This window comes from Populus trichocarpa, chromosome 13 (assembly GCF_000002775.5).
Source record: "Populus trichocarpa isolate Nisqually-1 chromosome 13, P.trichocarpa_v4.1, whole genome shotgun sequence".
In the NCBI taxonomy this organism is placed as follows: Eukaryota; Viridiplantae; Streptophyta; class Magnoliopsida; order Malpighiales; family Salicaceae; genus Populus; species Populus trichocarpa.
Window position 1 is genome coordinate 10,153,711 of NC_037297.2, and position 60,948 is coordinate 10,214,658.

The 60,948-nt window shown below is 33.2% G+C and overlaps 3 protein-coding genes, 1 long non-coding RNA gene and 1 other non-coding gene across 9 annotated transcripts; 4 read left to right on the plus strand and 1 right to left on the minus strand.

Annotated features, from left to right (window-relative positions):
• Positions 1-24,425: 24,425 nt before the first annotated feature.
• Positions 24,426-32,597, plus strand: LOC18104252 (TMV resistance protein N). Its single transcript, XM_024583584.1, has 7 exons — positions 24,426-24,732; positions 25,455-26,223; positions 27,470-27,862; positions 28,979-29,063; positions 31,732-31,902; positions 31,963-32,297; positions 32,395-32,597. Exons 2-7 carry the CDS (start codon positions 25,624-25,626, stop codon positions 32,443-32,445), a joined length of 1,635 nt encoding a protein of 544 aa, XP_024439352.1. The 5' UTR covers positions 24,426-24,732; positions 25,455-25,623; the 3' UTR covers positions 32,446-32,597.
• Positions 32,598-35,721: 3,124 nt separating this feature from the next.
• LOC127904187 (uncharacterized) lies at positions 35,722-60,351 on the plus strand. Its single transcript, XR_008057099.1, has 3 exons — positions 35,722-35,850; positions 35,989-36,143; positions 60,087-60,351. It is a non-coding gene; the product is annotated as an uncharacterized LOC127904187 (long non-coding RNA).
• Positions 35,815-47,688, plus strand: LOC18110817 (TMV resistance protein N). Of its 2 annotated transcripts, none has more exons than XM_052446413.1 (7): positions 35,815-35,829; positions 38,967-39,580; positions 41,300-42,392; positions 42,506-42,781; positions 42,876-43,913; positions 44,000-44,928; positions 47,184-47,688. In XM_052446413.1, the coding sequence occupies exons 2-7, from the start codon at positions 39,069-39,071 to the stop codon at positions 47,494-47,496; spliced, it is 4,161 nt and encodes a 1,386-aa protein (XP_052302373.1). In that variant the 5' UTR covers positions 35,815-35,829; positions 38,967-39,068; the 3' UTR covers positions 47,497-47,688. The 2 variants fall into 2 exon arrangements, with proteins under 2 accessions (XP_052302373.1, XP_024439350.1); XM_024583582.2 differs by lacking the exon at positions 35,815-35,829 and adding an exon at positions 38,593-38,791.
• LOC18110820 (DNA-directed RNA polymerase 2B, chloroplastic/mitochondrial-like) lies at positions 49,464-51,649 on the plus strand. 4 transcript variants are annotated; one of them, XR_008057095.1, is made up of 5 exons: positions 49,464-49,788; positions 50,702-50,924; positions 51,014-51,151; positions 51,249-51,315; positions 51,563-51,647. XR_008057095.1 is itself a non-coding variant. In XM_052446417.1 (5 exons), exons 1-4 carry the CDS (start codon positions 49,772-49,774, stop codon positions 51,074-51,076), a joined length of 351 nt encoding a protein of 116 aa, XP_052302377.1. In that variant the 5' UTR covers positions 49,464-49,771; the 3' UTR covers positions 51,077-51,315; positions 51,563-51,649. The 4 variants fall into 4 exon arrangements, 1 of the variants encoding a protein (XP_052302377.1); XM_052446417.1 differs by adding an exon at positions 50,112-50,159 and having other exon boundaries at positions 51,014-51,315; positions 51,563-51,649; XR_008057096.1 differs by having other exon boundaries at positions 50,685-50,924; positions 51,014-51,315; positions 51,563-51,649.
• On the minus strand, positions 52,932-53,567 carry LOC18110872 (uncharacterized). The gene is made up of 2 exons (XR_008057098.1): positions 53,280-53,567; positions 52,932-53,190 (listed from the first exon to the last, which is right to left on the minus strand). It is a non-coding gene; the product is annotated as an uncharacterized LOC18110872 (transcript).
• Positions 60,352-60,948: the final 597 nt, after the last annotated feature.

The window sequence follows — 60,948 nt, forward strand, 5'->3', positions numbered from 1 at the left end:
GAAGGAATATTTCTGTCGGTATATACCGACAGTTTCGCCGACGGATATTTGTCGTCGGTATCTACCGACAGATTTTGAGACGGAATTATTTCCGTCGGTAATTATTACCGACGGAACAATTCCGTCGGTAATTCCGTTAGTTTTCTCTGGTTTTCTGGTAGTGTAATACCGCCTCCACTAAAATTTCTCGGAATAGATGTTGCAAAATTAATAAAACCCTAAACCCCATTACAATAATCCACCCTCTGCAATCCTTGTGGTGAATCTCGATACATCCATGAAATATCATCCATGACTTCTATCGAACCTCTAAAAATAATGATGATAACATGTATTAATTAACTATGTTAAGTAAATAAATTTACAAAAATATTGGTTTAACTTGAGATTATCCAACAAACTAATTAAAACTTCTCTTAAATATTCTTTATCAATTATCAATGTCTATACAAATTTATACACATAAATTTACGAAAATTACAATTTTGCAATAGCATTGATAAAAATTAAAACGGACCCGTTAATTATGCTATTATTTATTTCATCACAACACATCTAATTTGGTAATTCGACATAAGTTTCAACAATTTACAAACAAATACAATTTTACAGAATATAAAAAAAACCATAACAAATACAAAATTATATATTCATACTACAAGTTTGTTTGAGAAAAATCAATAAAATATGTACATACACTAACAAAATACATAAACTAAAAAAACATTAAATAATAATAAAATTGACATTTTAATGTTAAAATTAAAAAAAAGATATATTTACTTACAAAAAATGACAAAATCCACAATAAATCAAAATACGGATGTTGTGACTACAAAAGTTAAAGAAGGATGACTTGTGTTGAGAAGAGGGGGAACAAACTAATTAAAACTTCTCTTAAATATTCATTATCAATTATCAACATATATACAAATTTATACACATAAATTTACGGAAATTCAACTTCGCATTCTTTATTTCATCACACCACATCTAATTCGGTAATTCAACATAAGTTTCAATAATTTACAAACAAATACAATTTTACAAAATTTAAAACAAACCATAACAAGTACAAAATTATACATTTATACTACAAGTTTGTTTGAGAAAAAACAATAAAACATGTACATACACTAACAAAATACATAAACTAAAAACACATTAAATAATAATAAAATTGAAATTTTAATGTTAAAATTAAAAAAAGATAGATTTACTTACAAAAAATAATAAAATCCATAATAAATCAGAATACGGATGTTGTGACTACAAAAGTTAAAGAATGATGACTTGTGTTGAGAAGATGGGGATAGTTTAGGGGGGTGGGTGTTTGCAGTTGTGGGGTGAGGCAGCATTTTTAGATACAGAGGTGGGGGAAGAAGAAGGAGAAATAGGGGAGGGGAGAGGTGATATATTTACTTTTACTGATGGAATCACCAATGAAATATTTCTATCGGTGATTCTATCGGTGTTTATGTCGGTAAAGGGGTCACATCATTATACGAAGATCCCGGTTTGAATTCTTCGATGATTATATCAGTGTTTCTGTCGGTGAGGGGGTCACGTCACTGTACGGAGATCTCGGTTTGAATCCCTCGGTGATTCCATCGGTAAAAGCACCCACAAAAACTTTCAAATCATCAACCTGCTTTTTTTTTCAAAATTCTAAATAGTCTCTCGGTAATTTTGGCGGTATATACTGACAAAATTAGTTCGTCGGTGTATAATGACAGAATTACTGAGAGATTTACATTTATCGGTATATATCAACGCAAATAACCAATAGAAAAATTATATCAATAAGTCCGTTGATTTTAGTTGAATTTCTGGTAGTTGTAGTAATCGCTGCAAAGTTGCATCAGACAACATCGAGGGGACCCTTAACACATAACAACGCCAGCCACTTGCATCAGACAGCCCTTCAAAAGCTGGTACAGGTGCTGCCTCATCAAGAACAGCAACATCAAATTCATCTAGCAAATATTATTCCGCAGCGCCTATAGCTCCTGTATCTTTCGAAGAAACTGCCATAGAAACAAAGTTGGATCCACATGCATGCCATGTCAACTAGTGCAAGAAGGAAACTAGATTTTGATTCTTGCATTTCTCATCAAAGGCCAGTTTCTCATGTCTGCTAAGATCACTCTTGCTTAGATGTTGTTCTATTTCTAACTTTGCAACCAAACTGCTTCATATAGCTGAGCTAAATATTACTCAAAATATTTTTTCGGTGTCCACCAGTGTTGAGGATGTACCTAACAGCGACACAGAAAAGCAAATAACCTCAACCAATTCCTCTCAGCCCTGTGCACATGAGGAAGTTAGCCAATCAGTTAAAAAATAGCGTGGCAAGGAGCCATTGCACTGACCAGAGGCATATTCTTTCCCATGCATGCTTTATCTCCAAATTACCATTCCAACTGTGTCAGCAACTTTGATGCTACTGTTGCAGCATCATTTTATCTATCATTGATCCCATATTGCATCCACTTCATTAATTATTCTCTTTCAAATGGCAAATTATGTTCATTTTATAGAACAAGTACACCCATTTGTTATGCTAGAAATCATATAATTTGAATATCTTCAAATTTATCATGCATCAAAGCATCCATAGAAACAAGTCTATTGTAAATGAGCTTATCAACTACATTGCACATTTTGTGATGACAAAACATGCACTGTTTCTGTTTTAAAATCTCAAAGAAGAGTACTCCAAGTCTTATAAGAGACCTTCAAGTTGATTGTAATCTTATAAAAGAATGATTTTTACACAACAAGACACCATATGAAGGTATTGGAAGCTCACTTGAAGTGTAGTTAACTTTCTGGTTTTGATCAATTTATTGAGGAATGAAACCTTGCCAATAATATATATCTTCATTAAGAAAATCAAATGGCTCAATTAAGCTGTTAATTAATGGCTCAGTGTTTAAATTAGTAAAATAGATTCTTGAAATTTCTGATTCTAATTTTACTTGCTGATTCATGGATTCTAAATGTATTGAGTAACCCAAAGTTTTTCATTTTTCATACGGATCCTCGTGCAAATGCTATTCTTTTGTTCTTTCTTTCCCCCTTCAAACTAGATTAGGGTTGTGTTTCTAGCACTAGTTATCAATTTTAACACTACACTATTAAACAGTTTTACCAACGGATTAATTCCGTCGATGTTAAGAATTCAATCCGTCGGTTAAATTATTACCGACAGAATCAGTCCGTCGGTATACTAATCGTCGGTAATTCTCCTTTCCGTCACTAATTCTATCGGAAATAAAAAAAACCCAACCACCAATGGAACATCGACGGTCTTACAGACGGCGACGCGCGGCAAAAAAAAAATTCCCGCGAGAAAATTACCGACAGAACAAATCCGTCTGCATTTGCAACGGTACTTACCGACGGACTATCCGTTGGAAATAGTGATGATAAACACCGACAGAAATATTCCGTCGGTAATTATGGCATGGTTTGTAATTGTTTGGCAACTCTCAGTAAAATACCGACGGCCGGGAGCCGTCGGTATGTATTTTAAATATATATAAAAAATAATTTATAAACAAATAAAATTGTATTAAACATTAAAAATATAAAAATAATGTTAAATAATATTCATCCAAATATTCATTACAAATTTAATGTGTTTAAAAAACAAATTTAAACTAGAATAGTGGCGAAGTTGGAGGAGGAGGAGGAGGAGGCTGGTTGTTCCCGGGACCGTACGGCCAAAAAGGAGTTGCACATGTATCATCACCCATCCTTGATCTCATCTCCATGACCATTTGACGGAGCTGATCATAATTCATCGAGAGTTGTTGATATTGTTGTTTCAAGGCCATGAACTCCTTAGACTGGGTGCTCGATACTGATGGAGAGCTCCCAACGGTTGAGACACTACGGGGCGACCGCAAGTTTTCAGCCGTAGTGTTGGAGAGCCCGTAGACCTGATTTTTTTTGGGTCCATCAGACGATCCAACCTCCATCCATAAATCCGGATTGAAATCCGGATGGGTCGAAGCATCGTCCCCATATCTCTCCCTCAACCGCCTATTATAGGTCTCTTGAAAATTTTTTTAAAAAATCATCATATTCAATTCAAGAAAATAATAACTTACAAAATAAAATGATTGAACGAACATACCACGAAGTGCTAAGCACGGTTGTCCACGAACTGCTGCACCCCCTTTTGGCGGTCTTGACTCCGCACATGCGTCTCTACAAACAGCTCCATCGGACTCGGCTCACGTCCAAGAGACGCAACCTGTAAGGAAAAAAATAGGTTGCAAGTTAAATATATTATAAGGAACGACAAATTAATTAATGATATATTTCATTAAAATTAATCTTACCATCCGCTTTGCATGTGCGCTGAATGGGACGGAGTTGCCGGTGTGCGTGGTCACCGAACCACGAATTTGCCGGTTCCGGTTGTTGGCGCTGGATTGTGAGCGTCGTGAGAACCGCTCTGAGGTCACGTGCTCAATACATGCCATCCATATATCTCCCGAGATGAATGGCGGTTTGAATTCCCGCCAAACCGCCACCTCATTCCATCCTTCAAGACCGTTACCCCTCGCATGTCTTTTTGATTTATTTTGGGTGTCATACCAAAAATCATGCAACCTATTTCCATAGTAACAAATTAGAATTTAGAACATATAATTATAAAACAAAAATAAATATTATTTTCGATGTTACCTAATTGCCGCGTGATTCTCCCATACCCTCCTCACAACATTATTATTCGCCCTATCCCACTCAAATTTATGTTGTGTATATAAATAATTCATACAAAATAAAAATAGTACAAGATATAAAATTATAAAAATAATTTATTAAACATAAGCTGGAAATTAAAAGTTAACACCAACCTGAAATCGTTGAAACCATGCATTGATATTAGGTCTCCACTCAGGATGTCTGGAAACCTAACTCCATTGAAACAATGGAATCTCTATTGACGATTTAAACGCCAATGTTATTGTCCTGGCAGCCTCAATGTTTGTGAACCTGAAATTAAATAAAATTAATAAAATATTAATTAGTTGTTCATAAATTATGTTATAAGTATAAAAAAGACTAAAACCTAAACAAACTTATATTGAGAGGTCATCCTTCCATTGTGCCTGGTACTTGCGGGTGAATTGACCCCGCTGTGAAGGCACGCCGCTTTTGTGCTGTGAAACCCCGCTAGAAGAGGCAGCATCACAAGTTGGCGCAGATTCCAACATCTAAGGATACGTCCTCCTCGCTGTTAGAAGAACTAGCTGCAACCGTCTGCTGACGACGTGCTGTTGATTTCATTCTACGCATCTATATAAATTTATATGAATAATTACATACTTAACTTCAGTTATTTAAAAAAAATTCGGTAGCACCTCCCCTATACTTAAGATTACCTATAGTTTTCAAACCTGCAAATCTTTACAATAACCACAAACCAATTGACTCTAGCAACATCATCTATACAACCTAAAATCTATAGAAATTCAATCATTTAAAAAAAATTCGATAGCACCTCCCCTATATTAGAGACTACCCACAGTTTTCATACCTACAAATATTGATAATTACACAAATATTGCAAAATCAACTCTATACAACCTAACATCTATAGAAATTCAACATCTATATATTTTCAACTAACATCAATACAAATTCATAAATAACAATTAAGATTAATCAAAATAATAAACAACATAACAAACAATAATATCCTAAAATTAAGATAAACTAATTAAATTTAATTATATATTTCAATTAACATTTTAAAAATAAATTCAACAATAACAATTATGGCAATACAAACAATAATATCCTAAAATTAATAAATAAAATGAAAAAACTAAAGAACACTACACAAAACATCCTAAACACAAAACAATCAATACACAAAACTAAAAAACACAACATCAATTCAAAATAAATTTAGGAATAAAAAATGCTTACCTTAATAGTGTATTTATTTTAAGATTTTATCTACAAACAATACACAAAACAAAGAACACCAAAAAAATAATCATAATTAAAATAAAAAAATAAAAAAAAAATACAAAGATAAAGAAAAAAAATACATACCTTTTAATATGTTTAAAACTACCACCAAAACAATAAAACCTCTTCCAAAAACTAAATAAAAACGGAGAGGAGAAGAGAAATGGAGATGAAGAGCCGAGAGAAAAAATGAACCAAATAGAGGAGGGGGGTTTTATAGATAATTTTTCCGACGGAATTGCAAACGGAAAATAAAATAATAATTTTTTGGGCGGTGGCATTAAATGCCGTCGGTATTTAATTGATTCTCGCACCAAAAGTTTTGAAAATCCCTCCATATTTTTTGAAATCCATTGGAAATTGTGCGCCAGAACACGCGCGCATTGGTTTTGTCGTGCCCGTCGGCAAATCAGTCGGTAACGTCTGACAGGCATGCACTTTGGAATGTGCACAATCCGTCGATGAACGCGTCGGTATACACGTCGGTAATTATGGCAAGTCCGTCGGTATTCCCGTTGGTATACCCATCGGTAATTGTGGCAAAAAAATGTAGTTTTTTTTCAACTCTCGGTGAAATACCGACGGTTTCTACCGTCGGTATGCCCGTCGGTAATTATGGCAAAATAACATAGTTTTTTTTCAACTCTTGGTGAAATACCGATGGGTACTATTCCGTCGGTGTACCCGTCGGTAATAGTGTCAATATTTCTGCAGCTGCTCCATGTATTTTTGTCTGTCCTTCTGCACAAAATCTTGAATTGCAAACTTACATCACACATTACATCACACACAACACAATAACAAGAGCTGAAAATTAAAGAAGAATAAATATTTCATGTTCCAAAATATTACATTATAAAAAATAAGGCTTTACAGCATGTTTAGTCAGAATTTTCATCTTCATCCTTAATTGAATTGTTATCATCAGCTTCATTGTACTCTTCAATGTGGTTGTCATCTTCTTCATCAACATTATCTATTACACTAGTAGAGCTCAAAACATCATTCAACTCCTCTACATCAACATCAAAAAGACTATCGTCACAAACACGAAAATTTAAATTTTCTTCTAAGTCAATCGAAGGGGCAACTCGGTATGGTTCAACCAACTTACTAGCTTGAAAGACTTCATATATCACACTTGTGTCTTCGTTCTCATCCTGAACAACCTCGACACGACCCCTAGGTTTTGTTTTTAAAACGGATAACCAATCACTCTTGCTCGGTCCTTTCTAAAGGAAAGGGTGTGTGTAATAAACTTGTTGGCATTGCTTTGCGAAAACAAAGACGTCGTTTACGTTGCGGTGTCTAGCTTTTGAGTTTATTTCAACGAGACCATAGTGAGGATCTACTGTGATTCCTCTATTAGTTGTGTCATACCAATAGCATTTGAATAAAAACACTCTATTCTGCTCGCTATGATATTGCAGTTCGATGACCTTTTCCAATCTACCATAGTAGTCAACTTCAAACTCACTAAAAGTCGATCCTTTAATACAAACACCGATGTTGTATGTCTTTCTTCCATGCCCGTATTCTTCAGTATGAAAGACATGTCCATTGACAAAATACCCGTTATAGCACTTGACTTTTCTTTCAGGGCCCAGGCTTAGTAAAGATAGTGAAATAGCAGCACTACCTCCCATTTGATAAACCTTGTATATTAAATACAACAACAATCAATAAACGGATATTATGTAATATTGACGTACAGTTAATTACATTGCAAGAGATAATGAGTTTGTGATAGACTTACATGTGTTCTAAACCATATGGCAAATTGTTCATCTTGTAATTGAAAGATCTGGGATTCGGTCAGCTGTGAGTTATTGGACAGTAAGTATCGTCGATGTTGCCTATAAGGTTGTTCCAAATTATATTATTTTATGGTATCACAAAACATAAATAGTACACTCCTGAAAAAGTTTAAGTCGATCATCTACTTACTTAATAAAAGGCCTCAGCTCATCACAGTTAAATAGGACATAACTGTGTGCTTGTCTGAACTCTATTTCAGACGAATATCTTCCCCTCACGGCATTTTTAGGTGTGGGTCGTCCAAGATTGGAGAATATTGACAAGTTCCCACTTGAAGGCACTTCACCACCATCATCATGTCGTGGAACACGGTTGATCCTTGTTCTCAAATGAGGTTCGAAATAGTATGAGATAAATGTTGAGATCTCCTCAACAATATAGGCCTCATATATTGACACCTCAACATGCGCCTTGTTCTTAACCCTTTTTTTTAAGATTGAACAAGTACCTGCATATATATATATATATATTATCAATTAAAAAAATAAAAATAAAAACATTTAATTATGAATTACATAGCAACTGTAATATCTAACCTCTCGAATGGATACATCCATCTGTACTGGACCGGTTCTCCAACTTTTACCTCAAGCGGTAAATGTACGAGTAGATGCTCCATTGAGTCAAAAAATGATGGAGGGAATATCATCTCAAGTTTGCATATTGTCTCGACGATATTCGTTTCAAGCCTTTCAATGTGATCAACATTCAACTTGGTGGAGCATATATCTCTAAAGAAATGACTAATATCTGTTAGTGCATCCCATATCCCCTTTGGCTACAAATCACGAAAAGCTAATGGGATGCGTGTTTGCATAAACACACGCCAGTCATGACTCTTCATTCCATATAATCTGCATTCCTCCATATTAACCAGCCTTGATATGTTCGAGGCATGTCCATCGGGGAAACGCAAACTCTTAAGCCATTTGTAGACTAGTAGTTGTGCATTTTTCTCTAACACGAAGCTTGCTCTTGGTTTTGCGACCCGTGACCCATCACAAACCAACTCCATATTTTTACGGTTACAGAACAGCGCTACATCCAATCTAGCTTTGATGTTGTCCTTTGTCTTCCCCTTCACATCTATAACGGTGTTGAAAATATTCTCAAACACCTTCTTTTCAATGTGCATGACATCAAGGTTATGGCGGTGAAGATTGGTCTTCCAATAAGAAAGCTCCCAAAAGATACTTCGCTTCACCCAGTTATGGGTCAAACTAAAACCATGAAACTTCTGCTTACCTGATTGGAGACCAAACACAATGTCATCGTACTCTGACACAACATCAAGCAATTCTTCACCAGAAAAACACGGGGGTGCAACATCCTTTTCAACTCTGCCAACAAAGAAATCCTTTTTGTTCTTTCTGTACCTGTGGTTATGTGGCAAGAAACGACGGTGACAGTAAAAAAAAAAAGCTTTACCCCCGTTTGTTAGCGTGAATGCCTTGTTGTTCTCCATACAGTATGGACATGCTAGCTTTCCATGCGTGCTCCAACCAGAAACCATTCCATAAGCTGGGAAATCATTGATAGTCCACATCAAACCCGCTCTCATAACAAAATTATGTTTCCTCGAGATGTCATAAGTCAAAGCTCCAGAGGACCACAACTGCGTCAACTCATCAATCAACGGACGAAGACAAACATCTATATTCCGCCCCGGACTGCTCGGACCTGGTATGACCATAGATAAAAACATGAACTCCGGCCTCATACACATCCCCGGTGGCAAGTTATAAACCGTCAGTATGACTGGCCAACAAGAATAAAGAGCAGCAAATGACCCGAATGGGTTGAATCCGTCTGTACACAACCCAAGACGCACGTTCCTTGATTCAGCTGAAAAGTGAGGATGCATACTGTTATAGTGTTTCCAGGCTTCACCGTCAGAAGGATGAACCATCACTCCATCAACCGCATGGTGTGATTGGTGCCATGTCATGTGCTCAACAGTCCTTGGTGACATGAATAACCTCTGTAGTCTGGGTGTGATTGGGAAGTATCTAAGTTTTTTATATGCCACGAGATTCTTCCATCTACCAGTTCTGGGTTTGTAATGGGAATGCCCACATGTCATACACTCGGTCAGCTTAGCATTTTCAATACAATATAACATGCAGAAGTTAGGGCACATGTCAATTTTCTGGTATCCTAAACTGAGGGGTTTCATCATGGACTTGGCAACATAGAAGTTCTCTTTCAGCCTGTTCCCTTCAGGTAAAATGCTTCTCGCCCATTCGATAATCTTGTCATAATCGGCCTCACTCACCCCATGATCTGACTTGATGGTGAACACCTGTGCTACGGCCGATAATTTACTGTGGTTCGTCCAGCTATCCCATAATGGTTCGTCAGAATCTTTCAACAGATCAAAAAACCTTGTTGCATCTGCATTAGGTTCTTTTTCTATGATTGGACATTCACTGACATTACCTTCACTCATTCTCATTGCATCCATAACCATATTCCTGTAAGGATTACTGTTCTCATTTCCAACTTCATGCATGTTGATAGCACTAGAAGTTGACCCCACCACCCTTTTTACCATGCTCTCATTAGGAACAAATAGTTCTCCGTGTGCATACCAACACATGTAATCCTCCATGAACCCTTTGGTTAGAAGATGCATCGTTACAACATCTTGATGCAGAAACTTTAAATTTTTACACTTCCTGCATGGACACCTAATACCGCCATCAGTAAAATTCCTCGGGATAGATGTTGTGAAATTAATAAAACCCTGAACACCGTTACAATAATCTTTCCTTCGCAATCCTTGGGGTGAGTCTCGATACATCCATGAACGATCATCCATGACTTCTATTGAATCTCTATAAAACATAAAAAAAATATTGGTTTCTTATGTTGAATATTCATTATCAATTATCCAATAAGCTAAAAAAACACTTCTGTTAAATATTCATTATCAATTATTAAAGTTCATACATACAAATTTATACATATATAAATTTATGGAAATCACAACTTCGCAATAGAATTGATAACAATTAAAATAGACCCGTTAAACAAGCTATTATTTATTTCATCACAACACATCTAATTCGGTGTAATTCAAACAAAATTTCAACAATTTACAAACAAATATAATTTGAAAAAATCTAAAACAAACTATAACAACTACAAAATTATACATTCATACTACAAGTTTCTTTGAAAAATAACAATCAAAGAAATACATATGTTAACAAAATACATATACTAAAAAAATAATAAAATTCACATTTAAATCTTAAAACTAAAAATGATAGATTTACTTATAAAAATGATAAAATCCACAAGAACGGATGTTGTGACCACGTACAAAAGTATAAGAAACTTGAGAGCTTGTGTTGAGAAGAGGGGAGAGTTGGAATGGGTGGTTGGCTGCAGTTTGGGAGGGGAGAGGTGGGTGGGGAAGAAGATGCGGAAGAAGAATGAGAAACAGAGGAAGAGAGTGTCGGTAGAGTGGGTATATACTAGATTTTACCAATGGAATCACCGACAGACATGTTCCGTCGGTGATTCCATTGGTGATTCCGTCGGTGGAAGTGCTACGTCACTATACGACTATCCCGGTTTGAATCTCTCGGTAAAATCATCTGAAAAAAATCCACGTCATCACACTGTTGCAACTTTTCAAAAAAACTATATCATTCGTCGATGATACAGTCGGTATATACCGACGGACTTAACAACGGCTTACATCTGTCGATAAATACCGACAGAGTTTGAGACGAAATTATTACCGTAGGAAATAAAATTCTGTCAGTAATTCCGTTGGTTTTCTCTGATTTTCTGGTAGTGTAAATTTTCTTGCAAATGTTCCATACATATCACCCTGTGCTTTAATACCATAAGAATAGTTGCCTCCCCCCTTTAACAATTAGACACGCCATCGTTTACCATACAAACATTTATGAATTTAACTACAATTTCTAGAACATGCTATTTCGCATTTCTACCCTGCAAGAACACACAAAACTTACGGTGTTAATTTATTCAAAGTAGGATGTTTAGTTGAAAAGAATGAAGCATATTTGTTAAACAAAAAGTTGGATCGCATGCCTGTCAGTCCTCACTTTTGCTTAATAAAACTAGAGGCTACTCTACCAATATGCACATGTTTTTATGGAGATAATGATATAGACATATTTGAGCAATCAGAAGTGATTTGCTTATAGATTACGCGGATGACCTAGCAGATATATTTATAGACTAGTGGATAGTTCTAGACCCAAGAGGAGGTTCGGTCGTGTCATATCAGAATAATGGCTCAAAAAGGTCATAACTTTTGATTCAACCGTTGGATAACGCTTAAATATTTATAGAAGTTTTCAAAAACTGTTTTCCTCAAAGCCATATAGAATTAATGCCATAACTTTTGATCTGACGTTGAATAGCGCTCAAATATTTACATGAGTTTTCAAAAACTGTTTTCCTCAAAGCCATATGGAATCACTACTCTGACCGTCAAATCTTTATATTTTAAGAATCTCTTCTCGAGACCCTGGTTTTGATAATTTCTTTGATTTTTCTTGTTATTTTAGATTTTATGTTTCTTTCATATTTTATTCTTTCCTTTGTAATTTCAAGTTTTGTTTTTATTTTCTAGTTAAGGTAGGGTTTATAGTCTATTTAAAGTTTTGATAAACCTTTTAAAAAGAAAAATTTCAATATTATTATTTTAAAGATAATAAATCAACAAATTTAGAGTTCAAAGCAGCCTCTTTTTCACATAAAAAATCATGTGCTTTTTTTATTGTTTCTTTAGTTTCCGTCCGTATAAAATAATTTACATAAAGTTTCTACATCAGGCACGCTAGATGTTGATGGTTATTATAAAGTCCAACTTTTGCTTTGTTGCTTGCTTATACCTATTGTCTAAAAATATCCATTATGTAAGCTTTCCCCAATTAGTTTTCCATTTATTAGTCATATGCTCTGGATATCTTAGTATGAAAATTTAAAGATTAATTGCCCGCTCAATCCATATCTAGTTTTAGTTTAAAGGATAATTAATTAGGGCATATATACGCCAATCCTACTAAGGAGAATCTTCTGTCCATAACTGCATGCATTATGTGTCCACAAATAAGAAACTTCAGTTTAAGAAGAGGATGTTTGGAAATGTAGTTGTAGTTGTTTTTTTAAAGTTTTTTATATTTGGAAATACATCAAAATAATATTTTTTATTTTAAAAAAATTATTCACTACCAGAAAACCAGAGAAAACCGATGGAATTACCGACGGAAATAATTCCATCTCAAAATCTGTCGGTATATACCGACGGCATAGATTCGTCGGCAAAACGGTCGGTATATACCGACGAAAATAGTCGGTATATACCGACCGTTTCGCCGATGGGGTATACAGTTTGTCTAGAAATATGCAACGACGTGGTGACGTCAGACGATTTTACCGACGGAATGACCGAGGGATTCAAACTGAGATAGCCGTATAGTGACGTGGCACTGCACCGATGGAATCACCGACGAATTAATTCCTTCGGTGATTCCATCGGAAAAAACCATTATATACCCACCCATCTGCCGACACTCTCTTCCTCTGTTTCTCCTTCTTCTTCTTTCCCATCCCACCTCTCCCCTCCCAAACTGCAGCCAACCACCCATCCCAACTCTTCACTATTCTCAACACGAGCACTCAAGTTTCTTATATCTTGTACGTGGTCACAATATCCGTTTCTTGTAGATTTTATCATTTTTTATAAGTAAATCTATCCTTTTTAGTTTTAATATTTAATTGTGAATTTTATTGTTTTAGTATATGTATTTTGTTAACGTTTGTACTTGTTTAATTGTTATTTGTCAAAGAAACTTGTAGTATGAATGTATAATTTTGTAGTTGTTATAATTTGTTTTAGATTTTGTCAAATTATATTTGTTTGTAAATTGTTGAAATTTTGTTTGAATTACACCGAATTAAATGTGTTGTGATGAAATAAATAATTAATAGCTTGTTTAACGAGTCTTGTTTAATTGTTATCAATTCTATTTCGAAGTTGTGATTTCTGTAAATTTATATATGTATAAATTTGTATGTATGAACATTGATAGTTGATAATTGATAATCAATATTTAACATAAGTGTTGTTTTAGTTTGTTGGATAATGTCGGGGAAAACCAATATTTTTGTTATGTTTTATAGAGGTTCAATAGAAGTCATGGATGATCGTTCATGGATGTATCGGGACTCACCCCAAGGATTGCGGAGGATGGATTATTATAACGGTGTCCAGGGTTTTATTAATTTCGCAACATCTATTCTGAGGAATTTTACTGATGGCGGTATTAGGTGTCCATGCAGGAAGTGTAAAAATTTAAAGTTTCTGCATCAAGAAGTTGTAACGATGCATCTTCTAACCAAAGGGTTCATGGAGGATTACCTGTATTGGTACGCTCACGGAGAACTATTTGTTCCTGATGAGAGCATGGAAGAATAGGTGGTTGGGTCAACTTCTAGTGCTAGCAACATGCATGAAGTTGGAAATAAGAACAGTAATCCTTACAGGAATATGGTTATGGATGCATTCAGAATGAGTGAAGGTAATGTCAGGGAATGTCCAATCATAGAAGAAGAACCTAATACAGATGCAGCAAGGTTTTTTGATTTGTTGAGAGATTCTGACGAACCATTATGGGATGGCTGCATGAACCACAGTAAATTATCAACCGTAGCACAGGTGTTCACCATCAAGTCAGATCTCGGGTTAAGTGAGGCCGGTTATGATAAGATTATTGAATGGGCGAGAAGCATTTTACCTGAAGGGAACAGGCTGAAAGAGAACTTCTATGCTGCCAAGTCCATGATGAAACCCCTCGGTTTAGGATACCAGAAAATTGATATATGCCTTAACTTCTGCATGTTATACTACCTTGAAAATGCTGAGATGACCGAGTGCATGACATGCGGGCATTCCTGTTACAAACCTAGAACTAGTAGAGGGAAGACTCTTGTGGCATATAAAAAACTTAGATACTTCCCAATCACACCTAGACTGCAGAGGTTATACATGTCACCAAGGACTGCTGAGCACATGACATGGCACCAATCACACCATGCGGTTGATGGAGTGATGGTTCATCCTTCTGACGGTGAAGCCTGGAAACACTATAACAGTATGCATCCTCACTTTTCAGCTGAATCAAGGAACTGCATCTTGGGTTGTGTATAGACGGATTCAACCCATTCGGGTGATTTGCTGCTCCTTATTCTTGTTGGCCGGTCATACTGACGGTTTATAACTTGCCACCGGGGATGTGTATGAGGCCGGAGTTCATGTTTTTATCTATGGTCATACCAGGTCCGAGCAGTCCGGGGCAGAATATAGATGTTTGTCTTCGTCCGTTGATTGATGAGTTGACGCAGTTGTGGTTCTCTGGAGCTTTGACTTATGACATCTCGAGGAAACAGAATTTTGTTATGAGAGCGGGTTTGATGTGGACTATCAATGATTTCCCAGCTTATGGAATGGTTTCTGGTTGGAGCACGCATGGAAAGCTAGCATGTCCATACTGTATGGAGAACAACAAGGCATTCACGCTAACAAACGGGAGTAAAGCTTCTTTTTTTGACTGTCACCGTCGTTTCTTGCCACATAACCACAGGTACAGAAAGAACAGAAAGGATTTCTTTGTTGGTAGAGTTGAAAATGATGTTGCACCCCCGCGTCTTTCCGGTGAAGAATTGTTTGATGTTGTGTCGGAGTATGGTGACATTGTGTTTGGTCTCCAATCAGGTAAGCAGAAGTTTCCTGGTTTTTGTTTGACCCATAATTGGGTGAAGCGAAGTATGTTTTGGGAGCTTCCTTATTGGAAGACCAATCTTCTCTGCCATAACCTTGACGTCATGCACATTGAAAAGAACGTGTTTGAGAACATTTTCAACACCGTCATGGATGTGAAGGGGAAGACAAAGGACAACATCAAGGCTAGATTGGATGTAGCGCTGTTCTGTAACCGTAAAAATATGGAGTTGATTTGTGATGGGTCACGGGTCGCAAAACCAAGAGCAAGCTTCGTGCTAGAGAAAAACGCACAACTACTAGTCTACAAATGGCTTAAGAGTCTGCGTTTTCCCGATGGACATGCCTCGAACATATCAAGGCTGGTTAATACAGAGGAATGCAGATTATATGGAATGAAGAGTCATGACTGCCATGTGTTTATGCAAACACTCATTCCATTAGCTTTTCGTGATTTGTTGCCAAAGGGGATATGGGATGCACTAACGGAGATCAGTCATTTCTTCAGAGATATATGCTCCAGCAAGTTGAATGTTGATCACATTGAAAGGCTTGAAAAGAATATCGTCGAGACAATATGCAAACTTGAGATGATATTCCCTCCATCATTTTTTGACTCAATGGAGCATTTACCCGTACATTTACCGTTTGAGGTAAAAGTTGGAGGACCGGTCCAGTACTGATGGATGTATCCATTCGAGAGGTTAGATATTACATGAGCTATGTAATTTATAATTAAATGTTTTTATTTTTATTTTAATGTTTTTAATTGATAATTTTTTATTAATATATATATATATATATATATGCAGGTACTTGTTCAATCTTAAAAAAAAGGTTAAGAACATGGCGCATGTTGGCGTCAATATGTGAGGCCTATATTGTTGAGGAGATCTCAACATTTATCTCATACTATTTCGAACCTCATTTGAGAACAAGGATCAACCGTGTTCCACGACATGATGATGGTGGTGAAGTGCCTTCAAGTGGGAACTTGTCAATATTCTCCAATCTTGGATGACCCACACCTAAAAATGTCGTGAGGGGAAGATATTTGTCTGAAATAGAGTTCAGACAAGCACACAATTATGTCCTATTTAACTGTGATGAGCTGAGACCTTTTATTAAGTAAGTAGATGTTCGACTTAAACTTTGTCAAGAGTGTACTATTTATGTTTTGTGATACCATACACTTATATAATTTGGAACAATCTTGCAGGCAACATCGACGATACTTACTGTCCAATAACTCACAGCTGACCGAATCCCAGATCTTTCAATTACAAGATGAACAATTTGCCACATGGTTTAGAACACATGTAAGTCCTATCACAAACTCATTATCTCTTGCAATGTAATTAATTGTAGTCAATGTTACATAATATCCATTTATTGATTATTGTTGTATTTAATTTACAAGCTAGGTTTATCAAATGGGAGGTAGTGCTGCTATTTCACTGTCTTTACTATGTCTGGGCCTTGAAAGAAAAGTCAAGTGCTATAACGGGTATTTTGTCAATGGATATGTCTTTCATACTGAAGAATACGGGCATGGAAGAAAGACATATAACAGTGGTGTTTGTATTAAGGGATCGACTTCTAGTGAGTTTGAAGTTGACTACTACGGTAGATTGGAAGAGGTCATCGAACTGCAATATCATAACGAGCAAAATATAGTGTTTTTATTCAAATGCTATTGGTATGACACAACTGACAGAGGAATCAGAGTAGATCCTCACTATGGTCTCGTTGAAATCAACTCAAAAGCTAGACACCGCAACGTAAACGACGTCTTTGTTTTCGCAAAGCAATGCCAACAAGTTTATTACACATACACCCCTTCCTTTAGAAAGGACCGATCAAGAGTTGATTGGTTATCCATTTTAAAAACAAAACCCAAGGGTCGTGTCGAGGTTGTTCAGGATGAGAACGAAGACACAAGTGTGATAGATGAAGTCTTTCAAGCTAGTGAGTTGGTTGAACCATATCGAGTTGCTCTGTTGATTGACTTAGAAGAAAATTCGAATTTTTGTGTTTTCAACGATTGTCTTGTTGATGTTGACGCAGAGGAGTTGAATGTTGTTCTGAGCTCTACTAGTGGAAAAAAGAATGTTGTTGAAGAAGATGATAACGAAATTGAAGAGTGCGATGAAGCTGATGATAACAATTCAATAGAGGACGAAGATGAAAATTCCGACTAACTAAACATGTTATAAAGCCTTATTTTATAATGTAATAATTTGAAACATTAAATATTTATTCTTCTTTAATGGTCAGCCCTTGTTATTGTGTTGTGTGTGCTGTAAGATTGCAATTCAAGATTTTGTGACAGGGTTACATAAAAAAAAAATTTACGGTTTCACCGACAGATTCACCGATGGACAATAACCCGTCGGTATTTCACAGAGAGTTGAAAAAAATTTACGGGATTGTGCCACTTTCACCAACGGACTCACCGACGGACAATAACCCGTCGGTATTTCATAGAGAGTTGAAAATAATTTACAGGATTGTGCCACTTTCACTGACGGATTCACCGACGGACAATAACCCGTCGGTATTTCACAGAGAGTTGCAAAAAAATTACGGGATTGTGCCACTTTCACCGATGGATTCACCGACGGAAAATAACTCGTCGGTATTTCACAGAGAGTTGCAAAACAATTATGGGATTGTGCCACTTTCATCGACGAACAGTAACCCGTAGGTATCTCACAGAGAGTTGCAACAAAATTACAGGATTGTTCCACAATCACCGACGGGTACACCGACGTCACTGACGGATTTACGCACATCCCAAAGCGCAAGCATGTCTGACACGTGTCCGTCTGCACAAATACCGACGGCTTTACCGATGTCAAATACCGACGGATTTACGCACATCCCAAAGCGCACGCATGTCTGACACGTGTCTGTCTGCACAAATACTGACGGATTGAAAAGTCTGGCGGGATTTTCGAACTTTTTTTGTGCGCATTTCAATTAATTTCTGACGGTATTACCGACGGAATTTAATGCCACCGATAACAATTAATTTCCGTCGATAATACCGTCGGAAAAATTGCTATATAAAACCCCCCCTCCCCCCATTTGGCTCCGTTTCTCTTTTCTCCATTTCTCTTCTCCTCTCGGTTTATATTTGGCTTTTGGAAGGGATTTTATTATTTTGGTGGTAGTTTTAAAAGGTATGTATTCTTTTTTCTTTATCTTTGTATTTTTTTATTTTAATTATGATTATTTTTTTGGTGTTCTTTGTTTTGTGTATAGTTTGTAGATAAAATCTTAAATTCAACACACTATTAAGGTAAGCATTTTTTATTCCCAAATTTATTTTGAATTGATATGGTGTTTCTAAGTTTTGTGTATTGTTTGTTTTTTGTTCATGTTGTTTTGTATAGTGTTTTTTAGTTTTTTCATTTTATTTATTAATTTTATGATATTATTGTTTGTATTGCTATAATTGTTATTGTTGAATTTATGTTAAAAATGTTAATTTATATATATAGAATTACATTTAATTAGTTTATCTTAATTTAGGATATTATTGTATTGCTATAATTGTTATTGTTAAATTTATGTTAAAAATGTTAATTTATATATATAGAATTACATTTAATTAGTTTATCTTAATTTGGGATATTATTGTTTGTATTGCTATAATTGTTATTGTTGAATTTATGTTAAAAATGTTAATTTATATATATATAATTAAATTTAATTAGTTTATCTTAATTTTAGGATATTATTGTTTACATGTCATTGTTATTGCTTGTTATTACATTTTTATATTTATGGGTACAAGTTAATTTCTATTTTGAGGTCCATTAGGGTCGATCGTGTTAGGAATGATATTGATTTAGTTACTTTTTGCTTTTGACCATGTAATTATTTATAAATTAAGAGTCTTGTCTTCTAAAACTTGAAATGTAATATTAATCCGTAAATTTGAATGTATGACTTTAATCTAATGTTTGTAACTCTAAGTACCAATTTAACAATAAATGTTCATAGTTGAAATTGATTCTTTTACTTGAATATCATTATATGATGTTATTGCATAAAATGTTGTGTTGATGATGATGAGTTGGGTTGAGATCCAGGATGATTGGATCGGGATGTGAAATAAAATTGGAAGTGTAATATGATTTTGTCGATAACTTGGGACCCCCCAGTATAGGGGAGACTCTGTCGAATTTTTTTAAAAATAATCGAAGTTAATTATGTAATTATTCGTATAAATTTGTGTAGATGCGTATAATAACATCTACAGCACGTCGTCAGAAGACGGTTGCAGCTAGTTCTTCTAGCAGCGAGGAGGACGTATCCTTAGGTGCTGATCACAGCGAGGAATCTACGCCAACTTGTGATGCTGCCTCTTCTAGCGCGGTTTCACAGTGCAGAAGTGGTGTGCCTTCACAGCGGGGTCAATTCACCCGCAAGTACCAGGCACAATGGAAGGATGACCTCTCAATGTAAGTTTGTTTAGGTTTTAGTTTTTTTTATATATATACTTATAACATAATTTATGAACAACTAATTAATATTACTACTTTTATTTAATTTCAGGTTCACAAACATTGAGGCTGCAAGGACTATAACATTGGCGTTTAAATCATCGATGGAGATTCCATTGTTTCAATGGAGCCAGGTTTCCAGACATCCTGAGTGGAAACCTAATATCGATGCATGGTTTAAGCAATTTCAGGTCGGTGTTAATTTTTAATTTCCAGCTTATTTTTAATAAATGATTTTTATAATTTTATATCTTGTACTATTTTTATTTTATATGAATTATTTATATACACAGAACAAATTTGAGTGGGATAGGGCGGACAACAATGTTGTGAGGAGGGTATGGGAGAATCATGCGGCAACTAGGTAACATCGAAAATAATATTTATTTTTGTTTTATAATTTTATATTTTAAATTCTAATTTGTTACTATGGAAGTAGGTTGCGTGATTTTTGGTATGACACCCAAAAAAATCAAAAAGACATGCGAGGGATAACGGTCTTGAAGGATGGAATGAGGTGGCAGTTTGGCAGGAATTGAAATCGTCATTCATCTCAGGGGAAATATGGATGTCATATATTGAGCACATGACCTCAGAGCGGTTCTCAAGGCGCTCGCAGTCCGACACCGACAACCGGAACCGGCAAATTCATGGTTCGGTGACCACGCACACTGGCGGATCCGTCCCATTCAGCGCACATGCAAAGCGGATGGTAAGATTAATTTTAATTAAATATATCGTTAATTAATTTGTCGTTCCTTATAATATATTTAACTTTCAACCTATTTTTTCCTTACAGGCTGCGTCTCTTGGACGTGAGCCGAGTCCCATGGAGCTGTTTGTAGAGACGCATGTGCGGAGTCAAGATCGCCAAAAGGGGGTGCAACAGTTCATGGACAACCGCGCTCAGCACTTCGTGGTATGTTCATTCATTCATTTTCTTTTGTAAGTTATTATTTTCTTGAATTGCATCTTGAATTGCATTTGATGATTTTTTTACCAACAGAATTTTCAGGAGACCTATAATAGCCGGTTGAGGGAGAGATATGGGGACAATCCGTCAACCCATTCAGATTTCGATCCAGATTTGTGGATGGAGGTGGGATCGTCTGGTAGACCCGATAAAAATCGGGTCTACGGGCTCTCCAACACTACGGCTGAAAACTTGCGTTCGGCTTGTAGTGTCTCAACCGTTGGAAGCTCTCCATCAGTATCGAACACTCAGTCTGAGGAGTTCATTGCGTTGAAACAACAATATCAACAACTCTCGACGAATTATGATGAGCTCCGTCAAATCGTCATGGAGATGAGATCAAAGATGAGTGACGATACTTGTGCAGCTCCTTTTTGGCCGTATGGTCCCGGGAACAACCAGCCTCCTCCTCCTCCTCCTCCTCCTCCTCCAGCTCCGCCGCTATTCTAGTTTAATTTTGTTTTTTAAACACATTAAATTTGTAATGAATATTATTTAACATTACTTTTATATTTTTAATGTTTAATCCAATTTTATTTGTTTATTAAGGTTTTTTAGTATTAATAAATTATTTTTTTATATATATTTTAAATACATACCGACGGATATTAGCCGTCGGTATTTCACAGAGAGTTGCCAAACAATTACCAGCCATGCCATAATTACCGACGGATATATTCCGTCAGTGATTACTTACAAACAGATTTACCGACGGATAATATCCGTCGGTATTTCACAGAGGGTTGGCAAACAATTACTACCGATGCCATAATTACCGACGGATAGGCCGTCAGTAATTACCGTTGAAATTGCAGACGGATTTATTCCATCGGTAATGTTCCCGCGGGAAACTTTTTTTTTGGCACGGCGTGTATCCGTCTGTAAGACCATCAGTGTTCCGTCGGTGGGTGTTTTTTTATTTGCGACAGAATTAGCTACGGAAATGGGAGTTACCGATGACTATTATACCGACGGACGTGTTCCGTCGATGAGGCCGTCGGTAATTATTTCACCGACGGAGTTCATTCCTGTCACCGACGGAATTAGTCCGTCGATAAAACTGTTTAATGGTGTAGTGATTTTTGACGTAAACACATCAAAATGATCTAAAAACTCCAAAAAATATTAATTTGAAATAAAAAAAAATTTAATTTTTTTTTTAAAAGTACTTTTGGAACACAAAAATAAACGGGGTATAAATATTATGGTCATTTCAATGAAAGTACATTAAATTAACCAACCAATTTACATTAGGTTTTTGCTACACATTAAGATGAGTAGTGCTGTAAATGCCCATACCTATATATATATATATATATATCTTTTAATGCTTGTTTCTTTTTCTTTTCTATGTTTTGAGTGATGGTAATAAATGTAAAAATATTACTTTTCTCCTACCTGTTTGTAAGAAATTAGAATCGTAAAATAACTATAAGAAAAAAAATCCAATTCTCGTTTGGAAATTTTCAAGTAGACTTGGCATGTGTTGGCAAGAATCAATCAATCATACGTTAATATTTTATTTATTTTGCTTATAGATTATAATAGAGAAATATACATGGACCAATTAACTATAAAGTATTGTTTAATTTTTGTCAAGTAGACTTGGCATGTGTTGGCAAGAATCAATCAATCATACATTAATATTTTATTTATTTTTCTTATAGATTATAATAGAGAAATATACATGGACCAATTAACTATAAAGTATTGTTTAATTTTTGAAATATTTATTTAGAATTAGTTTTTTTTTAACAAAATGTACATGGACCACTTGATGGTTAGAATAACAAGTGATCTATATATAAAATCTATAACAATGATTCCAAAACTAATTTGAGGTAGAGGTTTTAGAATGTGTCAAGGAACCATCTTAATTCAATAGCTTAAATTTTTAGGTGATGTCCCAAAATATGATTTATGTTATTCTCTAACACACCCCCCCAAACCCTTTGGGTTTGAAACTTGCACAGGCTCACACTACCTTATGCTTAATTTTTATCAAATAAATGAGGATAATGAGATTCAAACTCGTGACCGCCTGGTCATCAAGTCTCTGATATCATGTTAAAGAACTATCTCAATGCAATATTTTCAATTCAACCTAAAAATTTAAGCTGTTAGGTGAAGTTTCAAGATATAATTTATATTATTCTCTAACACACCCCCTCAAGTGAAAACTATTTGGACTTGAAATTTACACAAATCCACATTACTTTATACTTAAGTTTTTATCAAATAAATGAAAGATGGTAAGATTCGAACTCGTAACCGCTTAGTCATCAAAATTCTGATATCATGTTAAAAAACTAATTTAACCAAAAACATTAAGCTATTAAATAAAATTTATATTATTATCCATCGGATAACGTAAAAAATTTGCCCCCTGTCCAAGGGTCCAAAAATCTAATCGCCTGTCCGTCCTTGTTCTTGCATGAAACATGGATTTATGCATTTATATACTTGGGTGGAGAGGGAAGACAACACTTACATCATGACACAAATAGCACCGCGATAGCTGAGGAGATGGTGAATATCATGGTACAGAATATTTACAGTCTTTTATCTTATATATTATTATTAAACATAATTATATCTATTGAATCACAGGACATTTACCATATTGGGGTCGGAGAGGGAGGGAACAAATCCCAAGAAGATTTATTTTAAACATTAATGCTTAACTTTAAAATTCATTAAAAATCACAAAGTGGCTGAAGAAATCCTAGCACAATGTCAAACTCGTGAGATAATTTATAAATTCATATGGATTTATGAGTTAATACAGATATATCATGTGAAATTAAATAACAAATTTAAAAATTAATAATCTCAATTAAACTCGATTAAAATTGATCAAACTTGATAAACTCAAACCGAGTTTACCGAGTTTGACAGAATTAAGTTTGTCAAAAAAAAAAACAAGAAGAAAAAGAAGCATGCAGGTGTGGAAATGGTGGGTCTTGAGTCGCCAAACTCATTGTTTTTAGATTTTTTAAATCAAACCAGTGGCTTTCTTTACTTACTCTGCTATGCTGAATTGAAAGAGCATCATGTAGCTGAATTGAAATAGCTATGCTTCTTCTTCATCTTTTTTTTATTATTATTATTATTATCATTGAAAGCTAATAATTATATGGATGTCAACAAAAGAGCCCGGAGTTAGGGCAGGCAAAATAAAGTAGATTACATGGCTGTAAAAGAAACAGAAGACGGAAAACTCACTTTTCTATATCTATGATTATTTCTTTTTGAATAGGTGTGGTTGTTGGAACAAAAATATTAAGGACCTGTTTGGTTAGTGTGGAAATAACCAGGCATGTATGGTATTTCTTTTATTTCTTGCCATAGCATGTGAAAATTCTTGGATGTTTCATTTCTGACTTCGAAGGCACTACCCTGGCTTTTGATAGGAAGGTGCCAGGCTGCCAGCAGTCCAATGCGCGTCATATTCCACTTGCGTTTTCTTTTATCGACCTTGTCTGCATTGAAAGTAATATTCTTCACAATCTCATAAGAAAAAATCCAGGACGTTTACCAGTACGAGTTTCTGCTCTAAGGAAACCGGATAAAAAACACTCGGGAAATCTGGAAAAGGTAAAATGCTGGAGAGATTGTCTCTCCACAGTGGCCAATCTATCTGGCTGGGATGTACGGAACAGGTAAACTAAGCCTGTTTATATTTATTTTGGAAGGAGTTATTACTGTCTCACATGTCTTAGTTCGATATCCTTGTGGTGGGTGATATTTATTAGTAATTGATCATTTCTTTATTTGATGTAGAATATGTTATCTAATAATATCTTTTTATCCTTTCTTCGAATATTTACTAGCAAATTGTTTGTTAAAAAAATATATATATAATATCGAAAAACTAATATTGAAGGCAAGTGATTGAGTTTTCATGGCGAGCTTGACAGATGACAATACACAAAAGAAATGTTATGTCGAATAATCTTTTCGAAAAAGAACTCTTGACAATTTAAAATCTAAAAAGTTCTTTTATAAAAGCAAATCATTGCAAGATAAATTGATAAATTGACATGGCAATTTAAGAAGTGATCGAGCTTTTTCTTGGAAAACAATTAGAAGATAGTGATTGGTTTTTTGCCTGTCAAAACCATACTTAATCAGTGGCTTTTGTGTTCTTACATGCATGCTATTCTATGTGCAATAAGCTAGCTATTACAAGGATCGATCATTCTGTGCATCCACAGAATCCTAGTTCCTTTTCCAATTATTCTTTCCTTTTCCTCCTTCTTCTTGAGGTATTATCGAAGGTTGATTGATTAATTTCTCGTTAACAACCATATATATATATCAAGTAACAATATTTCATGTTTTCGCGCACTGCATGCTTAATGTTTTTACCCCTTTTACGCAGGGACGAGTCACAATTAATTAAAAAGATTGTTGAATATATACAGTGCAAACTAAGCTTCACTTTGCCAACAATTAGCAAAAATCTAGTTGGAATAGATTCTCGTCTGAAGGTATTGAATGAATATATAGACGAACAAGCAAATGAAACTCTCTTTATAGGGATATGTGGAATGGGTGGCATGGGAAAGACAACTGTTGCAAGAGTCATGTATGATAGGATTCGTTGGCAATTCGATGGCAGCTGCTTCTTAGCAAATGTGAGAGAAGTTTTTGCAGAGAAAGATGGACTGTGTCGTTTACAGGAACAACTTCTTTCGGAAATCTCAATGGAGCTTCCCACTGCTCGGGATTCTTCAAGAAGGATTGATTTGATAAAGCGCAGGCTGCGGCTTAAAAAGGTTCTTCTTATTCTTGATGATGTAGATGATGAAGAACAATTACAGATGTTGGCTGCAGAGCATGGATCGTTTGGTGCAGGGAGCCGGATTATCATAACGAGCAGAAATAAATATGTGCTGGATAGCCATGGTGTTACTAGAATATACGAGGCTGAGAAATTAAATGATAAAGATGCTCTTATGTTATTTAGCTGGAAAGCTTTCAAAAGAGACCAGCCTGCTGAAGATTTATCGGAACTATCCAAGCAAGTTGTGGGCTATGCTAATGGCCTTCCACTAGCTCTTGAAGTCATAGGTTCGCTCTTGCATAAAAGAGGTCTGCGTGATTGGAAAAGTGCAATTGATAGAATGAATGACATTCCTGACAGTCAGGTGCGGAGCTAGAATTATTTATTAGAGGGGGCCATAATTAATATAATAAAATATAATATTTATTTTATTTTATTGTACATGAGTTGTAAAAAAAACCTACATAATTTAGTTTTATTCAAATAACTTACTATAAATATATAATAATCTTTGTATAAGATAAAGGGTTCGAAGAAATACCAAATTGAGTCAAAGCAACGAAGTTAATTTCATCTTCATAATATATTCATCACTTTAATGTTGTTGGTCTTTATATCTATCAAATATAAACATACAAAGTATATAAGAAACATTAGTTAAAATGAAGCATTATTTATGTTCGATAAACTTTGAAATAAAACAAAAAATAATAAAGAACTATTCTCACTAATTAACGCGGGTTCTTTGTAAACTGAGGTGCATTGGAGTTGCTCAACCATAACTTTAACATTACACATTGGAGTTGGTTCACTAGGATGCGAGTTATCAATATTTTTTTTGAAAAAAAAATCAAATTCTTCTTATTTTATTCATGGTTCAACCTAAAATCAAAACATATATCGTGAGAAAAAATTGATAATTTTGGTGATTCTGCTAAAAACAAAACATAAAAAATTCAAAGTATAATCAAAACAAACCAATAAAATATATCTAATTAATTAAAAAAAAGCACTATAACAAGAATTCAAAAAACAATTGGTAAAATTAGCAGATCTGAGAAAAAAATAAAGCAAAAATGATATAATTATATAAAAAAAAAACCTCATCAAATTATTAACAAACATCTCAAAACAAAATAAAAATAGATTTTAAATTTAAGTTACCTTGTTTTGTTTGATGAAAAATAAATTAATTGATGGCTCTGCTTCAATCTTTCCGTTGAAAAATTTTACTTATGATTTATATTTATATTTTTGTTTTTGACCGGCTGCAGAATTTATTGAACAAAGTAATAATTTTATCTTTATATGATTTATATTAGGGCTACGTAAATTAATTTTAAAAAAATTAAATTGAAAAATCACACTTAATTACAGTAAAAAAACTCACCTTTATAAAATAAAAAACTTCATCCACACTTAATTACCTAATATATATATATATATATATATATATATATATATATATATATATATATATATATTTTAATGCTGCTTTAAGAGAATCATATGAATTGCCCAGAAAGATACGGGCACACATTATTTAATAATCTAGTGAAAATGAAGGGAATCTGAAGCGAACACTCCACTACTTTCCATATATATTACAGGGGCAGAATATTTCAGGGGGGCCCGGGCCCCTGCTTACCCCCCTTCCTTCCGCCCCTGCTGACAGGAAGATTATTGATGTTCTTCGCATTAGTTTTGATGGCCTCCATGAATTAGAGAAGAAAATATTTTTAGATATCGCTTGCTTCTTGAAGGGGATGAAAAAGGATCGTATAACAAGGCTACTTGACAGTTGTGGGTTCCATGCAGATATTGGGATGCAGGCTCTTATTGAGAAATCCCTTATAAGCGTCTCACGAGATGAGATAAGGATGCATAATCTATTACAGAAAATGGGTGAAGAAATTGTTCGTTGTGAATCCCCTGAAGAGCCTGGAAGACGCAGTAGATTGTGCACTTACAAGGATGTCTGCGACGCACTGGAGGACAGCACAGTGAGTAGTAGCTGATATATACAGAACATTCATTATCCATAAGATTTCATGCTCCATCTCTACTCTGCAATAGCTTCTTACCTATTCTTCCTCTTGGTCGACAGGAAAAAATAGAAAGTATATTCTTGGACTTGCCCAAAGCAAAAGAGGCACAATGGAACATGACAGCCTTCTCAAAAATGACCAAACTAAGATTGTTCAAAATTCACAACGTGGATCTTTCTGAAGGACCCGAGTATCTCTCCAAGGAGTTACGATTCCTTGAATGGTATGCTTACCCTTCAAAGTCATTGCCAGCTTGTTTCCATCTGGATGAGCTTGTTGAACTCTACATGTCTTGCAGCAGTATTGAGCAATTATGGTGCGGATGTAAGGTAAGACCCACTAGCTCTGTAAATTTGTTTTTGTCTTTTCATAAGCCATAATAAACCACAGAGGGCATCAAAGAGAATGGTGAAACAAAAGAGAACATGAAGCTACAGTATAGTTACAGCAATAAAGAAATAGGACAAGGAACCGATACATGACAAATTGTGATAGGATTCCCTTACACTCTCGGCTCTCATGTAAGATTTCAGTTTAGAGAGAAGAAGAAAAAAACATATAATAGACGAGTGCAAATAAAGAAGAGATTAAGATATTTTGATTGATTTTTAAAGTGTTTTTTTTAATAAATATATTAAAATAATATTTTTTGTTTTTTAAAATTTGAAGTAAAAATAATAATTAATAGAGAGTCAGTTAAAATAATTAATTAATAGAGAGTATAATAATTAAAATAATTAATTTGGAGTAAAAAAATAAAAATAAAAGTTAATCCAATGGGCTATTGTGTTGTAAAAGAAAGAAATAAAAAGTATAATAGAGAGTCAGTCAAACATGAGATTTAAATTACAACAAAAAGAAAGAAAACATCGAAACTTGAGATTACCTATTAATGGCTGCTTGCTTGTCAATTGAATATCCGTAACTGTTAGATACATGTTTTAGGATTGGGGTATATATCATGATAATGGACGGCAAAACTTTCGACATTTCCCTCTCTTTTTTTTTCTGTTTTTTTTATAACAAAATATACTAGAAAGGGAAGGGGTGAGAATACTACCTATCCTCTAGCACCAAACTCATTTAATCATTGGTTACAACAATGAATTTAATATTTTGCCCCTTCAAGAAAAAGCAGTTAGGCTTGATGAGGAGGGTAAGATAGTCTTTTTAGTTTTTTTTATGAACAGTGAAACCACTCAAATGCTCTGGAAAACAAAATATAAATGCATTGTTCAGGGGTAATTTTGGTTTTTCTCTCCAGGGTTATTTTCATTGTTTTCAAATTGATTTTTTTTTATTTACTGTTTTTTCAAGGGAATTATGGCTAATAAAACTTGAGGTTGCCCTACCAATATGCACATGTTTTTGTGGATATAATGATATAGTTGGGCTTACGATAATAGGTGATTTTGAGTAGTCAGGTGTAGTTCTGTCATAATTAGATGAGAATCTGCCCTGGATATATTACATGAATGGTGTAGCAAATACATTTATGGACCATTGGAACAAGTTTAGGCTCAAGAGATCATAACTTTTAATCTAATCGTTGGATCGTGCTTAAATGTTTACAAGAGTATCCTGAGGTTGCTTTCCTCAAAATAATATGGAATCGCTACTCTGACTGTCAGATCTTTAGATTTCAAGAATCTCGTCCGAGGCCCTGATTTTGATAATTTTTGTGATTTTCCTTGTTATTTTTGGATTTCCTACTTCTTTCAGATTTTATCTTTTCCTTTGTAATTTCAAGTTTTTGTTTTTTTTTTTCGTAGTTAAGATAGGGTTTCTAGCCTATTTAAGGCTTTGTAAACCTTTTAAAGAGGTAGACTTCAGTATTATTAATTAGAGAGAATAAATCAGTGAATTTAAGGTTCATATCTGCCGCCCTTTCGCTTATAAAAAAATATGTATTCTTTGTTTATTATTATCTTTAGCTTCCACCTGTATCATATAATTTACATAAAGTCCTAGTTTTGCTTTGTTGCTTGCTTATACCTATTCTCCAAAAATATCCATGATGTAAGCTTTCCTCCTATCATGTGCTACGCCAATTAGTTTTCTAAATTGGGTGTGTTTGGGAGTGTGGTTCTGGTTGTTTTTTAAAGTGCTTTTCACTCGGAAATGCACAAAATAATGTTTTTTTATTTTTTAAAAATCATTTTGATATCAGCGTATCAAAATGATTTGAAAACATAAAAAAAATATTAATTTAAAATAAAGAAAAAAATTAAAAAAAAATTCAATTTTTTTCAAAAACATTTTTAAAATGCAAAAACAAACAGGACCTTAAGTTCATTTGTATAAAGATTTAAAGATTGCGTGCTCAATCCATCTAGTTTTAGTTTAAAGGATAATAAGGGCATATGCACTGTTTGTTTCACTATAGTGCGGACTACTGTGCATTGTGAGTGAATTTACTGTGGATTGCACTGTTCTATACTGTAGTGCGGGTACTGTAGATTGTGAGTGCATTCACTGTGAACTGCACTGTTTGGTGGGGGCTTGTGGTAAGGCTGCAGCTTGCAGGACCCGAGTGCCACTTGGGCTGCGGACACCTGGCGCTGGGCTGCCAAGCCTGGGCACTGGGCCGACCACACCTGCTGGCCGCGCTACAGGCCGCAGTCACCTGGCGCTCGGTCTGCCCAGCCTTGGGCACTTGGGCTACCTACCTGTGTGCTGGGCAGACCAAGCGCACATGTGGCGCTTGGGCTGACTGCTAGTGTGTTGGTAGACCAACCGCACACGTGGCGGTTTTTTTTTTAATCTCAGTTAATTATATAATTTTCTTAAGATCAATCTTTTATTGATTTTGTTTTAATAAGGCCTCTCATCTTTGAGATTTATTAATCCAACTATTCTTCTATTAGTCCATCCATATCGTTAGCCCTTTCCTCACTAATGCTATACTTTTGGTTATTAATTTTGAGATATTCTCTTCTATGTTAAAAAAAAATTCATAAAAATAAGAAATGGATTAATAATTTAAAAGGACTAAAAAATAAAAAGAATAAATAAGATTAAGGCCTACCAGTGATTCTTTTCCCTCAAATGTAATTGATCATTTTAGAAATTAAATAGAAGATTAAACTCATAAAAGCATAAAATTAACACTGTGATCAATTCACATTAAAAAGAAATAACTAAACTAAACTAAAACAGAAAAAACATATGCATATTTTCCCTTATATTTTATCTTACGAAAAACCAAACACTAACAATCATTTAATGTGCCCACAATCTCTATCACGACCACAAAATTACTAAACGCCGACCGGATATTTCATCAACGTTTATACTTGCTAACATTTTTTTTTGGCAGGAGGTTGAAGAATGGGGACAAGGAACTTATGTTTATACTTAGATCTTTAAAGTTCTAGGTGGGTTTGGCTTATGACTGTTCTCATACCTTTTTTTCTACAATTCATTGTACTATGTTCCTTGAGGAAATTGGAGTACTCAGTGGTGCATACAATGTAGTTAGTTGTAGTGTCACCTGTTAACACAAAGGTCGAAGTTATTTTTATGTGGCTAGAATTATAACTTTAGTGAACAATTTCATGTAATGAATGATTTGTCGAAGGAGATGGTGCTCCTGTAGTGGGGGAGATCGTTACCTCTCCCTTGTCATGTCATTTCTAAGCTATCATAAATGAAGCGAACTAGGAAAGAAAAGTAACTAAACTAGTTTTTGTTCAAGTTCCAACAGGAGATGTTATTGATGAAGTTGAAAAAACTTCAAATTAAACCTAGGTCTTTCCACAACTGGTGTAATGAATTTTGGAATTTTTTAAGTTGGGTAAGTTAGAAACTCCTGTAAAATTTAGATCGCGATCCAACAGTCGGATCAAAAGTTATGGCCCTTACGAACTGTTACTCTTGCCTGGGGCTACCAGACATCCTCCTCATCGAGTATCAATTCCACATCCACTATATGAAAAAGCGGCATCTGGAAACTCCTGTAAGATTTCGATCGAGATCCAACGGTCGGATAAAAAGTTATAGCCCTTGCGAACCGTTACTCTAGCCTCTCCTGACCTGACCTCCTCCTCACCGAGTATCGATTCCACATCCACTATATGGAAAAGGGCATCCGGAAACTCCTGTAAAATTTAGATCGCGATCCAACGATCCGATCAATAGTTATGGCCCTTACGAACCGTTACTCTTGCCTGGTGCGACCAGACGTCGTCCTCACCGAGTATCGATTCCACATCCTCTATATGGAAAAGGGCATCCGGAAACTCCTGTAAAATTTAGATCGCGATCCAACCGTCGGATCAAAAGTTATGGCCCTTACGAACTGTTACTCTTGCCTGGTGCTACCATACATCCTCCTCATCGAGTATCAATTCCACATCCACTATATGGAAAGCGGCATCCAGAAACTCCTGTAAGATTTTGATCGAGATCCAACGATCGGATAAAAAGTTATAGCCCTTGTGAACCGTTACTCTAGCCTCTCCTGACCTGACTTCCTCCTCACCGAGTATCGATTCCACATCCACTATATGGAAAAGGGCATCCGGAAACTCCTGTAAAATTTCGATCGCGATCCAACGGTCAGATCAAAAGTTATGGCCCTTATGAACCGTTACTCTTTCCTGGCGCGACCAGACATCCTCCTCACCGAGTATCGATACCACATCCACTATATGGAAAAGGGCATCCGGAAACTCCTGTAAAATTTTAATTAAGATCCAACGATCCGATCAAAAGTTATGGCCCTTACGAACCGTTACTTTCCACAACGAAGTTCCAACTGATTGGACTCAAAAACTTTCAAAGACAAAATCAATAGTATACTATACGATCCCTCAAACTCATTAACCCCTCACAACTCACTAACCCAAATCCTCTTGTTTTTGGATAATTAAAAAGAATCCATTTTTTTATGTTGTTTTGAATTTTTTTTATTTATTATTTGAATTTTTATATAAAAAAAATGGTTTGATGATAGAGGAATCGTCATGTTTGTATTACTGGTTGTCATGTTTGTATTACTGGTTGAAATTGTGTTTGGGATTTAATTAAACTTTTTATAATTATTTTTTCTTAAAAAAAACATTTTATATTTTGTTACCAGACTGTGAAAGGCAAGGAATGTTTTTTGGATTTAATTTAATGTTTTTTTTTTAATCTCAGTTAATTTTATAATTTTCTTAAGATCAATCTTTTAATAAAAAAATATGTAGGAGCTATAAAATTGGTGGGACTTATTCTTCTTATTTTGATTTTGTTTTTTTTTTTGAAAACATGTTTTTCTTTTCAGTGCTTACGAACTAGATCAAAACATGTATTTTCAATCCAAGTAATAGTCTCAATTTTGAATAAATCACATGTAGATTGATTTGTTTATGGGAAGTGCAATGTACTAATTAAGTGCTAATACATTCCAAATTAATTCTATACAACTGTTTTTTTTTTTTTTTGTTCAATGATGATCTCACCCGTTATTCTTGCCTCATCTTCTTCTTGATCATGGGTGATTACTACTGTGAACGAGTACTGCGAATTGTGGAGGGTTAGCTTTTTATTGAACGAATTGTATGAATTACTTTCAATGATAATGTTGGTGAAGTTACTTCCTTGTTTATTGCTTGTTTTCATCCAGCTTGAAAATAATATATATTCATTCGTTTAGATTGGTTTGGGAGAGTAACTCTCTGAATCATAAAGACTATGTCAATGGTGATGCTAAGCCTTTACGAATTTTCATTATTGGACGTAGAACCATTTTTATGAGTTTGCACTTAGTGTTCAAGCTATGGTGGCTAGCTACATTATCCAAGAGGTTGGATTCAGTTTTGTTATACAAGAACTAGTATATTAAAAATTAATAATAAAAACATTATTATTATTATTATTATTATTATTATTAGAATTAATAAAGAAATAAAAGACCATGATGTTTTACTATAGATAGATCGAAGTCTAGATCATATATATTTTTTTACAAAACATTGATTTCAATTTAAGACCGATTAAATTGGATTGTAATAGATTTTGAAGTTAGAAGTAGGTCTCCAGAAGAAAAAAGGATGAACATGGATAATATTGGTGGCCCTTGATTTTCTGACTATCGAAGCATTCTCGAGAAAACATAGCACCACATGTTCTTCCAATAAATGACGTGTCCTTTTCTACTTCTTGTTGTGGATATCGGATTAAAAGTTACTTTTCAATGGAAAAAAAAAAGTGTGCGCACTGTCAACTTTTTTTAAGTTGAAGAAATTTTTTTTATTGTGAATAAAAAGAGTTGACGCATGTTTTTAATCAAAGCAATCAGAATTATATACAATAAAAAAATGTGAAAATGCAAATCAAAGAATAAATCTAGAAACTAGGTGATCATAAATACGGTTCAAAATATATGATTTCATGTAGCCAAAAAATTAACAATTTAAGTTCTATCAACATAAAATAATTTTCTAGTATGTTTATCAGAATGTTTATTTTTTGAAGAAAAAAAAGTTATGAGAGTCATAAAAAAATTAATTAAAAAAATAATTAATGGTTTTATAATTATGCCGTGAATGTAATAAAAAAGTTGTGCGGAAAGCCAAAAATCAAAATTTATTGTAGAGCCAACGGAAATAAAGGTCGCGAAGAGGGTGATGCCGCTGATGGTTGCCAACATAAAAAAAGTTGTGAGTTTTTGTGGACACGTTCGGCCTCGAACATTGAGGTTGAGGCAGGTAATTGCTTGGACTGGTGGAAGAAAAATTGGATTTTTCCTCTTGGAGTCTTCGTCTATGCTATCTTATGGGTAGAAAGTGTCGGGAGATGAGTGGCTGGGATTCATTAATGGGTAGCGGCGTTAAGAATTTTCATTATTGGACGGAGAACCATTTTTATGAGTTTGCATTTGGTGTTCAAGCTATGGTGGCTACATTATCCAAGAGGTTGGATTCTGTTTTGTTGTACAAGCACTAGTATATTAAAAATTATAAATTAATAACAGCAACAACATTATTATTATTATTAATTAAGATTAAAATTAATAAAGAAATGAAAGACCAAACTGATAGATAGATAGAAGCCTAGATATATTTTTGTTTCAAAAAATTTATTTCAATTTAATTAAGACTGATTAATGTGTGTTTGCCTTATAAAAGCATTAAATTAATGTCTTTTTAATATTTTTCAATAATTTTAATGTACTAATATTAAAAAAAAACTAAAAAATATTTTAATACATTAAAAAAAACACTTTTAAAAATAACTTTGCACCATGATATACTAAGCATGCACTAAATATCGAATAGACTCTAAAGATCCAAAAAACTAAGCTTACAAGGGCACAAGTTTTTAAAGAAATTGAGTCTTTCAATAAGGCCCTTCTGTAAAAGTAGTGTCGACAATCGACATATCATGAATAAACCGAATGATTTGTATATAATTAAATATTTTTTATTGATTTTTTTTACATACGAGTGAGGACATAATATGTTATCATAAATCATAATTTCTTAAAAAAAATAGAAATAAAATGATAAAACTATACATATAATGATCAAGGATCAACTTAATTACTTTTTATTGTATGTAAAATGTCCTTATTTACTTTTTAAAAATAGATGCTTGACTTGAGAATTCATTACAAAACATGAATCAACTCAATTGTGATGTGTGTGGCCCAACCCCGGCTCTACTGCCCAATGCGCGTTCGATATCCCTTTCATTTCTTTCTCTACTTTTTCTCCACCGAAACTCCATCTTCTTTACAGTGTAAGATCCGTAAGAAAATCATTGGAAACTTACCACTACGAGTTCTTGACCTAAAGGAACCGGAAAAAATTCGAAGTCATTGGAATAAAAAAAAGTTGTGAGGGCTTTGGAAGTATGTTACTAAGATACCAGAAGAAGAAAAAATATTGAGCCTGGCTGGATCTTGTGCCTCTTTAGCCAACACTTACCCCACGGTTTGTTTCGTCTAGATTCGTGTAATACTTGTAGAAATTTGGTGCTTTCTGATTTATACGTAGAATTGTACATGTTCCAGCTTGAAATTGCTATTTGGTAGATTTAATTGCCAAATTTCTTGATCTTACCTTCTGTTTCGTGTTTGATCACAAGAGCAGGCCTTACACAAAATAGCGTGGAAAGCAATTTCTGAACCAAGCTTAGCTAGTTGAGGCTAGAAGGATCGGTACTAATTTATCGCTATAGGAAGGCAACAAAGGGAAAGAGACAAAAGAAGTCCAAAAATAATATAACCCCTGCTCTTGACAGGAAGGTGCCTCTGCTGCCCAATGCGCGTTCGATATCCCTTTCATTTCTCTTTTTGCTTTTTCTCCACCGAAACTCCATCTTCTTTACAGTGTAAGAAAAAGATCCGTAAGAAAATCCAGGAAACTTACCGGTACGAGTTCTTGACCTAAAGTAACCGGAAACAATTCGAAGTCATTGGAATAAAAAGAAAGAAAAGGGCTTTCGAAGTTGGTTACTAAGATACCAGAAGAAGAAGAAATATTGGGTTTGCACTTAGTGTTCCAGATTAAAATTAATAAAGAAATAAAAGACCATGATGTTTTACTATAGATAGATCGAAGCCTACATGTATTTTTTTTTATTGTTAATAGAAGAATTGATGCATGTGATATCAAGAATTATATACAAAAATAAATGTTAGAATATAAAATTGATGTAAAGTGAAGACTAAATCAAGAAAAACTGAAAGATAAATATAATTTAAAATATTTGAACGACTTTTGCTTTTTTGCAGACTTTATCAAGGTATTTGGTTTCCTGATTTTGACCAACTGAACGAGTTTGTTTTGAATTGATTCTTGGTTTTTTCAAAAAATTATTGTTCCTGGTTTGGTGAATTTCTTAGATCTAAATTGGATCGATCCGGAACATGAACACCCCTGGTAATCCCTTTGGCTTTAACTTCAACCACCCAACTACCTCAAAATTGCAATCACATCAGGCACATGGCGTTGCATTCGCATTCATCCCCTGACTATGAAATGGATTTCCTGGAAATTGATCTCCTTGGTCTGCAGGAACCCTAATTAAATGAAATGGATTTCCTGGAAATTGATCTCCTTGGTCCACAGCCTATTTTCTCCGAGACCGTGCAACATGTTGAAAAACTGAAAGATAAATATAATTTAAAATATTTGATCTCTTGTAACCAAGAAATTAACTTTCATAATTCATGCACTTTTGACTAAATTTTTCTTTTGCTTTTTTATGCTGTCCCACTGAGATGATCTCTTATGCTCTTTTATGTGAATTGAAATTAGATTAGATGCTTATAATTGGTTCATCTTATTTTTATTTTTATTTTTATTTTATTTTTGAAAAGTAAACTTCCTTTAGTTAGATAGTTTTTTCTTGGCTATTTTGTTTTGCATGCTTTAATCTTTTTTTTCTTTGATTATCCTTGCTGATATATCAAATCATCCCTTTGCTATTTTGCAGACTTTTTCAAGGTATTTGGTTTCCTGATTTTGACCAAACTGGACCAGTTTGTTTTGAATTGGTTTTTGGTTTTTTCTAGATTTTTTTTTCAAAAAATTATTGTTCCTGGTTTGGTGAATTTTTTCTCCGAGACCGTGCAACCAAGATACTGTTTGATTTAATTTATTTTTTTTGAATTTTTTTGGATTTTATATTTTTTTTTTGGATTCTTAGCTATCTTTCCGTTTTGTTTTAGGATAATAATTTTCTTACCATGTTAAGGTCAATTTCACGCCTATATAAAGACTTGTAAATATCCAGAGGACAAAAGTTATCAATTCGTTATTTCAGAAATAAAAATAAGATCTTAGGGTTCTTCGTGTTTTAATAAAAAAGTTATCCTTGTACGGCTTTCAACTATATCAAAAAGTCTACCCATAATTTTCATTAATTGTATTTAAGAATGGAGTTATAGTTTGACTCACGGTGATGAGGGATGAATGTTCAATTTTGAAAACATGACCTTTGAGTTTTAGATAATTAGACTCGGTTAAGAGGGTGGTGGCTCAGTTTTTTTTTTATAAAAAAAATCAATGTAAAATTTATAATATTTAATATAAGAGCTTTATAATTATTAGTTTGAAAATAATAATAATTTTGTAAATTATTAAATGTTTTTTGTTGATATTTTTTAAAATAATAATAATTTTATATATAAATTATTACGTGTGTTAGGGAGGACATAAATTGTCATCATAAAATATAATTTCTGAAAAAATAAAGATAAAATAACTAAACTACACAATGATCAAGTAATTTCTCCTTTTTAAAAAAATATCATAGAAACTTTTTATTGTATCTAAAATGTCCTAATTTACTTTTTGAAAAAGATAGTCATAGGAAAAACTTTAAAGATTAGAGAAATAAACATGATTATTTAATTTAATTTTGTTTTTGAGTTTATTTTCTTAAAAATATTTCTATAAATTCTTATTATTTTCATTTTAACTATTTTTATCTAGACAATAATTAAGGGCGTTATATGTATTAGAACATGTTCCTATAAAATCGCCAAACTTTTAAATAATTCTTACAATTTTACAGTACTTCGCACGATTTTTGTGATTCACCTTGGAACTTATTAATGCACGGTTTATGGTGTTTTTTTCACGGTCAGTTTTAAAATTTTGTTGGAAAGTTCTTGGAATGCAAAAATATTTATGTTAAATAATATGGACTTGATAATTCATTAAAAAATATGAATCACTCAATTGTGTGGCCCTGCTCTTGACAGGAAGATCCGTAAGAAAATCATTGGAAACTTACCAGTACGAGTTCTTGACCTCAAGAAACCGGAAAAAATTCGAAGTCATTGGAATAAAAAGAAAGAAAAGGGCTTTGGAAGTTGGTTACTAAGATACTAGAAGAAGAAAAAATATTGGGCTTGGCTGGATCTTGTGCCTCTTTAGCCAACACGTAAGTAGAAATTAAACACAAGGTTTGTTTCGTCTAGATTCGTGAAATACTCGTAGAAATTTGGTGTTTTCTGATTTCTAAGTAGAATTGTACTTGTTCCAGCTTGAAATTACTAGTTGGTAGATTTAATTGCCAAATTTCTTGATCTTACCTTCTGTTTCATGTTTGAGCACAGGAGCAGGCCTTATACAAAATAGCGTGGAAAGCAATTGCTGAACCAAGCGAGCAAGTTGAGGCCAGAAGGGATCGGTACTAGTTTATCGCTATAGGGATTTTCATGGCTTCCACCAGCGTGAAAGGAATAACCTCATCTTCATCTTCATCTTCTCCTCCTCCACTATATATGCATGATGTGTTCCTTAGTTTTAGAGGCAAAGACACCCGGGACAACTTTACTAGTCATCTATATTCTAATCTGAAACAGAGAGGCATCGATGTGTACATGGATGATAGGGAGCTCGAGAGAGGAAAGACCATCGAACCTGCTCTCTGGAAGGCCATCGAAGAATCAAGGTTTTCTGTCATTATATTTTCAAAAGATTACGCTTCTTCACCATGGTGCTTGGATGAACTTGTCAAGATTGTTCAGTGCATGAAAGAGATGGGGCAAAGTGTTCTGCCAGTTTTTTATGATGTGGATCCCTCAGAGGTAGCCGAGCAGAAAGGGCAATATGAGAGAGCCTTCGTTGAGCATGAACAAAATTTCAAGGAAAACTTGGAGAAGGTCCGGAACTGGAAAGATTGTCTCTCTATGGTGGCCAATCTATCTGGCTGGGACATACGGAATAGGTAAATCATCTATCTACTTATTCTTATTCTCAAATCCTCCCTGTATTGTTTCAATGATGATCATAGCTTTTTTTTTCAATGTTTTTCAATTTAAACGTGTGATTAAATATCGAAATAATCACAATACAACAAGAATATCAAAACTAATTCTTGAGTAAATAATTATTAGTATATATTTTTGATTCATTAAACAGCTTTTTAACGACCCTTTTGTCTATGATCAACCTATTTTTTCTTTAATTTTGACTTTTAAAATAAAAGAGGAGCACGTCTCAAATCTCAATTGTCACAGTTTTTATAAAATAAAAATTGAAAACAAATTAAAAAAATTCTTGAACTTTTTGCTAATTTCTATTATTTAATAGATCGAATCATAAAATTTCAATTATCTAAATTGAATTTATTGAGGCATCTTTAGAAAAAGTCAATGTTACAAAGACACTTTTAGTATCACCCCAGGCTTATTCGTACTTTATTTTTTGTGATAAAAAAAAAAAAAAGAAGAAGTGGTTGGCTTATCTATAGAACATACAAGCGAGCAGCACGAGCAATTGTTTCCGACACCTAAAAAAGACCTTCATTGATGTTTTCTGATTCACCACGACATGATCTACCTCCCTGAGTGGCACGTGTGGAGTAATTCCTTCGGGTTTGATGTTAGATGATTTTTTTTTTCTTTTCTGTTTCCTCACGCAACATTCTAAAATTTTACAGCAGCTTTTCTATTTATTTTTTTATATATATATTTGATTTATTTTCTTTTAATTGATATTTTTTTATATGAATTATTTTATATAATTGAAATTTATTTTTAATTTTATACCTTTTTAATTTTTAATTAATTAGATTTGATTCTTATTTTTTTATTACTATTTATTTAATGTGAGATTTATTTTTTGCGATTTTATCCTTTATTTTTTATTTTTCTGTTTTTTTTCTTAATATTTTTAAAGTGTTTTTCTAGTATGTATTGAATTTTTTACTTTCAAATATTATTATATTTTAAAGGTTAGAAAAAAATAATACAACCCTGCAGCTAAAAATCTGGTTAAAGAACTACACATTGAAGTGAAGTTTTCAAGTGGCAACTTATCATTTTATAATTTTTGAAGGGTTATTTAGTATTTTTAATAGCTTACTTTGTATGGTTCAGTTTTGAAGGCATGACAGATAATATATATATACACACACGCGCACACGCGCACACTTGACACATACAGGTCTCACATGTCAAAAAAATCTTCCTATCTTTTTTTGTTGGGTTGGTCCCTCAATTTTTATATTTAGTTAATTTTAATTCCAATTATTTCATTTATTATTTTGATAAAAAAAATATATGAACAAAAGTTAATATTTATTTCAAACGATCGCTAAAAAATAAGTTTATATTAATGAAATGATCATTATATTGAAATTAATATTAAGATTGTATAAAAATTAAAAGACCAAATAAAAGATTAAATAGAGAAGAAAAGCATATGTGATACATGTGTATCTCAAGGTGCGTGAACCAATTAAACTTATGTTAGTCTGGGAAATTAATTTACAACATAATCATTCTTATCAGGGCCCTATCTTTCTCAAAGGTTGGTGTATTAATTTCCGGCTAACAACCATACATTTTCGAGCTAAAATATGCTAATGTTTATTTTCCTCTTATCACTATCTGATTTGATTTCTGCACACCGCATGATTAATGTTTTGCACCCTCCTATGCAGGAATGAATCGGAATCAATTAAAATAATTGTTGAATACATATCGTACAAACTAAGCGTCACTCTGCCAACAATTAGCAAAAAATTAGTTGGAATAGATTCTCGTGTAGATGTATTAAATGGCTATATACGTGAAGAAGTATGCAAAGCAATCTTCATAGGGATCTGTGGAATGGGTGGCATAGGTAAGACGACTGTTGCACGGGTAGTATATGATAGGATTCGTTGGCAATTTGAAGGCAGCTGTTTCTTAGCAAATGTCAGAGAAGTTTTTGCTGAGAAAGATGGACGACGTCGTTTGCAGGAACAACTTCTTTCTGAAATCTTAATGGAACGTGCTTCTGTATGGGATTCTTCTAGAGGGATTGAGATGATAAAGCGGAGGTTACGACTTAAAAAGATTCTTCTTATCCTTGATGATGTAGATGACAAAGAACAACTAGAATTCTTGGCTGAGGAACCTGGATGGTTTGGTCCAGGGAGCAGAATTATCATAACTAGCAGAGACAAAAAAGTGGTAACTGGAAATAATAATAATAGAATTTATGAGGCTGAGAAATTGAATGATGATGATGCTCTTATGTTATTTAGCCAGAAAGCTTTCAAAAATGACCACCCTGCTGAAGATTTTGTGGAACTATCCAAGCAAGTTGTGGGTTATGCTAATGGCCTTCCACTGGCTCTTGAAGTTATAGGTTCATTTTTGTATGACAGAAGTATCCCTGAATGGAGAGGTGCAATTAATAGAATGAATGAGATTCCTGACGGCAGAATTATTGATGTGCTTCGTGTTAGTTTTGATGGCCTCCATGAATCAGATAAGAAGATATTTTTAGACATTGCATGTTTCCTGAAGGGGTTTAAAATTGATCGAATAACAAGGATACTTCAAAGCCGTGGATTCCATGCAGGTATTGGAATACCAGTTCTTATTGAGAGATCTCTCATAAGTGTCTCTCGGGATCAAGTTTGGATGCATAATTTATTACAGATAATGGGTAAGGAAATTGTTCGTTGTGAATCCCCTGAAGAGCCTGGAAGGCGCAGTAGATTGTGGACATACGAGGATGTCTGCCTTGCACTGATGGACAACACAGTGAGTAGCTGATAGAGAACGCTATTCATAAGATTTCATAAAATTTATTTTAATTTATGCTCCATCTCTAATTTGTATTTGTTTTTTTACTTATATTCTGTTTTGGTTGACAGGGAAAAGAAAAAATAGAAGCCATATTCTTTGACATGCCTGGAATAAAAGAGGCACAATGGAACATGAAAGCCTTCTCTAAAATGAGCAGACTAAGATTGCTCAAAATCGACAACGTGCAGCTTTCTGAAGGACCTGAAAATCTTTCCAATAAGTTGCTTTTTCTTGAATGGCATTCTTACCCTTCAAAATCATTGCCAGCTGGTTTACAGGTGGATGAGCTAGTTGAACTTCACATGGCTAACAGTAATCTTGATCAATTATGGTATGGGTGTAAGGTGAGATCAACTAATTTAAAAGCCTTTGTATTTCTTTTTATCGTTTTCCTATATATAGTAGTGTCCAAATTTCTTCTCCCCTGCCTGATTGCAGAGTGCTTTTAATTTGAAAGTCATCAATCTCAGCAACTCACTACACCTGACCAAGACTCCAGATTTTACTGGAATTCCAAATCTCGAGAGTCTGATTCTTGAAGGTTGTACAAGTTTGTCTGAGGTCCATCCATCACTCGGATATCACAAGAAGCTTCAATATGTGAATCTTATGGATTGCGAAAGTGTTAGGATTCTTCCAAGCAACCTTGAAATGGAATCACTTAAAGTTTGCATTCTTGATGGATGCTCAAAACTTGAGAAGTTTCCAGATATAGTAGGAAACATGAACTGTTTGATGGTGCTTCGTTTGGATGGGACAGGTATTGAAGAACTGTCTTCATCAATTCATCATTTGATTGGCTTAGAAGTATTGAGCATGAAAACCTGTAAGAACCTTAAAAGCATTCCGAGTAGCATAGGTTGCTTGAAATCCCTTAAAAAACTTGATTTGTTTGGCTGCTCTGAACTTGAAAATATACCAGAGAATTTGGGGAAAGTTGAAAGTTTGGAGGAGTTTGATGTAAGTGGAACTTCAATAAGACAACCGCCAGCATCCATTTTTCTTTTAAAGAATCTTAAAGTATTATCTTTTGATGGATGCAAAAGAATAGCTGAGAGTCTCACGGATCAAAGGTTGCCTTCTTTGTCGGGTCTGTGTTCTTTAGAAGTACTGGATTTATGTGCTTGCAATCTAAGAGAAGGGGCACTTCCTGAAGATATTGGCTGCTTATCTTCATTGAAGTCTTTAGATCTGAGCCGGAATAACTTTGTTAGTCTGCCTAGGAGCATAAATCAGCTTTCTGGACTTGAAATGCTTGCCTTGGAGGATTGCACGATGCTTGAATCATTGCCTGAGGTTCCATCAAAAGTTCAAACATTAAATTTGAACGGTTGTATACGCCTAAAAGAAATTCCAAATCCGACAGAGCTAAGCAGTTCCAAAAGATCAGAGTTCATATGTCTTAACTGCTGGGAATTGTACAATCATAATGGCGAAGACAGCATGGGGTTGACGATGCTTGAAAGATACCTCGAGGTATTCTCTTAATCATACCCCCAACCTTTTTGTATCTCTCTCCCTCTCCCTCTATCTATCTAACATTTTTGTTTTTCATGGTACAGGGTTTGTCTAATCCAAGACCTGGATTTGGTATCGCTATTCCAGGAAATGAAATTCCAGGCTGGTTTAACCATCAAAGTATGGGATCTTCAATTAGTGTGCAAGTGCCTAGTTGGAGCATGGGGTTTGTTGCATGTGTTGCATTTAGTGCAAATGGTGAAAGTCCTTCTCTTTTTTGTCATTTCAAAGCCAATGGAAGAGAGAATTATCCTTCGCCGATGTGTATTAGTTGTAACTATATCCAAGTTCTGTCAGATCATATTTGGCTATTCTATCTATCTTTTGATCATCTTAAAGAGCTTAAAGAATGGAAGCATGAATCCTATAGCAACATTGAGTTGTCATTTCATTCTTTCCAGCCTGGAGTAAAGGTGAAGAACTGTGGTGTCTGTTTGTTATCTTCTGTATATATTACACCACAACCATCTTCTGCCCATTTTATTGTTACAAGCAAAGAAGCAGCTTCTTCATTTAGAGCTTCTTTAACTTTTTCTTCGTCGGACCATCAATGGAAGGCCACTGTTTTCCCTGAGATTGCAGACACTAGTCGTAGACCTTTAAAGTCAAATCTAGCCCAGAGATTCATTGTCCCAGTCGAGATGGAACCAGAGAAAGTAATGGCAATTAGATCAAGACTCTTTAAGGCCATTGAAGAATCAGGGCTGTCAGTTATTATATTTGCAAGAGATTGTGCTTCTTTACATTGGTGCTTTGAAGAACTTGTCAAGATTGTCGGATTCGTGGATGAGATGAGATCGGACACTGTGTTTCCAGTTTCTTGTGATGTCGAACAATCAAAGATAGATGATCAAACAGAGAGTTACACAATTGTCTTTGATAAGAATGAAGAAAATCTCAGGGAAAACGAGGAGAAGGTGCAAAGATGGAGGAATATTCTCAATGAAGTTGAAATTTCATCTGGATCGAAAAGGTAATAATTACTTCTTTTTTGTGTGTGTAGCTCGACTTATCAACCACTTCAAGTAAATGAAACTAGGAATGCTGGAATATCGACTTTCAGAACTTAATGTTAACAAATCTGTTTTTTTTTCTTGTTTTTTTCATGGGAAAAACACCGTGAAACTTTTTTTTTCAAGGTAGATTATGAATTTCAGAAAAATTAATATTAAACTCATTGGATTTATGGTCTGGATTAAACTTACATGTTTTAATGTGGAAGATATTGTTTACTTTATTTTTTTTTAGGTTTGTTATAAATTCAAAGGGAAAAAAATATTGAATCGGTTGAGTATATAATCTAGATCACGAGTTTTTTTTTAATAGTTGAGTATAAATTTAAGAAAAAAAAATTTCAACCCGGTTGAGGTTTTTTTTATAAAGATTCATCTTTTCATGATGTTGTGCATTTTTAACTTTTGAATTTTTTTTAAAGTTGAATATAAATTTAAGAAAAAAAAATTATTGAACCTCATTGAATTCATGATCCGGGTCATATATTTAATTTTTTTTAAGGTTTAAGGAAAAAAATATTGAACCCAGTTGAGTTCATGAACTGAGTTACGAGTTTAACGAGTTAAGCCACAATAACTGGATAATTATTTTTTTTTTCTAATGTTGTTTTTTATTTACTGATATCTTTTTTTATATATCCCTTTTTAGATAATTTTCAATTTATTTTTCAATTAATATCACTAATATGTGATTTGTTTTGTTTATTTAATCTTTTTTAATATAAATTGTTTTTTTTAATAGTGTTGTATGTGTTTGTTTTTAAAGGTTGAGTATAAATTTAAGAGAAAATAATATAGAGTCTGGTTGAGTTTATGATCTGGGTCACATGTTTAATTTTTTTTTTTATTAAAGGTTGAATACGAATTTAAAGGGAAAACAATATTGAACCCGGTTGAATTCATACTCCAAATCACGGATTTAACGAGTTAAGCCACAACAACTAAACAATGTTTTTTTTTTTTCTGATATTTTTTATATATCTTTTTTAAAATATTTTTAAATTTATGTTTTAATTAATATTCCTCATTTGTGATTATTTTTTTGTTTATTTATTTATTTTTGGATAGATTTTTTTATGTTGCTGTTCGTATTTAATTTTTGAAAAATTTATTATGATTCATAAATAATTTTTTTAATCTTTTTGTATAAAAGAATTTTATTTTAAAAAATAAAAAATATTTATTTTCAGATAACATAATATGGACAACAATCTTGCATAATATTTTTTTCTATTTTTATTTTATTTAATCAATTTAATATGTGTGTTTTTTTTTAATATCATTTGATTGAATAAAAATATTAATTTTAATAAATAAATTCAAAAAATATAACTGTATAAATGTTATGTTATTAACACATTTGAATTTTTAAATTTTTTTATGTATAAAATTGCATAAAAAAACATGCTTGCACAACTTTTGTGTAAGAGAAAAAAATATTTGATCTATAAAAGAGCATCATCTTATTTTTTTTCACAAACATCTTGCAAAAAAAAAAAGGGTTAGTGGGTGTGGGCCCTAACAAAATGCAGCAATTGGATTGGCTTGACTTACTAGTCCCATCAACGCTTGGCTTTTGCTTTTTTTTCTTTTATATGTTTTTTTTTAAATTATATTTAGATTACCATCCGTTCTCTTTTTTATGTTGTTTAGAGATCCTCTTTGAAATGATGGTTATTTTTTAGTTATGTATTTAATTTTTGAGAAAATTTTTCTGATTCATTTATAATTTTTTTAATCTTTTGTATAGATAAACTTTATTCTTGAAAATAAAAATTTTTATTTTCAAATAATATTTCTAATATGTGCAGCCTTGCATATTATTTATTTTATTTTATTTTATTTTATTCAATCAATTTAATGTGTATATCTATTTTTATTATCGTTTGATTGAATAAAAAACTTGTTTTAAATAATAAATTTAGTAAATACAATCGCGTAAATATCTCTTCTTTCAAAATTAAATATTTTAATCTATACTTGTTTCTTGATTTTTCCACTTTTATTTTTAGTTATAGTTTATGGTTGTTTTTTTTTTTTTACTTATTAACACACATAATTCTTGATTTATTTGATTATATTTATGCATATTTTTTTTTATTTTCACTTAGAATTTTTTAAATACAAAAACATGTTGAAAAATCTATTTGTTAATTTTTTATTAAACTTTTTTTTTAACACCCAACAAAACATGTAACATCGATTCCATGTACAGTTTGACTATACCTAAACTGCAGCAGCTGCTCCAGCAGCACCAGCAGCTGCAGCTGCTCGAGCATAAGCTAATGCTCGAGGAGCAGCAGCTCCAGCAGCAGTGGCAGCAGACATGGTGGCGGCAGCAGCAGCTCGACGAGGAGCTGCTCCGGCAGCAGCAGGTGCTCCAGCCGGTGCTGAGGCAGCAGCAGCGGCGGCAGCAGCAGCTCCAGCGGCGGCAGCAGCAGGGGCTACAGCAGCTGCAGCACCTGCTCCAGCAGCAGCAGCTACAGCAGCAGCTCCCTTGGTTTTGGTCAGGAATTAACTTGCTTTAGCTTGAAGATCTTCGTCAGTTTTTGCTCATGGTTTTGGTTTGGGGTAATTAGATTCACTTTTTACTATGTATGGATTTTCTTCTTAAATTTATGATAATCCCATGTTTGCGGATGGAAGGATTGTTTCCATATTAAAACTTTTACAAAGCGGAAAGCCCGTGCTCTGGAAAATTTCAACCATTATTTTGGAATCGCCAGTCTGCCTATTTTTTTAACTCTGGTTTTGGGTGTATGTGTTACATTTAAATTAAAAACAATATATATTTCTAAAAGATAAAACCAATAATTTCATATCAATATGATTTTTTTTCATCAATTTCATTCAGAATTCTTTGAAATTAATTTTTTATTTATCTATAATTAATTTTAAGTATTTTAATATTTCATGTTATAATTAATATTCATGCAAAAAAATATTTTTCAACAAAATCTTAACTCATTAATTTAGTTTTTGATTAAAATTTAAATACAATAACTACGTTTTAAAACTAATTTCTCCTAACTGTCAAATAATCAATTCAATCCAATAGCTTAAATTGTTAGGTGATGTCTCACAATATTATTTATATTATTCTCTAACACCCCTCTCAAGTGAAAGTATTTTGGACTTGAATTTGCTTAAAGCCACATTATGTTGTGTTTAATTTTTATTAAATAAATAAGAATGATGAGATTTGAACTCATGATCTTTTAGTCATCAAGACTCTGATATAATTTAACTCGGTAGCTTAAACTATTAAATAAAATTTCAAAATATAATTTATATTATTCTCTAATATCAACTAAAAACATTTTACATTCAAAATACATGAAAATTGATCTTACATGCGACCAAGCTATATGTATGCATTCTAATCATTCTAAACAATTCTCACAATTCTTTATTTTAAGAGTTGGTAACAGATTTTTTTTAAAATAATTTTCATTTAAAAATTTATTAAAATAATATTTTTTTTATTTTAAAATTTTTTTAATAACAATACATTAAAATAATATAAAAATACTAAAAAACCTTAATCTAAAATAAATAAAAAACTTAATTTTTTTAAAAAATATTTTTAAAATACAAAAATAAACATAAACTCTAAATACCGACAACGTATCAGATCAAATCAGGAGGAAAGGCGGCATCTTTAATTTGTTACTTTTACGTAAAAAGTGTTTGTTAGCTAGCTGCTGTCAAAACCCTGCAATATTGGAAATTAAAGTTTGCTGGTAGTAATTTTAGGTTATATCTTTGGTGAACATCTTGGATTCAATTTGCCAAATTCTCAGTTATTCTTGAATTAACATACAATGAATAAATCCTCAGTTATTCTCAATTTGCCAGAAACAGAGTCCTTCAATTTTCCTTCTTTTGAAAATGATTTGTAAATAAGCTGAATGTTTTTTCTTCCTCTATATTTGTGGTTGGATTGCTCCAACTTCACTCACTATTTTTAAATTCAATAAAAAATGGTGTTTGATTATTATTTTAAAAAAATAAAAACAGAGAAAATATATGGATATATAATTTATGTTTTGGATTTTATATATTTCCTTTTATTTTTTAGTTATATATATATACTAAACAAACACAACATACATGTAAATATAAATTCAAAATATCTTTACTCTAATAAAAAAAATTAATTTAGTAACAATTTTTTTTTGTATAAGCCTGACAAATTGTCGCTTTGGTAGGCATGCTTTTAAATAGAATATGAATTTCGGAAGGTATTTCTTTAGTGATTGGCACCAACAATTTTTATTATTAATAGCTTTATATTTACAACTATATAAACACATAAATATTAATATATATAATCACTTACTCCAAAATTGGACTTGCTTCGTTTGTAACAAAAATAATAAAATTTAATTCTACATTCCTAATTATGCTCTGCAAATTACAAACAACAAAGATTAATAAAATTATATGCTAAAATTATTTTTCTTTGTTATTTCAAATTGGCCCAACTTTAGGAGGAGGCTACATGCTAACCCTGGAATAGGGTCAAGGAAGCATAGGGTCTTAAGGAGAAGGCAAGTGAAGATTGAGGCGGAAGCATGGGAACTGGCAACGAAAGAATATAAGGAGCTTTTGAAGGATATGTGTGATCTGTTGAAGAGTTGATTAGAACGGGGAAGAGTAGGCAGGGTTATGCTCCGTATTTTGATCTGTTGCCAGCTGACAAGATGTCTGTTATTGCAATGCATCAACTCGCAGCAATGGTAATGACAGGTGGGGAACATGGATGTGCAAGAGTTGGGACTGCTGCTTGTATGATTGGTGATGCAATTGAGCAGGAGGTAAGTAATTTTTAATGTTTTATTTGCTTACTTTTACTTGCGGTTTGATTTGTAGACAGGATAATGAGTGCCCGTATAAAAATATTGAAAGATAAGGGAAAACATAAAGTTTCTTAAATTTATTTTTAGACAACCTTCATCTGAGGTGATGAACTAGGACGAAAGATGAAAGTTACTATGTACAATTATCAGATAAAAATCAGCTATGGAGCTAGTAGTGCCTGGAAATTAGATTTTGAAGTTACGTTCCGTAAAGTTTTGTCGAATGTTGAATGGGGTTTTTCTGGATTTCTTTTTTATATATTATTAGTTTTTTCTTTGAGTCCAAGTTCTTCTGCTGTTCATAGTTCCAGGGAGGACACTAAATGCAGGTAGGAAAAACAATGTAGTGTAAGATCCTTTAGATACTAAGTTTTTACAATTTTGTCATTATGTATCAAACTTTTCATATCACGGGCCTTATTAAGGTGAATATTCTATTACGCCTTTCTTTTTTGAGCTACAATTTCTTCAAAGCATGGACATGGTGGACTCATAAGAGTGACATTTGAACTTTCCTTTGTCAGAGCTCATCTCATGTTTGGACATTGTTTCACTATGCATTTCCCTGTTGGGGATAGAAATTATCTTTATCATTTCAATTATGTGTGTTCTTGTTTGTGCCTTTGTTTAAGTTTTTTACTTAGTTTAGACTTTAAAGGCACGCGTGACACTTTGCTCTACTGTCTCTTCTGACTATGGGAGTTCCTTCCTCTTTTCTTTTCCTTTTTTTTTAAGAAAAAAAGGACTTTAGAATGCAGAGATATTTAAGTATACCATTCTTAATCCATGTTTTGGACCTCCTAACTCTTCAGTCTTGTTCTCTTTCTTTGAACTGAGGACTGAATCTGTAACAGTTTCTGTGATGAAACAGATTAGAATACACAATATCTTGGAGAAAACAAGGAAGAAAAAGGAAAAAGGCTAATGACAGCAAGAATGGTGTAGAAGGTGAATCCCCTGTTGTCATGAAGGAACAAGAAAACCTAAGAAAAAAGGTTACTGATTTGATTAAAAAACAAAAGCTGCCAGCTGTGACGAAGATTGTGAAGGGGAAGGATGATTCAAAACCATGGAATGCAGATGCTAGGGCTAAGGTTTGTATGCTTGTAATCATTGATAAAGGCTAATTTTCTTGAGCAAATGTATCGTGTGCAAATTTGATTTCTGTCCTTGCACTTTGAAGGTTGGAAGCCGTCTAATTGAATTGCTTGCTGTTACAAACAGCTTATATACAGCCTCCCTGTGATCAGTTAGCTGATAGTCCATCTGAACCTCGACCTGCATTTGTACATACGTTCCGAACTGTGTCGTATGAAAATAAGTATGGGGTCATTCTTTAATTGACTCGATGAGCTCAATTTATCTTTTCTTCCTTGTAATTGCTTCTAACTGATGCACAATGGCCTTTTCTTAAACAGGAAGGGCGCAAAAAAATATGGTGTTATTCAATGTGACCCATTAGTCCTCAAAGGCCTAGAGAAAACTGTGAGTAACCCTGTCATATTTTATTCTTCTAGTGATATCTAGTTTTCATATTTTATCATCCTTTATGACATGAACTTGTGTTGGGGTGCCATATACTTTCACAGCAGATAGGTTAGTTTCTAGATTTTAGAGCTGAAACAGATAAGATTTGCAGGCAATTTCCATGGTGCCTCTTAAGCTGCAGATGTTTGTCTTTCATTCTTTTTTCTTGCACAAGAAGTCATAAAAACGTTGTTTCTCCAAACAGGCTAGGCACATGGTGATTCCTTATATGCCAATGTTGGTGCCACCACTTAGATGGAGAGGGTATGTTAACTTGTTTATATTTACAGTTTTGCCACGATTGTCTTGTTTTAATTTTATTCCAAGTTCAGAAATATTAACATAGTGTTTTGGTTACTTCTGCTTGATGCCTGGAGCTGTTTTCAATTTTCATGTCAAGTTAAATGCTTAAAATGGTATAATAGATGAAGGGATGAATCTCTGATTATAAAGACTGGAATTCCAATCCCAATTTCATTTAATTGAAATTAACATTCCAGCATATTTCAAGGCTCTGCCTCTCCATTTCTGTAATCTCCATTGGAAGGGAAACTAATTGTCTTACAGGTGTTTATTGAAAACATTGTTGAATGTGAGATATGAGATGGAAGGGTTTGTCTAGGATTCTCAACAAAACAGAGAACACTGTCTTTAAACATTAAAGAGCATTTCCTAATCACAACCACGTCTAATACGGTAAAATTAACATTATTGCCACAGGCAGGAGAATTTAGGGATTGCTGTGGAATTCTTTATTATAATGTTTTTGATGTTAAAGGGAGAGGTATACTTCATGGAAAAGAATGATTGGCAGTTAGAGATAAAATATAGAGAAAGAAAAAGTGTTAGGTTTTCTACAAGGATGCTATGGTGGATTATTTTAGCGCAAGAAAAGACAAGAGTATCGAATTGTTGTTTTCATGTGAAGTCAGACATGTAGTTAATTTAGGATTGGGATAGTATATAGAGAACTTGATTGAAGTAGTTTAGTTTCTTTAGGTGATGATTCGGATACAGGTATTTATTTCAAATTTCAAATGTGCCAGAAGCGCACGGGGACAACACATGATTACATGGGAGAAATGACGCAGACGGATCTCTGCAGTCAAACTGAGATTTTTGAACCTTATTGTTTTTCATGGACTTTGGTTAAGTTTTTCATGAATAGGTGATCACAATCCTCATTGGAAAAACTACACATGCTTTGGAATATGAAGAGGCCTCTATAGCAGCTTCTGCCATTCAACCTATTGCCTTTAAATCTGATAAGCTCCCTGGTGCTTTTGGTTGTAAATTGCCCATTAGGACTAAGATTCCTGGACACACTTTCTATCTACAAAAAGAAAAGATTTAAACCAGTGATTGCACTCTGAATATCTTTATTTGATCAGATCTAGCATCAGACGAAAACCATTTCATGAATTGATCCTTATATTGGGAAAGAGCACTTTGTTTTCTAGCGAGTTTATAGTGGGTCTTGGCTCTTTCACTCAATCATCATCAAGTTGCAGGAGGCACATTAGCATAGTCCCCACTAAAATTAATTTTAGATCCTTATATTTAAATTTGGAAGATTTAAATATTAACATTTATCACCTTCTGCGTTCTATTTGTTTAACTGAATATAGAGCCACCTTGTTACACTTTATTATTATGAATAATAAAATAACTCCAAACTGCATTTATTGGAAGCTTCTGCGATGTGCCCATCAAATACGACTATAGTGAATCCCTGGATAAGAGATTGTTGCTTTCGACTTTCCGACCGCCGTTGCATAGCTCATCACAGCCATCCCCCCCTTTCAAAAACAGCAGCAGCTCCCATTCCTGTGCCTGCATTTAATTAGTGACAGCAGTTAGCCATAAGCATACGTTTCCAGCAACACTCCACGCACCCAGAGAGAGAGGGAGAAGAAGAATACCTATGCACATTGACACCACCCCGAAGCGACAGTCCCTGCCACGACGCTTCATCTCATGCAGTAAAGTAGCCACACATCTAGCACCTGTAACAGTTGATGAGGCATGAATTAGTCTCAGAAAATGATTAAACAAATAACTGCTGCACCACATATTCATGTGTAAAATTAAAGAACATATATTAATGGATTGATATCACAAAGATCACCGTACACAACTCAAAAGTGATGCTCTATACAAGTCTTGAGCAGATTTACAAGCACCAAAAACTGTTTCCACCACCGACACCGACACAACGCAAAACCCCTGAATTTACCCATGTTTGTGTCAATTCATTTATGCACTTTTGACCAAATTTTTCTTTTGCTTTTTTATGCTGTCCCACTGAGCAGACCTTTTTTTTGTTCTTTCTTTTGTATGAAAAAAAAAACTAAATAAACTAATTAAAAAATAAAAAAATATTTAAAATTTTAAAACTGATTGAACTAGATCAAGTCATAGACTAGTTATTTTTATTATATTCCCATTATTATTTATTATTCTATAGATTTTTCTACATTGAAGCTTTTGAAAAATTAACATTGATCATGCTTTTTTATGTTGTTCCACTGAGATGACCCTTTTTTTTTTGTGAATTGAAATTATATTACATGTTTGTAATTGTTTCATCTCATTTTTATTTTTGAAAAGTAAACTTCCTTTAATTAGATTATTCTTAATATCAAATTATCTCTTTGCTTTTTCCAGGTCTTATCAAGCTGTTTGGTTTCTTGATTTTAAATGAATCTAATTAAACTGGTTGAATTGATTTTTAGTTTATTTCGGATTATGTTTTAATGAAATGAATAGGACATTAAACTCTCTTAATAATTATCTTGCCTTTAACTTTAATTAGTTATCTCTTATCACTTCAAGTTTCATAAATTTTACAACTACTAATAATTTATGTAATAATTAATTTTAAAGTCCGTATAATTAATAATGAAAACAAAATTACAATCACATCAGGCACATGGTTGCATTCGCTTTCACCCCCTGACTATGAACAGGAACCCCAATTAAATGAAATGGATTTCTTGGAAATTGATCTCCTTGGTCCACAGCATATATCCTTGGTCTGAAGGAACCCCAATCAAATGAAATGGATTTCCTGGAAATTGATCTCCTTGGTCCACAGCCTACTCGGTTAACCAAGTCGGCTACCACTTGCAGCACAATTCATCAAAAAACGATGTGAATTATCATTTGACGTCAAACCAGGTGGATTATCAGCTGCAGCCACAATTATTTGATGCATAGCAAAATAATTATTCAGAATCACAGTACCTTGGCAGTCCTTTCCAGCCAACTTGATGTGTTGTGTGCTAATCCGATGAAAATCAAGATCCCAAAGAGGGTGATGCCGCTGATGTAGTAGTTGCAATGCCGAGGACTTTTATGTATATATAATTATCTATATTCTATACTGTGTTTTTTATTTTTATTTTACTCGATCTCATAATTAAATTTTTGTTGCATAATTTTTAATTAATAAACATGTAATTATAAATGAAGGAAAGAAAAAATTGGATGGACTTGTTGGTTTCAATTTTATTTTTTTGGTTTTATCTTTTTTATTTGTTTTTTAAAGCCTTTTTTTAACTCTTAATCAATTCTTTATTTTTTATTATTTTTTTAAGTATAAAAGTATATTCCAAAGAATATTTTAAAGTAATTGGGCAAATAACATTGTTAGCCACGGAGAGATCAATGGTATGGACAAAATAATAGTATAATGATTGGACTCAAAAACTTTCAAAGACAAAATCAATAGTATACTATACGATCCCTCAAACTCATTAACCCCTCACAACTCACTAACCCAATTTCTCTTGTTTTTGGATAATTAAAAAGAATCCATTGTTTTGAAAATTTTTTATTTACTATTTAAATTTTTATAAAAAAAAATGGTTTGATGATAGAGGAATCTGATGGTTGAAATTGTGTTTGGGATTTAATTAAATTTTTAATAATTGTTTTTTTTTTAAAAAAACATTTTATATTTTGTTACCAGGATGGAGCTGTGAAAATGAAGGGTTGTAGTGGCGAGGAATGTTTTTTGGATTTAATTTAATGTTTTTTTTTTTAATCTCAGTTAATTATATAATTTTCTTAAGATCAATCTTTTATTGATTTTGTTTTAATAAGGCCTCTCATCTTTGAGATTTATTAATCCAACTATTCTTCTATTAGTCCATCCATATCGTTAGCCCTTTCCTCACTAATGCTATACTTTTGGTTATTAATTTTGAGATATTCTCTTCTATGTTAAACAAAAATTCATAAAAATAAGAAATGGATTAATAATTTAAAAGGACTAAAAAAATAAAAAGAATAAATAAGATTAAGGCCTACCAGTGATTAATTCTTTTCCCTCAAATATAATTGATCATTTTAGAAATTAAATAGAAGATTAAATTAACTCATAAAAGCACAAAATTAACACTGTGATCAATTCACATTAAAAAGAAATAACTAAACTAAACTAAAACAGAAAAAACATATGCATATTTTCCCTTATATTTTATCTTACGAAAAACCAAACACTAACAATCATTTAATGTGCCCACAATCTCTATCACGACCACAAAATTACTAAACGCCGACCGGATATTTCATCAACGTTTATACTTGCTAACATTTTTTTTTGGCAGGAGGTTGAAGAATGGGGACATGGAACTTATGTTTATACTTAGATCTTTAAAGTTCTAGGTGGGTTTGGCTTATGACTGTTCTCATACCTTTTTTTCTACAATTCATTGTACTATGTTCCTTGAGGAAATTGGAGTACTCAGTGGTGCATACAATGTAGTTAGTTGTAGTGTCACCTGTTAACACAAAGGTCGAAGTTATTTTTATGTGGCTAGAATTATAACTTTAGTGAACAATTTCATGTAATGAATGATTTGTCGAAGGAGATGGTGCTCCTGTAGTGGGGGAGATCGTTACCTCTCCCTTGTCATGTCATTTCTAAGCTATCATAAATGAAGCGAACTAGGAAAGAAAAGTAACTAAACTAGTTTTTGTTCAAGTTCCAACAGGAGATGTTATTGATGAAGTTGAAAAAACTTCAAATTAAACCTAGGTCTTTCCACAACTGGTGTAATGAATTTTGGAATTTTTTAAGTTGGGTTAGGCTTGTGGAATTCATGAACTCCTAGAAAATAAGTTTTTCATGGGACAGGGAACTCTCTGGCAACTAAGTTAACAAACACACATGAGAAAAATAATGTATAACAATGAGAAAAATAATGCACTTTTGTCCCTTTTTCTTTATATATTTTTACTTTTGTTCCTTTAGTTTGAGCATTTTAGGTTCTGGTTGAGGAGAGAGAAAGAGAAAGGTTGGCCACAATTCGACAAAAAAAAAAATTTCTTAGTAATAATGGGTTTCACTTGTGCCGAGATTAGTTTCCTTGTGGTTTGCACTCTTCATCTTATAAAAAAAAAGAAAAGTAAATCGAAGTTTGAAAGTTTTTTTTGAATTGAATGATTTTTTAGTTTTTTGATCGGTTAAAAGTTGTTTTGATGTTTGATATGGATTTACTAAGAATTGTGGGGTTGTTTATTAGGTATTTTCAAGTGAAAAATAACAAACAAAAAATAAATTTTTTTGGGTTCAAGAGATTGAAACCTCACTTTCAAACCACATAATTTGGCCGGAAAGATTACCAATTTATTTCCCCGCAATACGAGATCAAATATTTTAAATTGCATTTATCTTCTAATTTTTTGATTTAATATTTAATTATTGTCAACAACTCTTTTTAATATTTATCAGCGCATATGATTATCGATTTATTTAATTAAATATACATGTCAAATTTTTAATTCATAGTTAGTTTTTTTATACACTAGAAAAACATTAACAACCCTTATATTTTTTTTACTAGAAAAAATAATATTTGATCTCACTTGCTGTGAAGTTGCTAGTTAGGTTATCATGTATTGAAGTGGTTGAGTTTTAGAGGTGAGTATGATAGGTAATAATATATATGTATTTTGTTTCGAAACTTTAATTTCAATTTAAAACTATTTAAAGTGGATTAGAGTTGATTTTGAAGTTAAAAATGGGTCTATAGAAACTATTAGGATGGGTTTGAGGTTTTTATGCTGAAAATGATTGAAAATGGCATTTTGGATACCTATGGATGGTGGCCCTCGATTTTCTAGCTATCGAAGCATCGCTTAGAAAACATAGTAGGAATCATCCCCACAGTATAGCATTGGCTAACGGAAACCAATTGATCAAGAAAGGGTTCTACGAAACTACAAAATTAACCATTGCCACTCATCTTCTAGAGTGAAGGAACCCTTCTCCAGATCTGGTCATAGATGATTTCCCCATCACAAGCTATAAGTGCCTCTATATAGAACCCTAATCCCGTCTCTATGCTTCTTTGACAGCCTATTAAAAAAGGTTCAAGATTAGTCATTTCAAATGAGAGAAAAAAAAAACAATCATAAAGAGCGAATCTTGTGAATAAATTACGGTATTTGGACGCAACGAAACCGAGAAAAAACAAAGGTAAAGTCTAGACAAGAGCGCGCGCATAAACTATTTATTGATGAGCTTGTTTGTATCAGCATAAATAAATATCAAAGTAATCCAAGCAAACTTTTGCAGATTACGAAGAATCTAAGTCGACAAAAAAGCTTTCAATCAAAGTGTATATATATTTGATATAGAATCAGTTGGTTATTATAGTAATAATTCCTTTTTAATATTTTATTTTTATTTTTATTTTTAAAAATTTATTTTTCACAACATATTAAAACTATCTAAAAAAATACACTAAAGAAAGCATATTCTCCTCTCTTTTTTTTAATGTTTTGATATGCATATTAATTCAACATTACATAAGGCTTTTATGAATAAAAAGCCATAAACAAATGTGCAGCAGACATCCATCAATGCAAGAAAATGCCCATTTTCAAGAACTCCAAGCAACTCCTAAAACCAGAACAAAACCCTCAAATATCAAATCTTTATATGTTTCAATATCTAAAAAGAAGAAAAAGCAACAATTTTCAAACTTTTTTCCTCTATTTGAAAAAGGGGGTAAAAAAAAAAGCAATATAGGTCATGGATTTCTTCTTTTATTTTGTTACATGGAGAGTACTTAGATCTCATTAAAGCAAGCAATTCATCAATCATAATCAAAACTCAAAACAAAGCATGCAAGTAAACCATGAATAATGTTGATGGTAAAAAATTAAAAATGATGTGTAAATTGAGATGGAGACCTAAATATATAAAAAGACAAAAAAAAAAGAATGCTGTAGTCAAATTTTGAACATCTAAAAGGCATCTTGTGTGCGACTATTTCCATCACGACAGAAAAAAGAGAGGATACTATATTCATACATCAATCAAAGAATGTGTGGATCCAAGGAGAACAATGAACATCCAAGAGCAGAGTTTGAAAGTGATGAATTAAGATTTTATTTGTATATTTTTATAAAAATTCAAGAAAGATTTATAAGTTTAGATTTTCAAGAATATAAACATGCCCAATGAAAACATGTCATGTTTGGCGCTAGCCAAAGCTGGGCACATTGAACTTGACAATGTGTCAAGTCCCGGACATGCTAGGTCTGGTAGTGTGGAATGACCTTCCTTCTTTGGGCATATCCAAGATAATGACTATCCTTCCTTGGATCTAATTTATGGGAATAACTCATCCTCTATGAGCATTAACTATATTTGATATCTTAAACTTTAATTTTTCTATATCTTTTAGGTGTATAAAAATACTTCAAAAACCCATTATATTTCCATCAAATATTAATATAGATATAAGAGATATTTATTCATCATTAAATGTTATCAAAGTCTCTTCATAAAAGAACAAGACTTCTAGGCTATAAATACACAATGAAACCTTCAGAACAGAGGTTCACAATCTTTATTTTTTACTGCATATATAATTTCAGAGTATCTCTTTTTAGAATATTATTATATTTTTTTCTTTTAAAAAATAATTTTTTAAGCATCGGACTTCATCATGAAAGCATGTTCATAGCAAAAAAAAAAAAAATTTGATTCAGCAAAGCAAGTTATATTTGCTAAGTAGAATTGTACATGTTCCAGCTTGAAATTGGAAATTGATGATCAAAATAGCAAGAGCAACACAATCCATATACATAGTGTGTTCATCCAAATCAATTGGGAATTGATGATCCAGAAAAAAGAGAGAAAAAAAAAAAAACAGGAAGCATTACAAACAACGCCGTGCATGCCATAGAGGTGAACATTTTTTTTTTTCTAACCAGTGATTTCACTGCATGTTTTAGCTTTTTGTTAATTAGTATAAATATTTAAAACAAAAATATTTTCTAACTTTTAGACTAAATATATTGTTTTAAACAACAATAATTTATACATTAAAGGGTCTTTCCGATCCTACTAGACCAGCAAAATTATATAAATATTTAAAACAAAGATATTAATATGATATTTATTATAGATTATATTTTATTATGCATTTCATTGTTAAATTTTGTCATCCAATTTATAATTTGAAGTCATTGCAGCATAGCTATTTGAATAGCTAGAATACCTTTTTTTCCTATTAAAATACTATTTTTACATTTCTATGTTGAAAAAAACCAAAAAGCAAGGAGAAAGTATACACACCCGTTAGCTAACATATCTTTATTTACAGTTGGCATTTGTTTCTCTCTTTAAAAACAGAACAAGAAGAAGAAAGAAGCCTGCAAACCTCAATTGTGATGTGTGTGGCCCAACCGCTGCTCTTGACAGGAAGGTGCCTCTGCTGCCCAGTGCGCGTTCGATATCCCTTTCATTTCTCTTTTTGCTTTTTCTCCACCGAAACTCCATCTTCTTTACAGTGTAAGAAAAAGATCCGTAAGAAAATCCAGGAAACTTACCGGTACGAGTTCTTGACCTAAAGCAACCGGCAAAAATTCGAAGTCAGTGGAATAAAAAGAAAGAAAAGGGCTTTGGAAGTTGGTTACTAAGATACCAGAAGAATAAACAGATATTGGGTTTGCACTTAGTGCTCAATTAAGTTATGGTGGCTACATTATCGAAGAGGTTGGATTCAGTTTTGTTATACAAGCACTAGTTTATTAAACATTATTAATTAATAATAACATTATTAATTAATAATAACATTATTATTATTATTATTATTATTATTATTATTATTAATGAAGATTAAAATTAATAAAGAAATAAAAGACCATGATGTTTTACTATAGATAGATCGAAGCCTACATGTATTTTTTTTTATTGTTAATAGAAGAATTGATGCATGTGATATCAAGAATTATATACAAAAATAAATGTTAGAATATAATATTGATGTAAAGTGAAGACTAAATCAAGAAAAACTGAAAGATAAATATAATTTAAAATATTTGAACGACTTTTGCTTTTTTGCAGACTTTATCAAGGTTTTTGGTTTCCTGATTTTGACCAACTGAACTGTGGTGTCTGTTTGTTATCTTCTCTATATATTATATCACAACCATCTGCCCATTTTATCGTTACAAGCAAAGAAGCAGCTTCTTCATATAAGACTTCTTTAGCTTTTTCTTCGTCGTACCATCAATGGATGGCCAATGTCTTCCCTGTCACCAGAGTCGCAGATCTAGTCCCGAGAT

Excerpts from the sequence above, each read along its gene's own strand:
- LOC18110820 (XM_052446417.1), top strand. Across the intron at positions 50,160-50,701 it reads AGGGAGGACACTAAATGCAG|ATTAGAATACACAATATCTT; the intron begins GTAGGAAAAACA and ends GTGATGAAACAG. Across the intron at positions 50,925-51,013 it reads ATGCAGATGCTAGGGCTAAG|GTTGGAAGCCGTCTAATTGA; the intron begins GTTTGTATGCTT and ends TGCACTTTGAAG.
- LOC18110817 (XM_052446413.1), top strand. The coding sequence starts at position 39,069 with ATGGCTTCCACCAGCGTGAAAGGAATAACCTCATCTTCATCTTCATCT. Across the intron at positions 42,393-42,505 it reads TTGCACTGATGGACAACACA|GGAAAAGAAAAAATAGAAGC; the intron begins GTGAGTAGCTGA and ends TTTGGTTGACAG. Across the intron at positions 44,929-47,183 it reads ATTTCATCTGGATCGAAAAG|TTTGACTATACCTAAACTGC; the intron begins GTAATAATTACT and ends TTCCATGTACAG.
- LOC18104252 (XM_024583584.1), top strand. The coding sequence starts at position 25,624 with ATGGGTGGCATGGGAAAGACAACTGTTGCAAGAGTCATGTATGATAGG. Across the intron at positions 29,064-31,731 it reads AGTTAGGCTTGATGAGGAGG|ATCGCGATCCAACAGTCGGA; the intron begins GTAAGATAGTCT and ends TGTAAAATTTAG. Across the intron at positions 31,903-31,962 it reads ATCCAACGGTCGGATAAAAA|TATCGATTCCACATCCACTA; the intron begins GTTATAGCCCTT and ends CTCCTCACCGAG.